We start from the raw sequence: 72,089 nt of genomic DNA on the forward strand, positions 1-72,089 counted from the left end.
AAATTCCGCCGGAAAGTAGGAATTCCGATGCCGGGACCTAGTCAGGTATTACAGTATCATATAAATTCATTATTATAATTCTATTTATTTTTTTTTATTTTTAAAAATTTTTTAAAATATCTCCTATGATTTAATAAATTTAATATATTTAAGATAGATATAATCAAAAAATTAATAAAAACTTATATTTTTTAATATGTATGAAAAATTAAAGTAGAAAAAAATTATAGAATAAATTTAATATTTTATTAAAATGAAATTTTTAAATTTTGTTATAAAAATATATAATATAAAATTTTATGTTTTACATTTATATAATGTCTCTATTCAATAAAGTTCTTTTATTATTAAAGCATATAATTAAAAATACTTATTTTTTCTGAGTAGCATTTCTTATTAAAATAGAAAACATTTTAGTCAAATTTATACGCTAACAATAAATAAAAAGACACGTGATTAATGTAAGAAGACGAAATCGCTGAACAGAAGAATATCAATTACTCATCTCTTTCCCCATTGACTATGGAATTCTTTTATCCTCTCTCCTTTACCAATAATAAAATTTGCTTTACCTGTTGCTTGTGGTACTTCACAATGAAAAATGAACACACGAGTTTCATTGTTCTTTCTCTTTTTATTAATTAATTTATTAATTACCGACTTTTTTTTTTTGTAATCTTCAAAGAAGATTCTTTCAAGTTGCGTAATCAACTAAAGCAAATTAATTTTAGATGTAGTCATGTTTGATGAGTTTACCAATTTTTTTGGTTTACAATTCCTGAATTTTTTAAAATTTATTAATTTATTTTTTAAAAAATATTAAATAAATTTTCATAAATCATTTTTTTGTGCAAATAAATGAAAGCTAATAATTATTTCAGAACTAATTAAATTAAAAAAATAAGAGAAAAAATTCGTTAATAGTATTTAACACTCCATACTAATTTTGTCTCGCAGTAAAAAAATAATAATAATCCTTTGTGTTGCAATAGTAAACAGAAGAGGCTGACCTGTTTACACGTGTCATCAACAAAACCACACAGACACGCAATGATTGGATATTGTAGCTACCACTTCAGCTAATTTGGACGGTACAAGGCCACTAGTCACTGAATCAACGGTTGATAGTTACTACACCCCACTCTCCAAAACTATAAAAAATAAAACAATAGTCTAATCGGGTCTTAATTTATTGTTAACTGATTGGATCGATCATCATCAGCGTCACGATCAATATCAGCCGTTGATATGCCTCGATAAACTCAAAATCCAAGATATTAACAAAAAGTAATCTTATAAATTCAGAAGAGGACGAGACCATGTCAGATGGATTCACAGTAGAGAGAGAAACTGGAGAGAGAAACTGGAGGACTAGACAGAGAGAGAGAGAGAGCGAGAGCGGGGGGAGAGAGAGAGGTTAGGGGAATATGGTGACTCGAGAGAGATGGTTATGGCTCTGATTTTTTAAGACTATTTTTTTATTCTTTGTTAAAGTCCCCGGAACCTTTTCTCTCCGGTGAGGAGAATTCAGAATTTTCTTCTGGTATGTTCTTGTAATCGGTGAAACGTTTCGTTTTTAACAGGGAGTTTTGTGATTTTGCGTCGAAACGTTTCGGGTTCATTTGTTTTGTAGTCGGCGATGTGCGGGGGAACTCTGTCTGACCGTTTGATCCTCTGAGATCACGGGAATTCCTCCGATTTTGCGCGCAAGGCTGCGGCTCGTTTAAGAAAAACTCATTTGTTGCTTTTAAATTTTATTACCGATTTGTGCGATTTCTGTGGTGAAGATTATAGAAAGTTTTGGGCTTTTAACGGATATATTTTTACAAAAACGATAAAAGCGGTTTCGGCTTCTGGGTTCATTTGGGGGTATTTTTGACTGCTGTTCCATTTTATACACACTAATATTAAAAATTTTGCTCTTGAACTAGCTGTTTTGAAGGTCTTCATTTTCTATTTTAATGGGTTTATAGTCTTGGTGATTTTGCTTGGACTAGAGAGAGTGGACTGATATTTCTTTATTCTTGCATACTAATTGGATAGTTTTCTGAGAATTTTTTGAACAAATCTTGGAAAAAAGGGACCCCTTTCCTGCTTTAGCTCTTTTGGCAGGATTTGGGTTTTCCTAGTTGCTATAATTTTGAGAGATTAATGGGTTTGATGGGTGAATTTATAAATTCTTGATATTTGGTAATCAACCTTTTTTAAGTTCGGCGGTTGCTGTAAAAGGCAGGAGCTTCAGATCAAAATCCAATTTCACTTTGAGAAGTAGGAGAAGGGGCAAAAATGGCAGTTTCTTTGACTCGATTTTCATGGTGGTTATGGAGTGGGAAGGAAAATGAGCCTGTCTCAAATGGTTCTTCTTTGAATTCATCTACTGATTGGGGTTCTGGACTCAGAGAGCTTGAATCAGTTAAATTCCCTGCTAAGAATTTAGCTTCACCAAGAAAAGTTAAGAGGAAGTGGCACAGTAGGGAAGACAGGAAACTTGATAAACAATATGGTGATGGGGTTTTGGTGCCATCTGATGGTGGGGTTTGCTTGTCAGGGTCAGAATCAGATGGCCCAGATTGGTCTATCGGGTGGGTTGAGCCTCACGGACCTGATTTTAGAAGTGATGATGAGACTGATGATGGTTTTGCCGTGCTGGTTCCTTGTTACAGACCTGGCTGCAAGGAATTAGTGGAAGGTTCAACTAACCAGTTTCTAAGTGCCATCAAGAATTTACCAAATGAGTTCTCTTCTGGTAAGAGATCTTCCTTTTTGTATATGTTTTCATATTCTTGTGTGTTGTCGTATGTTTTTACGGTAGATTTCCTTTTGGCTTTGTTTAAGTTTGAAGTTTAAGCTTCTGTGTGATACTATTGAACTATTTAAGTTATTGACTTTTCTCGTATTTTCTTGGGTTGTTAATTGGTCATGTTTCTTGTTATCTAGTGAACTAATCATATCTTCTGTGCTTTTTAATGCTGAGTTCTTTTTTCCGTTGAATATGCAGAGGGGAAGAACTACATGGAGTGGCTTTCCTCTTTCAGAATTTCTGAAGTCTAGTGCTGGCTGGCGACTAGGGGAATAGGATTCATTGCATCCAGTGAAACCTTTCAATGACCCCCCAGCCTGTTGCAATGCATCAAATCTAATTCAGGAATGATAGGAAAAATAAAGTCTAAGCAGCAAACTGTAAGTCTATAATATACGCATTGCCTTCATGTGTTGAATTGCGAAGGATTAATTATCCATTAAATCAAAGTTGAGGGTAATGTTGTTTAGTTTAAAAAACAATACTGAACTTGTTTAATTTAGAGACAGAGTTAGATGTTTATCAGCTTCTGTCACTGTTTGGTAGTGATACTTCTATGACTAGTCATATGCTGATCAACTGTTTGACAGGGAAATATGTTATTTTTCTCCTTTTGTGTAAATACAACCGTTGATGTGAATATGTATGTTTTGATCTTATCTGTAAGTAATCATATTTCCCTTCAATCAATGTTCAATCTCATAAATTTCGTTATGTCTCTATTTGATGTATGTTGTTTTTCTTTTTTTTTTGGTTGGGGGGGGAGGGTTGCATCTCTTTAACACATTTTTCTAGTTTTCAGCTTAAACCAAATTGTTTGGATTGGAGGAAATTATGGGGAAAGGAAAATTTAGAAGGAAACTCCTTTTTTTATTATTTTGTTTAGAATGAAGAAAAATTAAGATAGAAATAAAAATGGAGGTGGAAATAAGCAAGCAAGAATCAGTTTTAATTGTTGCGAGGTTGAATTGGAAAATAAATAATAATATAGTTTTGTTTTTGGGTTTCTTATTCTACATTAGGATAGGGTGAGCAGTATTCGGTTCAAATTGAAAAAATCGATCAAATCAAATTGATTTAAAATTTTAGTTCGGTTTTTTATATATTTCGGTTCGGTTCAGTTTTTAATTTCAGAAATTTTAATTATTTCAATTCGGTTCGGTTTTAATCAGAAAAAAATCAAAAAAATTAGTGGTAATAATATGTTTTTTTTTAATAATATAGAGAAATTAAATCATATTAAAATTAAAATATTTTAATTAAATTTTAAAATATTAAAATAAAGAGTAAAAAATAAAAAATTATTAAAAATTTAAATCAATTAAATTGAATTGAATCAAATTGGTTCGGTTCGATACGAATTTTAATCAAAATTAGTTGGATTTAATTTTTATAAATACTAAAATTTTAATTTTTGATTTATTTAGTTCGATTCAGTTTATTTTGAATTAAATCGATGCACCCTAGGGGTCAGCGCTTCTAATTTTAGCATTTGAATTTTAAGGTTGAGCTTGGGTTTCTAATATGTAGTCATTGTATTAAAACAATGTTTTTATAAAACGGCGGCGTTTTAATTACATTTGAATTTCTAAATTTTTTTAATAAATAATATTTAAATTTATTTTTTTAGAATGATAATTATTTATTTTAATTTCTACTCTCTAAATTTAAATATATATTAAATTTTATTATAATTATTTAAATCTATTTTATTATAATTTGATTGAATTGAGTAACTGAAGTTACTCTACCTATTGACATCCCCGACTGATCTGCACCTTCCTCTCCCCCAACCATTGGAAGCGGCAAAAGAAAATCCAGTTTAGGAAGGAGAGAAAATGACTGAGAAATGAAAGTTTAATTATTAGGTAGATTTCTGTTTTCCTTTTCTGAACAAAGTGAGGAAAAATATTCCTAAAATATTTCATTTCCTCTTCTAATTTCTTTCCCCATAATGAAGTTCCACGTAAGTTGTGGCTGCGGCCTAGTTGGAAGTAGAAGAGAAATATGTTTAGCCTATAAAATGGACTAGGTGCATTTCCTTTCGATTTTGTATCTAGTCATATACCTGGCAAGATACATCCAATATTTATTAATTATTAGTAAAATAAATATAAATATAATATCTAGTCTCCAAAATTTTAAATTCAAATATCAACACCAACTCAATGAATCCAAAAACACGAAGAGAACTATGAAAAAAAATCTAATTATACAAACTTTCCTTTTAAAGGATAAATTTTAAAAATGTGAGATTTAAATTTAATAATATTATAATTTTTTTCTAATAGTAGGATTCATAAATTAATATTAAACTAAAATATTTTTTAAAATAATAGTAAGTATTGTTTGATTCAAATATATTATTTATTAGAAATTCACTTTTTAATTAGTAATTTATTTTAATTTTATTATTTTTCAAATGCAATTTTTTTAATTTTATTTTAAATTATAATAAAAAAATATAGTTCAATAGAATAAAATATTAATATAAACTTTCAACAATTTTATCTAAACACTAATATCAGTGTTTAACAAATTTAATTTAAATAAAATATTAATATAATTATCTAATTAAATTAAAAACTTTTATTTAAATAAAAATAAATATGTAATTATCATAAGCCACAGATATAATTTAGAGACGCATTATTATAAATTTAAATATTAATATCAATAATTTTAATTTAAATAAAAAACCAACAAAATTATCTAATTAAATTAACAAATTTTACATAAAAAAATGAAAGGGAAAATTACTTTTTAGTCCCTGAGATTTAACATAATTAACACTTATGTCTCTCTATTTTGGCGACCCAACACTTAAGTCCCTCACTTTATTTTCTGTCTAAATTCGTAGTCCTTCCGTTCAAAATAGCCATTTGGAACACGTGAATTGATAAAATTAATCATCACTAAACCCAAATTCAAATGCCTCTTCTTCTGCAACTTGAGAAAATGTGAAAAAAAAAAAATAGAAATTTCACATTGAGAGAAAAAAAATAGGGATTTCACATTGAGAGAAAAGTATTTTTGGAAAAAATAAACGGTTTAAATGGACGGAAGGACTACGAATTTGGACGGAAGAGAAAGTGAGAGATTTAAGTGTTGGGTCGCCAAAATAAAGGGATAGAAGTGTTCATTACGTTAAATCTCAGAGACTAAAAAGTAATATTCCCAAAATAAAATAAAATAAATTTATAATTATTATATAAAAGTAGAAAAATCACAATACATAAGCTGAAATGTCATATATCCTATTTATTTAATAAGGTTAAGAGTAAACATAAAAGGAAAAATTACATATACGGCGTCATTTTCTCTTTCAGGAGAACATTTGTACTTTGTCTTGGCTAAGGTAACCAACCACATTCAGAATCCTTAGCATTGAGGTCCTAAACTTTTGGAGTTTGTTCACATCAGAACTTTGGAAATGAATGTATTTCTTCCTCCATTAGAGGCAATTCTGCTGTCACCTTTAACTTCAAAATTGCTTGTGATGTATATGAAGCTAAAATAAAACTTTTTTGAAAAATAAAATAAGGAAATGAATAAAATAGAGAGATTTATTATTTAGTTTATAATTATTATCGTTATTAACAAGTCAATTTTTTTATTTTAAAAAATCTATTTAAACGTTTTTATTTTTTCTCTCAGTTAATAAAATAATTTTTTTATTTAATTTTATTTATTTTTATGGTTAAAAATATAGTAAATAATTAAATTATCCTTTTTTTTATGGAGAAAGAGAAAAAAAAAAGAATTATTTTATTGACAGAAAGAAAAGATGAGAATATTTTAATAGATTTTTAAAAATGTATAAATTAATAATTATAATATTTAGAAACTAAATAAGAGGGTTTGTTGAAATAAAAATTAAATTTTAATTTTTTTATTTTTTATCTATTTTTAACGAATAATTAATATTTTTATTCTTGAAAATAAAATAAATATCAATATTTTCTTAAAGTAAAAAGTATTTTTATATGTTATAAATATATGGACTATAATTTTTACATAATAAATTATATAATTTTATTTATTTTTTACCTCATTATTAATTAAAATTATTTATTTTTATTATTGCTATATGATTTTATTACTAATAATTCTTTTTTATTAATGATTTTTATTGATGTTTGATATATCAATCTAAAATAAATTATTTTGAATAAAAAAATTATTTTAGAATAACATCTGATTAAAAATATTTCATTATATAAAAAATATATTTTCAAATAAATTAAGATAATTTATATGAATTTTTTTCTTTTCAGTTTTAAACAATAAATGATATAAGTAATCTAATTTAACTTTTATGAATAATTGAAAATTATTATATATCGTTATTGGTCAGCTTTATTGTAAGGAAAAAGCAAAGAAGACTATTGGCTATTGCTCGCCTATAATAAGTTAATCACTTATCATTTTGTATTTATTATTTTTATTATAAACACACTAATTAAATTAAATTATTATTATTATTTTAAAAAAATTATTAATTATATTCAATTATTTTAGTATAAGTTTTAGATTTAAGAATAATTTTTCTTCAGCATTTTATTAAATAAATTAAAATAAAATTATTAAATAACATAAATAATCATCATTATTATTATTTGATAATAATTTTATAATTTTATATATTTTATTAGATGAAATAAAATAAATAAATTTTAATAATATTATATTTATAATCATAGTTTTATAAAAATTCCAATGCAATAGTATTCGATGCAAGTGTAGTTTAATTCACAGTTAATAAATTTTATGACTTTTTAAATTAGTTTAATATTATTAGGAGTCCTATGAAAAATTATCAATTAATTAAAAGTTATTAATAATAATAAAATTTATATGTAAAATAATAATTATACTCTCATTAGAATTATACTGAATATACTTGAAATAATTTTAAAATTAAAATTTTAATTTTATATAATTACTTAATTTTTATAAATACTAAAAATTTGTAAAGATATTTTAGTTTATAATGATATTTTAGTCCATTTAAAAATTCACACTTTTATATATATATATATATATAACTAAAATTTAAAATCTTGATAATAAAATTAAATATTTTAATTTATTATGAAAATTAAATTAAATTTTAAAAAAATTAATAATAACATATAATATAATCATTGAATTTTTTTAATAAATTAATGAAATAGTATGGAAAATAAACATGATTGTTTCAACTATACTATTTTTCATCAATTTAGTTATTTCCTTCTCATTCTTAATTTAAATATATTATATGATAACCGCTGGATTTCACTACTCTGATCTGAGACCTGACCCATGACGACAGCCCTTTACCTGAAGGTTTTTAAGCCCCCGCGTGAATCAGGTCCAGCCCACTCGGCCTTAGCACCGGACCCCTTCTTAAACCTCTCAAATCGAGCCGGCCATGTAACAGCCCGGAAACCGAACTGCTACCGGCACTAGGATCCAGATCGACTTAAGGTCGCCGGGACCCGTAGTAAGCCTGCTATACTGTCTGTGTACCTGTGACATCCCATACATGATCATACATTTTCTGTAAAAACATAGAAGTTTCTTCACTCCAAGGCTTAACCTGTGCATGCACTATCTCTGTTCTCTAATAATCCTTACTAGAGTTCCTCATTGCTCTAGGCGGATACTGTTAAGCCTGGTTTTCTCATAAACATACAAGGAAAATATGTAAACATAAACTGATCATGTGTGTACACAAAGGGATTACAACTCTTATAAGTCAAGCACTAGTCTATACACTGTACACTATCTCTTTACAAGACATGTCCACTCTAGCTATTACAGCACTCTTCTTCTTCCGTACCCTGCTGGACTCCCTCTGGACTCTGAACCTGCACAACTGGGGTTAGGGGAGAGGGATGAGCTATACAAGCCCAATGAGTAGAACTATAAAACATGGTATTAAAATATGATCTCATGGAATGCATCACATCACAGACATTTCATCTCAAGGACAGACATGACCACCAAAATTCCCACTGGGAGGATGCCTGGCCTAGCCAGGTCTTACACCCTCAATTTTCCTGGCCCGGCCAGGTCTTACAAACTCTGCTCGCCTGGCCCAGCCAGGTCTTACGATAATCTGCTGCCTGGCCTAGCCAGGTCTTACCTACAGAAGGCTGCTTGGCCCGGCCAGGTCTTACACAGAGCTAGGGCTATTGGGATCGCCTTGGTCCATCCATCTCATCATATACATCGTATGATGCAATGCAATGCGCCATATTCGTGAACCTAGTGCAATCAACCTACTATAATCATCATGATGCATGAAGCATGCTAAAAGCATTTTACAAAGTAAAAGTTCCACTCACCTCTGGCTGACTCTGTCTGACTCTGCAGGTTCTGACACAGTGCTCACTGCTGACTTCCCTGATTCCTCTGGTCCATACCTACACAGGTGGACTCAAATGAGGGACCAAACTAACTTGTGAACATCACTAAGAAACTCCCCAAAAGCCCTCTGAAAGATCCTAAAACAATCGCACAAAACATGCAAAAGAAGGCTGGACAGGGCACTTTCGGCGGTAGGTTCGGCGGCCGAAACCCCTCTCCAGAAACGAAACTCATGCATGTTCGGCGGCACCTTCGGCAGCCGAAAGTCTCGTCCAGAGACGAAACTCAGCCTTCGGCGGCACTTTCGGCGGCCGAACCTTGCCTCCAGAAACGAAAGTGCCAAGTTTCGGAGGCAAGCTTTGGCAGCCGAAACTGCCTCCACAAGGGGTTCGGCGGCCGAACCTTCCTTCGGCGGCCGAACCTTCCTTCGGCGGCCGAACCTGGCTTTGTCCCATGGACAGAACCCTGCTCTGTTTCATGCAAACTCACCCAAAAATTTACCCAACATGCATATCAACTACTCCCAACTAGCACATACCATAAAACATGCATAAAGAGGTCCAAAACTCTCCTAAAACCTCAAACAAACACATCAAACAACACTTAACATGCTTGAACATAAACATCTCCCAAAAACCTCCCTTAAACCTAATCATGCATACTACTCATCCAACTCCCATAAAACCTTCAAAAACCAACAAAGAAGTTCAGGATCAACCCTTACCTCCTTAAGAACTTGAGGATGAGTGATCCTAACGTGGAGATATGGAGAAAATCTCTTCCAAAGCTCCAAACTTTCAAACTTTCTATTTTTGCTCAAAACCTTCAAAATACACCAAGATTCTTCAAACCCTTAAAAGATTTGGTGAAAAACATGAAAAACATGAAAGTCAACTTGGGAGAGGCTGGAACTTACCTCTGGCTGCAAGTGGAGGAGAAATATCCTCCTTCCACCGACCTGTGGCCCTTTTATAGGTGGCTGGCCAGACCACCTTCGGCAGCCGAACGTGAATCCGAAACCATGCAATGTTCGGCGGCCGAAAGTAACCTTCGGCGGTCGAACCTTTGCATTTCTCCCTTGTTTCTTTGCTTTCAAAACTCATTTCCTTTAACACTTTAAAACATTCAAAACACGTCAAAACATATGAAAACAAATGTCTTACCCTTCTCGAGGGTTCCGACCCTCGAGATTTCACCGGTCTACAGGAATTCCGATGCTGGATTTAAGCCGGGTATTACATTCCCCCCCTTAAGAACATTCGTCCCCGAATGTGCCTCAAACAACTATACACAAAATAAACACATATACACATAGAAAAGGGGAAAAACTAACCTTAAAACAGATATGGGTATTGCTGGAGTATGGACTCCCGTGTCTCCCAAGTGCACTCTTCTAAATTGTGGTGGTTCCACAGGACTTTCACCATTGGTATCTCCTTGTTTCTCAGCTTTCTGATCTGGGTGTCCAAGATCCGTACTGGCTGCTCTTCATAAGTGAGATCCCCAAGGATCTCTATCTCAGGCTCACTGAGAACCTTCTCTGGATCTGACACAAACTTTCTCAACATAGAAACATGGAATACCGGGTGAATTCTTTCCATAGAAGCAGGCAAATCCAGCTTATACGACACATTCTCAATCCTCTACAAAATCTCAAAGGGACCAATGTACCGTGGAGCTAGTTTTCCCTTCCTTCCAAAGTGAACCACTCCTTTCATTGGAGACACCTTCAGCAATACCATATCCCCCTCCTGGAATTCTATCTGCTTCCTACGGATATCTGCATAGCTTTTCTGTCTGTTGACAGCTGTTTTGATCCTCTCTCTGATGATAGGCACTAATCTACTGGTAACCGCAACTAACTCTGGCCCTGCAAGAGCCTTCTCTCCTACCTCTTCCCAGCAAACAGGTGTTCTGCACTTCCTCCCATACAGCGCTTCATAAGGAGCCATCCCTATGCTAGCATGATGGCTGATGTTGTAGGCAAACTCCACCAGAGGTAGATGCTGCCTCCAAGAACCGCCAAAGTCTAACACACACATTCTCAACATATCTTCTATGGTGTGGATGGTCCTCTCTGACTGACCGTCTGTCTGTGGATGGAAAGCAGTGCTGAACTCTAACCTTGTGCCCATAGCAGCTTGCAGACTCCGCCAAAACCTGGAGGTGAACTGAGGTCCTCTATCTGATACAATCGACACAGGAACTCCATGCAACTTGACTATCTCTTCTACATACACCTGCGCTAACTTGTCCACAGAATAGTTGCTCCTAACTGGAATGAAGTGAGAAGATTTAGTCAATCTATCCACAATCACCCATATGGAGTCTAGCCTGTTAGACGTCGCCGGTAACCCCACTACAAAAGCCATTGCTATGTTTTCCCATTTCCACTCTGGAATCGGCAGTGGGTTAAGCATTCCAGCCGGCTTCTGGTGCTCTAGCTTCACCCTTTGACATGTCTCGCAGGCTGACACAAACTGTGCCACTTCTCTCTTCATGGATGGCCACCAATACACTCTCCTCAAATCTTGATACATCTTGGTGGCTCCAGGGTGAACGTTATACCTTGCATTATGAGCTTCCCTCATAATGTCCTCCTTTAAACTGCTGTCATCTGGTACACATAACCTCTTCCCGTGACGAAGAATCCCTTCACTGTCAAATCTAAACTCTGCATTGTTGCCTGACTGAACAGTCCTGGCAATCCTTACTAACTCAGGGTCCTCGTGCTGTTTCAGAGCCACTTGCTCTAGAAATACGGGTGTAACTCTCATCTGTGCAATCAAAGCACCTGTACCAGATAACTCTAACTGGAGTCCTTCATCTCTGAGCTTGTAGAAATCCTTCACCACCGGCCTCCTCTCTGCTGAAATGTGGGATAAACTGCCGAGTGACTTCCGGCTTAAGGCATCAGCTACCATATTAGCCTTACCCGGATGATATTGAATCTTGCAATCATAATCACTGAGCAACTCTACCCACCGCCTCTGCCTCAAATTTAGCTCTCTCTGGCTCAAGATGTGCTGCAGGCTTTTATGATCTGTGAAGATCTCACACTTGACCCCATAGAGGTAATGCCTCCACATCTTGAGTGCAAAGATAACCGCTGCCATCTCAAGATCGTGTGTCGGATAGTTCAGCTCGTGCTTCTTCAGCTGTCTAGAAGCATAAGCTATTACTCTGTCTTTCTGCATTAACACACAACCTAATCCCACTCGGGATGCATCACAGAACACTGTGAAGTCTTCATCACTAATCGGCAGAGCTAACACCGGTGCTGAAGTCAACCGTCTCTTCAGCTCTTCAAAACTCTCATCACATTCCTCTGACCATACGAACTTCTGGTTCTTTCTGGTCAATCTGGTCATCGGAGCAGCTATCTTCGAGAAGTCCTGAACGAACCTCCGATAGTAGCCTGCCAAACCCAGGAAACTCTTGATCTCTGTGACTGTCGTGGGTGTAGGCCAGTTGGCTACCGCTTCTACCTTCTTGAGGTCCACTGCTATACCTTCATCTGAGACTACATGCCCCAAGAAAGAAATGCTCCTCAGCCAGAACTCGCACTTGGAGAACTTGGCATACAAGCTATGCTCTCTCAAAGTCTGCAAGACTATCCTCAGATGCTGGGCATGCTCCTCTGCATCCCTGGAGTACACTAAGATATCATCTATAAAGACAATCACAAAGTGATCCAGGTACTCTCTGAAAACTCGGTTCATGAGATCCATGAATGCTACAGGGGCGTTAGTTAACCCGAACGGCATTACTAGGAACTCATAATGCCCATATCTGGTCCTGAAAGCTATCTTAGGTACATCCTCTTCCCTGATTCGCAACTGATGGTATCCGGACCTCAGATCTATCTTAGAGAAACAAACTGCTCCTGCTAACTGGTCGAATAGATCATCGATCCTGGGTAGAGGATACTTGTTCTTGGTAGTGACCTTGTTCAACTGTCTATAGTCGACACAAAGTCTCAGAGGTCCATCCTTCTTCCTGACAAATAGTACTGGAGCACCCCAAGGTGAGGTACTTGGGCGGATAAAACCCTTATCTACCAAATCCTGCAACTGCTCTTTCAATTCTTTTAACTCTGCTAGCGCCATCCTGTAGGGAGGAATAGAGATCCATCCTTCTTCCTGACAAATAGTACTGGAGCACCCCAAGGTGAGGTACTTGGGCGGATGAAACCCTTATCTACCAAATCCTGCAACTGCTCTTTCAATTCTTTTAACTCTGCTAGCGCCATCCTGTAGGGAGGAATAGAGATCGGTCTCGAACCAGGCATCAACTCTATCTCGAACTCTATTTCCCTAACAGGTGGTAGTCCTGGAAGCTCTTCAGGAAACACATCTGGGAACTCACTAACAACTGGGACTGAGGATGGTTCCCTAACCTGACTGTCTAGCTCTCTCACATGTGCCAGGAACCCCTGACAACCCTTCCTCAACAGCCTACGAGCCTGGAGGCTGATATCAAACCCTTAGGTGTCCCTCTCCTATCTCCTCTGAAGACACACTCTGACCCATCCTGGTCTCTGAGACTAACTACCTTGTCTCTGCAGTTCAAGATAGCATTATAGGTAGATAACCAATCCATCCCTAGAATGACATCAAAATCTGTCAACTCTAGAACCACAAGGTCAGCTGGAAGGCATCTGTCCTCTATGAACACTGGACTGACTTGACAGACTGATTCTGCCAATGATGGGTCACATCTAGGTCCACTGACCCAGAGAGGACACTCTAACTCGGATATTATCAACCCCAATCTCTCTGCGGCTCTAGTAGAAATGAAAGAGTGAGAAGCACCGGGGTCCATCAAAGCATACACCTCGGAACACCCAAGAATGAGATTACCTGACACCACAGTGTTCGACGTGTCAGCTTCCTGTTGAGTCATGGTGAAAATCCGTGCTGGGGCTGACGGACCTGCACCTCGGGAACCCATTCCTGATGAAGAGGTTGCCCCTCTTCCTCTACCTCTGCCACTGCTTGGTGGTACGGCTGAAGCTGCTGGCTGTGCTACACTGCCTGAGGTCATATGCTGGGATGGTGGAACCAAAGTTGCCTGAGGACATTCCCGTGCATAATGTCCCTCCTGCCCACATCTATAGCAGGCTGTAGATCCCAATTGACACGCTCCTCTGTGCTGTCTTCCACACCTTTTGCACACTGGAACATCTGCACCAGAGCTGGAGCCACTACTCATTCCCAGACTCGACTTCATCCTGCTCCAGAACTTGCCCCTTTTTCCTCTGAGTTTATCCCATCTCTTCTTGCTCACACTTGCCGTACTCTGTGAGGAGGAAACTGGTTTAGCACCAGAAGACTGTGCCTTTGGTTGCTTGACTACTCCCTGGATTACGGCACTGGCCTCCATCTTTCTAGCAGCATCCACAATCGAGTGGAAACTCTCTTTCTCTGCGTGGAGGATCAAGGAGAAATACCTGGGATGTAGCCTCGCGGCATACCTCTTTGCTTTCTTCTGATCCGTATCATACGCCTGACCCACGTATGGTAACAATTCCAGGAACTTATCTGTGTATTCATCCACGCTCATCTCGTCGGTCTGTCTCACCTGCTCAAACTCTTCTACCTTAAGCTCCCTGGAACTGTCAGGAAAAGCCCACCCTGCGAACTCATTGGCAAACTCTTCCCACGTCATGCTGTCTCTTCTGGGGTCCACATAATTCTTGAACCATTCTCTAGCTTTCTTACACTTTAATGTGAACCCTGCCATTTCAATGGCTCTGCTCTCATCCGCTCCCAACTCACTGGTTATCATTCTGACTGCACTGAGATACTCAAAGGGATCATCTCTTGTATTGAATTTAGGAGCATCCAACTTTAAGTACTCTGTCATCTTTACTTTCTGTCCCCCTGAGGAACTAGGTTGCTGTGCATCAACAACAGGGGCTACAGGTTCTAGTGGTGGTGGAGGTACTGTTTCTCTAGGTTCAGGCTGTACTGGACTTGTATAAGAAGGTGGGGGTGGATACATAGGATAAGGTGGGTAAAAAGAAGGATAAGGCATATAAGGCATATATGGTGGATATGGGGCAAAGCTGGAGAAATCCGACGTACCTCCCATCGGATACCCCGGGCCCTGTGGAAAGGGTGGATAGCCAAACCCCGAGGCTTGAACGCCTCCCTGGGACTCTCCCATACCTTCTTCAGACCTTCCTATACCCATGCTTTCATCTCTGCTCTGACTAACATCCATAGCCTCTCTCTCTTCCTCAGATCTTCCTCCTCTACCTACTCCTCTTCTGCTCTCGTCAGAAGACCCTCTAGGGTCTCGTGATGTTCCTTCCCTGCTTGACCTGTGAGATCTTGCCCTTGGCAAGGCAGGTGGACGAGCAGCTATACCCTCACTTTCAGGTGGGACTCCAGTCAATCTCGCGGATCGACGAGTTCCTCGCATCTTAACTCTGGAAAACAACACATAACAGAGCACATAAGCATACATCACAGATAAAGAATGCACTTGCAAGCATCATGGCATTGCACATCAGCAACCAGACAGGACCAACATCCTATCCTAGTAGACATGTTTTCCTATGGTGCTTGACCCACTAAACCTCTATGAGCCCGACTTTCTCTCTATAGGTCCGACCATGTGAACCTAAGGCTCTGATACCAATCTGTAACAGCCCGGAAACCGAACTGCTACCTGCACTAGGATCCAGATCGACTTAAGGTCGCCGGGACCCGTAGTAAGCCTGCTATACTGTCTGTGTACCTGTGACATCCCATACATGATCATATATTTTCTGTAAAAACATAGAATTTTCTTCACTCCAAGGCTTAACCTGTGCATGCACTATCTCTGTTCTCTAATAATCCCTACTAGAGTTCCTCATTGCTCTAGGCGGATACTGTTAAGCCTGGTTTTCTCATAAACATACAAGAAAAATATGTAAACATAAACTGATCATGTGTGTACACAAAGGGATTACAACTCTTATAAGTCAAGCACTAGTCTATACACTGTACACTATCTCTTTACAAGACATGTCCACTCTAGCTATTACATCACTCTTCTTCTTCCGTACCCTGCTGGATTCCCTCTGGACTCTAAACCTGCACAACTGGGGTTAGGGGAGAGGGATGAGCTATACAAGCCCAATGAGTAGAACTATAAAACATGGTATTAAAATATGATCTCATGGAATGCATCACATCACAGACATTTCATCTCAAGGACAGACATGACCACCAAAATTCCCACTGGGAGGATGCCTGGCCTAGCCAGGTCTTACACCCTCAATTTGCCTGGCCCGGCCAGGTCTTACAAACTCTGCTCGCCTGGCCCAGCCAGGTCTTACGATAATCTGCTGCCTGGCCTAGCCAGGTCTTACCTACAGAAGGCTGCCTGGCCCGGCCAGGTCTTACACAGAGCTAGGGCTATTGGGATCACCTTGGTCCATCCATCTCATCATATACATCGTATGATGCAATGCAATGCGCCATATTCGTGAACCTAGTGCAATCAACCTACTATAATCATCATGATGCATGAAGCATGCTAAAAGCATTTTACAAAGTAGAAGTTCCACTCACCTCTGGCTGACTCTGTCTGACTCTGCAGGTTCTGACACAGTGCTCACTGCTGACTTCCCTGATTCCTCTGGTCCGTACCTACACAGGTGGACTCAAATGAGGGACCAAACTAACTTGTGAACATCACTAAGAAACTCCCCAAAAGCCCTCTGAAAGATCCTAAAACAATCGCACAAAACATGCAAAAGAAGGCTGGACAGGGCACTTTCAGCGGCAGGTTCGGCGGCCGAAACCCCTCTCCAGAAACGAAACTCATGCATGTTCGGCGGCACCTTCGGCAGCCGAAAGTCTCGTCCAGAGACGAAACTCAGCCTTCGACGGCACTTTCGGCGGCCGAACCTTGCCTCCAGAAATGAAAGTGCCAAGTTTCGGGGGCAAGTTTTGGCAGCCGAAACTGCCTCCACAAGGGGTTCGGCGGCCGAACCTTCCTTCGGCGGCCGAACCTGGCTTTGTCCCATGGACAGAACCCTGCTCTGTTTCATGCAAACTCACCCAAAAATTTACCCAACATGCATATCAACTACTCCCAACTAGCACATACCATAAAACATGCATAAAGAGGTCCAAAACTCTCCTAAAACCTCAAACAAACACATCAAACAACACTTAACATGCTTGAACATAAACATCTCCCAAAAACCTCCCTTAAACCTAATCATGCATACTACCCATCCAACTCCTATAAAACCTTCAAAAACCAACAAAGAAGTTCAGGATCAACCCTTACCTCCTTAAGAACTTGAGGATGAGTGATCCTAACGTGGAGATATGGAGAAAATCTCTTCCAAAGCTCCAAACTTCCAAACTTTCTATTTTTGCTCAAAACCTTCAAAATACACCAAGATTCTGCAAACCCTTAAAAGATTTGGTGAAAAACATGAAAAACATGAAAGTCAACTTGGGAGAGGCTGGAACTTACCTTTGGCTGCAAGTGGAGGAGAAATATCCTCCTTCCACCGACCTGTGGCCCTTTTATAGGTGGCTGGCCAGACCACCTTCGGCAGCCGAACGTGAATCCGAAACCATGCAATGTTCGGCGGCCGAAAGTAACCTTCGGCGGCCGAACCTTTGCATTTCTCCCTTGTTGCTTTGCTTTCAAAACTCATTTCCTTTAACACTTTAAAACATTCAAAACACGTCAAAACATATGAAAACAAATGTCTTACCCTTCTCGAGGGTTCCGACCCTCGAGATTTCACCGGTCTACAGGAATTTCGATGCCGGATTTAAGCCGGGTATTACAGGCCAAGTCTTTTCGGCTCTCAGCTCAGACCTCCCTTAGGTTTTAGTCCTAATCTCACCTTCCAGTCCGGTCTGGAGGAGAAAAGGTGGCCAGCCCATTCACCTTGTGGGTCCATTCGCATGCGTACTAGGGGGAATTAAATGGTCGTTATGCATAAAGCAGAGATATGATATTCTCGTACGTCCATGTCCGTATGGCAAAGACAGGTGGCCCAATGACAGTGAGGCCGTTACACGTAAGGAAAAGAATAAAAGGGGAGAAGCATTCTCCTCTCAGACTAAACTTACATAATCCTTGTAAAACTCTATTTTCTGAATCTCATATCATCAATTGGCGCCGTCTGTTGGAACGAAAGAGATCTTTTCATCGCCGGAGTTCCACTCTTACAATACCTACTGAGATCTACGATGGCCAACCATAATGAAAACAACCTCGTTAATACCCCAAATGACCTAAGTTCTGCTGGGAATCTCAGATCATCATTATAGATTAATGCAAATTTAGAATATATAAAAATAAAATTTTACAATTCAAAGTTTGTGATTACTCTCAACATTTCTCTTCCTATATTCCGTCTCAATTTTATTTTCCGGTATAATCGTTTTTTATTCCTTTTAGATAGGGATGACCGTCCTTTCCTCTACCAAGTGAGTGGATTCTTCCCTCCATTTTAGGTAAAATTTTTATTTTTCTTTTGATTTTGCAGATCCAAACTTTTTTAGAGAGATTTTCATAGATTTATTATTTTCTTGTTTTTTTTTTTTATTTGGTTGTGTTTTAGTTTGCTTGCATGAAAAAAAAAACTCGGATTTTAGTTATTTATTATGTATTTGTATGCGCTATGTTTTGATTCTCCAACGATATTTGCTTCAGGTGACGCTCTAGAATTTTCTCGTCTCTCAGCAAGCTAGACTTCTGTTAGGATGGATTGGATTGGTTTTTGTAATAGGCTGGGCCTTGGATTTAGGCCTTTATATTATGAGCTCTGAGCTTGCTTTTTGAACAGAAATTTTATGTTTATTGGCCTGAGTGATGTAGTGTGATCTTGTATGCCCTTCTGCTTCAATACCATTATCTTTGGAAAAAAAAATTTAGTGATATTTTGATTTTATTTAATATTGTTAATTAAATAAAGTTGGTCAAGTAAGAATGATATGAATATAAATATTTAAATGAAGGACTACATATTTATTAATAAGAAATTTTTAAAACTATATTATACTTTATTGTTACACTATCTTAAATTTAATTTAATTTTATTATTCAAGATTTAAAACTTGACATAAATATTTGATTTTTTTTTTTTTATTGAATAAGCCTAATAATAACAAGGGAAAAGTGGGTGCCTTTTACACCCTGGAAAGACATCCATGGCCGGAAGCCACTGCACAAACTAGCAGTACCCCATTTTTATTTTTATTTTTTTTTCTTATATTTTAATTTTTGTTGCCTTTTTTTTTAAGACATTAGAAAAGTTTTTGAATTGATTTTTGTTTAAAGCGAAGGTTGAACAGTAAATCCAGGCGAAGATTGCTCCCTTCCATGATCCCATATAGTTATCTTAACACATTCATTTCACATTCCTTTCCTTTCCTCTCCTTTCTTTCTTCACGTTTCTCGTCAAAGTCTGTGTGTTTCTTTCGATTTAAAATGTTTTTTAAATTTAATTTATTTTTTTTACTATAATTCTTCTCTTTCTCTCTTTTGAAACAAAGGGTATTGGGTTCCATGTCTTGTATCCTTGTTGTTAAAGAGAGAGAAGAAATAGAGGGTTGCATGTGTTGTGGTCTAAAGGAAGAAGAGACTTCCATGTTTCTGACATAATAGAGAAACAGAGATCACAGAGAGCAGAAGATGTTGCAAAGAGCTGCCAGCAATGCTTATTCATGGTGGTGGGCAAGCCACATCAGAACCAAGCAATCAAAATGGATGGATCAAAACCTTCAAGGTAATGTTTTTTTTTTTCCTGCGATTTCAAGAACTGGGTTTTTGCAGATTAGATAAAAAAAAATCCCTAGATATTCCATGATTATTTGAATCCACTGTTATTATCTAATGGATTTCGATGACTAATGGCTGAATTGATTAAGATTTCTGTAAAATGCTAACATTATGTTTGGATTGAAGACAACTTGTTTGATGATATGACTGAATTATTGATTGTCTAATTAAAGTTTAAACAACGCAGTAACTGAAAAGGGAGGCTTATGATCATCTGGTTTATTGAAGATATTTTGATAATTTAAAATCATGTGTATGATAAAATTTCTAATTTGTGGGGTATTATAATGAGATAAAAGCAATCTTCTTTTTATATTACTGTTGAGTTGGTTTTTTTCCTTGTATTCCAAGTTAAGCCAATCTAAATGAAAACACAAGACTCGGTTGAAGTTTTATTTCCCAAAATCTGACTTGGTTTAGATTTTTGTTTTTTCTTTGACTGAAATATGAGCAAGAACCAGTTTTCTTCAGTTTCATTTACTGGAAAATATATGAAAATCTCTTCAAACTCAATTGTTCTCTTACTGGAACACTAATAGCAAACTTCTGCAAATTAAAGTTAATTGGTTCTACATAAAAAGGAGAAGAAATTAAAACTGAAAGGAGTTTTCATTGTGCACACATATACATTCATCATCTGTCCGTGGCTGTTAAAATCTGTGTTCACTTGGATATCTGGTCAAATTTATTATTACATTTAACATTTCTCAAACCAGGAAGAGATACAGAGGTTTCTGAATTTTGAATGTAATCTGGAACAATTTTCATAGATAGATCACGTTCAGTCTTCTTCTGCTGAATTTACTTGTATTAATGAAATATCAGAAGTTCGTTTCTAATCCTGCAATAGAATTTTTTTTAAAAAAAAAGGTAAAATTGGATAAATATATTCATACAGCAATCAATGGAACTTCACACACAAAAACTCAGTTTCCATTTTAGAATTTTTGAAAAACTGCTGATAATGCAAGTGTGAATTCACAGATATGGAAGAGAAGGTTCAGGCAATGCTCAAACTCATTGAAGAGGATGGGGACTCCTTTGCGAGAAGGGCAGAAATGTACTACAAAAGGAGGCCAGAGCTGATTCATTTTGTTGAAGAATCTTACAGAGCATACCGGGCCTTGGCTGAAAGGTATGATCACATATCGAAAGAGCTACAAAATGCCAACAATACCATTGCTTCTGTTTGCCCAGAACAAGTTCAGTTTGCAATGGAAGCTGAAGAAGCTTATGCCAGATCTAGATTCTCAAAGAAGACTCCACAAGTCTCGAAAGAGAATATCCCAAAGGTTCCCAAAGATGTAAAGAGTACCTTCACCCCAGCTACGAATAAATTACAATCCAAGAAGTCTGTGAAAAAAAGTTCTGCTATAGTTGCTAAATCTGGTTTGAGCAAATCTGAGGGACTGAAAGAGATTGACAGGCAGCAGAAAGAAATTCTAGCTTTACAAACTGAGAAAGAGTTTGTTAAGAGCTCTTATGAAAGTGGGCTAGAAAAGTATTGGGAAATTGATGAGAAAATCCAGGAAATGCATGATAAGGTTTGTGCTTTGCAAAATGAATTTGGTGCAGGCACAGTCATTGAAGATGATGAGGCTCGGGAATTGATGGCCTCAGCAGCCTTGAAATCATGCCATGAGACATTGGCTAAGTTAGAGGAGAAGCAAGAGAAATCTGCAGAAGAAGCAGTAATTGAGAGCAATCGGATTAGTGATGCCCGGGAGAAGTTGAAGTCTCTCAAAGATGAATTTCTACATGGTGAGGTCAATCAGGAAAAGCCAAAAGCCAAAGATCAATTTACGAAAGCAGTCAGAGAGTTGAAAAGCTCAGACAAAGAACCAAGCACTGTCACACAAGAGAGAAAGGACTTGGAGCTGTTACGCTTAAAAATTAAGGAACACTTAGTGTTGGAACCCAATGCATCTCTCACTGTGACTGAACTTGCAGAACAGATTGATGAGCTCGTGAACAAGGTGATTAGCTTAGAAGCAGCAGTTTCATTGCAGACAGCACTCATACAAAGGTTGAGAATAGAGACAGATGAGCTTCAAGCACAAATTGGAATATTGGCGGATGACAAGGCAACACTGATCAATGAGAAAAATGATTTAAAGGGGAAGCTGACAGAAATGGAGGAAAAGTTGCTCGGGCTTCAGGAATTAAACAGAAATGTTCAAGACCAGAATAATAATCTTCAAACACATTTCACTGAAGCACATTGTAATCTTGATCACATTTCGGAGAAAGTGCATGATGTGAAGCCAGATAATGAGCTCCAGGCCACACCACAGACTGAGAAGAGATCTCCAGTTGAAGTTGAATTGCAACAAGAGGTCAAAAGACAAGGAGGCGCACAGAATTCTAATGATGGTCGCCATGAACTGCAGAAAATAAAGTCAGAAGAGAAGAGCAAGGCTTTGTCTAAAGATGATCTGCATGAACCAGAGAAATTGAACTCACAAGATGAGCCCAAGGTTTCGGGTAAACCACAAGTCAGAAGACAAGAAGTTGATGTGGATCTTGATGACAGTCCTAACATATCACATGAAGAGGTCAAAAGAAAAGAAGGTGCACTTAACGCAAATGATGAACTCCATGAACCACACAAATCGAACTTAGAAGAGGAGCAAAAGGTTTCAGGTAAAGATAAACCACAAAAAGAACTCGGCAGACAAACCGTTGCACTGAATCTTGATGACAGTCCTAATGAATCACATCAAGAGGTCAAAATACAAGAAGATGCAGGTGCACCGAATGCTAATGATGACCTCCGTGAACCACAGAAATCAAACTTAGAAGAAGAGCAAAAGGTTTCAGGTAAAGATAAACCACAAAAAGCACTCGGCAGACAAACCGTTGCACTGAATCTTGATGACAGTCCTAATGAATCACATCAAGAGGTCAAAATACAAGAAGATGCAGGTGCACCGAATGCTAATGATGACCTCCATGAACCACAGAAATCGAACTTAGAAGAAGAGCAAAAGGTTTCAGGTAAAGATAAACCACAAAAAGAACTTGGAAGACAAACAGTTGCACTGAATCTTGATGACAGTCCTAATGAATCACATCAAGAGGTCAAAATACAAGAAGATGCAGTTGCACTGAATGCTAATGATGACCTCCATGAACCACAGAACTTGAACTCGGAAGAGGAGCAGAAGGCTTCAGGTAAAGGTAAACTACAAAAAAAGTTCAGTAGACAAGCAGTTTCACTGAATATTGATGACAGTCCTAATGAATCCCATCAAGAGGTCAAAAGAGAAGAAGGTCCAGGTGCACTAAATGCTAATGATGACCACCATGAACCACAAAACTTGAACTCAGAAGAGGAGCAGAAGGTTTCAGCTAATCCACAAAAAAAACTCAAAAGACAAGCAGTTGCACTGAATCTTGATGACAGTCCTAACGAATCCCATCAAGAGGTCAAAAGAGAACAAGGTGCAGGTGCACTAAATGCTAATAATGACCTCCATGAACCACAGAACTTGAACTTAGAAGAGGAGCAGAAGGTTTCAGCTAAACCACAAAAAAAACTCAGAAGACAAGCAGTTTCACCGAATCTTGATAACAGTCCTAATGAATCACATCAGGAGGTCAAACGACAAGAAGGTGCAGGTGCAATGAATGCTAATGATGACCTCCATGAACTACAGAACTTGAACTCAGAAGAGGAACAGAATATTTCAGATAAACCACAAAAAAAACTCAGAAGAAAAGTAGTTGCACTGAATCCTGATGACATTCCTAAGGAATCACAGAATGTGGAACCAAAAGAGGAACTCAAGGTTCCAGCCTCTTTGCAGAAAGAGAAGAAAGTTTCTGCTGAAGTCAATGCACAGGCAGAGTTAGAAGATCGAGAAGAAAAAGAAGAGCACAGGACTCCAGAATCTATGCGGAAAGAGAAGGAATTTTATGCTGAAGTCAATTTGCAGGTTGAGTTTAAAGGGCAAGAAGAAAAACTTAATCCTGAGGATCTCAAGGATTCAGGAAGATCACATGAAGAATACAGAGGACAAGGAAGTGTACTGAGTCCTCGTGGCAGTCTTGATGAACCACAGAATGTGAAGCCATATGGGGAGATTGAGGTTTCAGTCTCTTCACAGAAAGAAAAAACTACAGATGAGAAAGAGATAAAAGAACATCTCAGCAACTCCAAAAAGAATCTTGGAGAAGAAGCAAGCCTACCACAGAAAAGTAATGAACCTGATGCCCCTGTGAAGAAATCTCATGACACGAACTTGGGGGAAAATTTTGACAGGCAAGATTCACGTAAGGCTGTGGACAATCTCCATGTTGAAACACAGAAACAGACAACAGGGCAAGATGATGAGCCAGACTGGAAGGATTTGTTCATGAATGGTATGAATGATAGAGAAAAAGTTTTGCTGAGTCAATATACTGCAATTCTTCGAAACTGTAAAGAAATGAAGAAAAGGCTTGGTGAAGTAGATAATAAAAGTGTGGATGGCCTCTTTGATACAGCGGCACTGTTACAAGAACTGAGGAGTGATAATGCAAAGAAGGACGAACAGATTAAAATCTTGCGTCAGAAGCTGAGCCTTCTCCAAACAGGCTTGAGTGAAAATGAATCTGAGAAATCAACCTTGACAGAATGTCCAACAATAGAGAGAGAAGTAATATATGACGTCAGGCTGATTATGGCAGAAGAGCCAGAAATCTCCCCGATTGAAAAAAAATTCAGGATGAGCATTGATGAACTGCTAGAGGAGAACTTAGAATTCTGGTTCAGATTCAGTTCTACGATGTATCAAATTCAGAAATTTGAGACTGAAATCAAGGATTTACAGTCTGATACATCGAAACTTGAGGAAAAAAAGCAGCAAGATGGTAGCACCAATGCAAAGTATTCTTTGAAATCCGATGCCAAACCGCTATACAAGCACCTTAGAGAAATTCATACTGAATTAGGAGTCTGGTTAGAGAAAAGCGCCCTACTGAAAGATGAACTGAAGAGCAGATTCTCATCCTTGTGTGACATTCAAGAAGAAATAACTGCTGCTCTGAAGGAGAGTGCTGAAGATGATGACTTCAAGTTTACGAGCTACCAAGCTGCAAAGTTCCAAGGTGAGATTTTGAACATGAAACAGGAGAACAACAAGGTGGCAGATGAATTGCAGGCTGGCTTGGATCATGTCACGACACTCCAGCTTGAAGTTGAAAGAGCTCTGGAAAATTTGGATGAGGAATTCAAGCTTAGTGGATCAAAGACTCGCCAAAATTACCAACTGGAACATTCAGACAGCCGATCTGGAGTTCCTTTGCGGTCATTTATCTTTGGTACCAAACCAAAGAAACCAAAGCATTCAATCTTCTCCTACGTCCACCCTGTCCTGCAAAAGAAATACAATGGTTTGAAGACGGGTTAATGTGTAAATTGATTGTTTGTAATGATTTATTGCTTTAGTATTTTTTTTATCATGTGTTCTTACTCTTTTCTCTTTTTCACTGGTATTTTCAAGAGGTGAAGCATTGCCTTTGATTCTGACAGGGCATGTTTTTACTTTGTAATATAGATGTTTGTAGTTAATGAAAACAGCAGGAACATTTAAGATTTTCAAAGAACGAACTACTTCAACATCAGTTATTACTACTGAGGATGCTGGTACAGACAGTTTGCAGTGCTTTGTCGCTATTCTCCTGATATAGAGGTATTGCCATGGAAAATATGTTTTAATTGAGTACCTTGTTGTCTATGAGATACAAGAAGTGCAAGAATTACACATTACACAAAGTTTTTCCCCTTTTCTGATAAATTGGAACTGCACAGAATAGAAATAAAAAGAGCACTTTACAATACCTTATATCAGAAACCTTATTCTTAGAATACAGTTAAAACAAAACCAACATCTAAAGAGGATCTATTTACAAAATCGTATCTTCCCATAAGAAAGGAAGCCTTGCTGGCGGCTGTCATGGATGGGCTAGTGATGGATTGTTACAGTGCACCAAAAGACACCTCTGAGACTACCTTGGCTCCCCTTCCCTTGGCCATGTACAAACCTATGTGATGCATCAGATCCTGCCACAAAAAATAAAATAGAATAACAAAAGTCTCTGGCCCTCAAAAACAAATCAGCATGGTACTGTAAGCATTGCTACTAAAGATAAAAGGAGCATTTTTTTAAACAAAAATCTTACAATAACAAAGCATGAGAATAGCAAAACATTGATTATAAAGCCCTCTATGAATCCTAGCATCCCACTTCTCATTCTATAAGGATGCGCTGTTTACATTGATGAGCAATGTAAGGCCATCAATTTACACTAATTCACATATATAATTTCATTCTTTATGTTCATTGATTTTATACCTTGCATTCTGGTTCAAATTTCAGAATCCATCACGGAATACATTAGCTTCATTAGACTTAAGTTTCAACATATAAGACTTGAACTGGGAAGACGTTTCAAAGAAGTAATATTTGATAATGCTGTTCAAAATGAAACAATTTGATGTCAGCAACTTAGAGAAAGCTAAGTGTAGTCAAGGATCCTTTGCTGTTTTAAATAAGTACTAAAATTTAAATGCAACAATAACAAAAGATAAATTAATGAATATATTAATTCTTCTTGATATGAGAAAAGGAAGAAATCCAATTGCAACAAAGAATAACTTATCTTCGTTTGCCAACAAAAAAACACCCAACAAGATTTTCTAGCTAAAATTAACAAGATTTTCTTCCAACCTCGTTTGCTTTATAAGGGCTCCAATATCTGTTCTACCTTGGGATACATGCAATTTATTGGAAAAGATCTGCAGTAAGCATAAGCAAATGTAAGATTAAATTATTAACAGTACCTGTGGATGTGCTATAGCACCTTTGGCAGCTCTGGCAACATGAAGTGGAAGATCAAAAGTAGCACAAGCTTGAGAGAAGATAATCACATCCTCTAGAGGAGCAAGAAACCCCCGATTTCTGGCAGATAGTGCTGAACAAACAAAATCCAGCACACATATATCTGTGCATATCCCAACGACCAGAATCTTCAATAACAGTACGACACCAATACACATTAGATGAGGAAAAGAGCATTTACTTGAACATTTCTTAATTAATTGCAATCTCTTGACATTTTAATAGAAAATGCCTACAATTTTAATTTGATTCTTCTTAATCCAATCAACAAACACATTGGAGCCATCTTTCTCAATGGAACCCAGGAACCCATCGATGCAATCCTTGCGCCTAACCGTTGCATTAGCTTCATTCTCCAACCATTGCAGTTCTAGAGATTATAGAAAATCAAAACAAATCCAACATAAAAGAAGAAGAAGAACCCATTGAAGCCAGTACAAAAACGAAGCAAGTACCTGGAACAAGTCTTGCCTCATCGGTTCCCGCAATACAGTGAGGAGGGTAAGGGTGCTCCGGAATGTCAGGATGATGAGAATCAAGAAAAGCAAAAACTGGCCATTTCTTATCACAGAAAGCTCTCGCAAGCCTCACAGACTCCTCAACCATCGTAGAAATTTGATTGTCAGGCTGTTTTGGGGCCTGTAGGAACCAACAAACAATTAAGACCTCTGCACTAAAAACTACACAAGATCAAAAAAAAAAAAAAAGAATACCAAATTGCCAGCGCCGACGGTACAGAAACCATTAACAATATCGACAAGAACAAGTCCGGTCTTAACATCGCCATTGAGAAGCAAAGAATCTTGTTCAACAGGAAGCTCCTGCTTCAACAAATCAATCGAGTGGGACACCATTTTCTTTTTCTTCTTCTTTCTACCGAGAATTCAGAAAGATGATTGGCGTGCAGGTGAGTAGATATTCATTATATATTTATAGAGAGTAGACTCTGCGAACGTGTTAACTGATCTGTGGAGGACGACAGAAGTGAAACCAAGAGATTTTTTGAAATTCTTCCTTTTAAAAAATTACGTCAAAATGTGGCTTAATTTTTAAAAAAATTATAAATTATTTTTTTTAATTTAATTATTAAATTTTTTATTACTTAATTTATTTCATATAAAAAATTTATTAATTGATTTGTTAATTTTATAAATATTTATTAATTAATTTTTCTATATTAATTAATTTTTTAAAATTTAAAAATATTTTAATATATTTTTTAAAATTTATAAATTCAGCGGTGCCCTTACATTAGGCAACAAATGAGCTCAGATGTGGGCTTACGTTGGAAGAGAAAGTAAGAATAAAGACAAGAATTTTGTTAGATTTTGACTTTGTTTTTACGCACACAAGGCCAAGTTAAGGTTGTGTACTCGGGGTTGGCTTTTTGCCCGGGACCCCTGGACCCACCTTTTCATCACTGGCCGCCTTTCAGGACCATGGATCTTGCCTTCTACTTCTATTTAATTTTAATTTATTTTTTAAAATTCCTAATTTCAATTTAAATTTCACTAAACTCCTTTTTTTTTTTATATTTTACTATATACAAATTTTCATATTAACATGAGTAAAAGACTTTTTTTTTCTTTTTTATTATTAGTCTTTTTTTCTTCGTCTTTCATATGGTATCTATCATTCTAAGCAGAAATTTAGCTCATATTTAAAAATAAATCGAATTAATCATGCACAATTATATGTATATGCAATATTTTTTAGAGAGAAAATTTTAGCATATTTGATTGGTAAAGCTATACCCCACATTATCAGGATCAAAGTAATGAAAATTAAAAAAGTTTTAAACTCTATTTGTTTGCGGAAAATAACTTATATTTTAAAAATATTTTATGTAAAAAATGAAAAATATTTTTTAATAAGATGATTTATTTTTTATTACTTAATTTTAATTTAAAAAATAAAATTTATTAACAAATTTATGTATGAAGTCTTAATAAAAATTTCAAAATGTGAAAAATGACAAATAATTTATTCAAAAAAAAGTCATTAACACTAAAAAATATTTTTCATGAAATAAACGGAGTCTATACGAAATAAACGGAGTCTCGTATAGAAATCTACCTTTTGAAAACTCGATGGAAATTAAGAGAATATCTTCAACTCAAAGAACACTTTGAGCCAAAAGCTTGTAATTTTTCAAAACAAAGATGAAACTCTTCAAGATTGAAAGGATTTGAATGGTAGAATTGAGGGAGTTTTTGCTTTCCATTTCGTCTAAGTTGGCTTTAATACCCTTGTTATTATCAATGCAATTTTTGGCAGCCTAAAGCAAGTACTCCTAAAGGCAGCTGAAGGCACGAAAACAGAATTTTCAAATTCAAAACTTTTTTCTTTTCAAAATTCTTAAAACTAAATGAAAATTTCAAGCATTTTTTAATATATAAACATTTATAAAGATCTTTATACTCTTATTTATTTTTGCTATGAGAATCTGATACCAAAAACCATTCGGGTATTAGAAGTTCATCTATTTTATCTATAGCTATCACTCACTTTCTAGAGTTTCTATAATACAACAAATATTTAAGGAATTTTTTATAATTAAAATTTTTTATTGGATTAAAATTCTAATTTATTAAGGTGGCATAATATTTGTGCAAAATTAAGTCAATTAGTTTTGTCAATCCATTAAGTTTTATAAATATCTTCTTCTCTTTTCTAAGTATTAGAATCAGGGTTAAGGAAAATATCAATTTATTTAAATTCAAGTTTCTCTTCGATTCAATCAAAATAGTTCAAATTAATTCTGCATCAGATATATTTTTATATATTTATAAGATTTAATTTGTTTAATATCCATTATTTAGGTATTAAATGAATCTTCATAATTACTATATCATAAAAATTATAATTACTATATCATAAAAATTATATACATTGAGATGAACCATCGTTGTCTATATTTCATAGTTGATTCCATCAAACACTTTGGTGTTTATGGCATTGACTGATTTGATTTTGCTCTCGTTTGTGCAATTGGTTGTGTGTTTATTTTAGTATGCGACTTATTCCTTATATTAACATCAAAACTTCCTAAAAAATTCAGCTCAAGTACTCATTGATTTTCAAAATAATAAAGACAAAAATAATCTCCATACCGTTGTAAAAAAATATATATTCTTATTTTATTGATAAAAAACTTACAAAAAAAATATATAAAAGAACTGCTAATCATCCTGCCATGAATTCAAAACATAATAACTTAATTCCTAAAATACTACCATAGGTAATTCATTTTTTAAAGACCAAATAGTTTTTCTTTTTTATATTCTTGGTCTTTCTAAATGTATTGTAAATAACTCGGACATTATAAATAACATAATAAAACAAAAATCTATAAGGGAGAAAAGCGACTATTTAGATGCCTAATAAATATAAATACACACAACATTGCTTTCACCAAGAATTAAGCAATATTTAGCTCATGTTCAGCAATATTAGCAATTGTAGTAGCTATTAACCGTTATAGTAGTGAATGGTTGTTCAAGTAGTGTTTAATTAAATATTACAATGAGTAACTTTCAAAAACCACTTGATAAACTGAGATCCAACAAGGTGATCAGATACGAACACCTGGACAGAGGCTCGGTTCGATGGGTTGATCGTTGATCTGTGATTGGTTTCATAAAGATCCCAAGCGATCCAACGAGGTGACCAAATGCGGATACCTAGACAGAGGCTCGATTCAATGGGTTGATCGTTGATCCGTGATAAGTTTCATAAAGATCCCTCCATATTTCATCTTAAGGAAGGGGATCTGCAAAATATGAGAAGATGGTCAGAGAGGTCCACAGGGGATGCTCTTGGTGGAGACCCTCTGATGCTCAAGTTAGATCAAGAATTATTTGAGATTCAATAATATGAAGGGAAAGTAAATGATAATAAAGCACTCAAAATGAGTTTCCAGATGCATGTATTTTGAGAGTTTTTCTATGAGTATATGAGAGAGAGATTAACTTCTCCTGAGAGCCAACCTTCTTTTTTGGGGTCTAGATCAGTGATATATAAAATGGAGAGTTATTCTGATGGCAACCAATGTCGAGTTCCATCAGATTAGGGGTGAGCATTCGGTCGGTTCGGTTTTTTTTGAACCGAACCGAATAAACCGAAAATTGAAATTTTAGTATTTATAAAAATCAAACAGAATTGATTTTGATCAGAAATTGAATCGAACCAGTCTGATTCGGTTTGGTTTGATCGGTTTCAATTTTTAATAAATTTTTTATTTTTTACACTTTATTTTTAGTATTTTAAAATTATTAAAATATTTTAATCTTAATATGATCTAATTTCTCTATATTATTGAAAATAACATATTATTATCACTAATAAGTTCGGTTTGATTTTTTCAATTTTTTTTCTGATCAAAACCAAACCGAACTGAAATAACTGAAATTTTTTAAATTAAAAACCGAATCGAATCGAAATGAATAAACATTGAATCGAATTTTCAAATTAATTCAGTTCGGTTGATTTTTTCGATTTAAACCGAATACTGCTCACCCCTACATCAGATTGGGCATGGACAGCCTTTGACAGGTGTGTCAAACGGCTATATAAATGACTGGCAAGTTCAACCCATACTATGTCTGTAGTGTACATCACGTTAGTCAGTTTCTCCGCACGTGCATTAATACCTCAGAGAGGGCTAGAGGGATCAACCATTGCATTGGAGGTAGCACCTTATCTTGGTTTCATCAGATCGTGCCTAGCTCATCTGATCTATAGAGAGGTGAGTTTTTTCCGGTCATTGAGGTCGGCCACGCTTACATTCAAAGCCTCATTGTAGTATGAGTTTTGAAAAGGTCTATCCGTCCTCTCTAGGTTTTGAAGAAGTCGGTCAAGGTGTATATTTATTTTCAAACTATATTAGATCGTGTTCGACCTACTCGACCTTTGCTGAGGTCGGTAGCCTCCATATTTTAATCCCATTTGTGGTAAAAGTCTAGAAGTGGTCGGCCTGCTCATTCAGGGCATTGATAAAGTTAAGGGTGATGGTCGTCTGACCTTTATACTCCACAGGTCGGGCTTTCTACTACTTAGTTGGACCTGATGGAAAGGTTTACTCGTCCCTTCCAAATCCCGTGTATACGTATCACGATCGTAAGGGGCCCTATTTTTTTATTCGTTATCAAATGCCTTTTCGCTTCTCCGAGAGTTATTTATGACGGTTTTGAGAAGAGAATCGTATTTGGCACCTTATTACCACGTGTGAACCCATTAATTGTTTATGATAAGTCATCATATGTATGCATGACACGTGTGCACAGCGTCCTAGATATGGTTTGATGGCTATTGTCGTTTGGGTTATCAAAACCCAGCCCTTTAAGTGCTTATTAATGCCTGCTTTCAGGTATAAATATAGGGCTTCATCTTCTCTTTCCCACTTTTACCGCTTCTGTTGCATTTTGCTTGGTACTCTAGGATCTCCTTCATTTCTTTCTCTTCCTTCAAGCTTTTCAATTCAAAGGTACGCATTCCTTCTCTGATGGCTCCTCTGCCATACCCTAAGGTTGAGAAAGTGGTTTCTATGGTCACCTCTTCCTCTCTTTTGGAAACTATCCCCTATGCTTTCCTTTTCATGGAGACCCATTACATTCGGGCTCCGAATCCCAATGAACGGATCGCCTTATTCTCCTTTCCTCCTCCTCCTTACCTAGTGGATGCCCAATCTAGGAGGAGACTAGTCTTCAATTTGAAACAGATTGACTATAGTCTTTCTTTTTCCTTTTATGGGTTTCATTCCATTTTTAGATTTTGGTAAGCCACGCCTCGAATGTTGACTCCATATTCGATTCTATTCATGAGTACCTTTGAGGCAATGTGCCGGGGTTAGGGCTTCGCTCCTTCCTTGGTTCTATTCAGGGCCTCCTTCAAGATTTTAAAGGCTAATAATGGTTTTTTGAGTTTCTGTAGTAGGAAAGGCTCGGCCATTTTTAACGGTCACAAGGATTCCATCAAACACTGGGTAGAGAATTTTGCTATAATCAGAGCCAAAGGGAGCTTCAACTGGGGCTTCATAAAGTAAGAACTTCATAATTTTCTTCAACTATTTCATAAAAATTATATACAATGAGATGAACTCTCATTTCTGTTGTCTATACTTCTTGGTTGATTCCATCAAACACTTTAGTGTTCCTGACATTGACTGATGTGATTTTGCTCTCATTTATACAATTGGTTGTGAGTTTATTTTAGTATGCGACTTGGTCCTTATATTAACATCAAAACTTCCTAAAAAATTCAGCTCAAGTACTTGTTGATTTTCAAAATAATAAAGATAAAAATAATCTCGGTACCGTTGTAAAAAAATATATATTTTATTGATAAAAACATGTATTTATAAATGAAACTTACAAAAAAAATATATAAAAGAACAACTAATCATTCTGCCATGAATTCAAAATATAATAACTTAATTCCTAAAATTCTGCCATAGGTAATTCATTTTTTAAAGCCCTAATATTTTTTTCATTGTCATATTCTTGGTCTTTCTAAGAGTGTGTTAACTAACTTGGACATTATAAAAAACATAATAGAAGAAAAATCTATGAGGGAGAAAAACGACTATTTAGATGCCTAATAAACATAAATGCACACAATATTGCTTTCGTCAAGAATAAAGCAAAATTTAGTTCATATTCGGCAATATTAGCAGTTGTAGTAGCTATTAATTGTTATAGTAGTTAATAGTTGTTAAGTAGTGTTTAATCAAACGTTACAATGAGTAACTTTCATAAACCACTTGATGAACTGAAATCCAGCAGAGTGACCAAATGCGAACACTTGGACAGAAACTTGATTTGATGGATTAATCGTTGATCCGTGATTGGTTTTATAAAGGTCCCAAGCAATCCAACAGGGTGACCAGATGCTTATACTTAGACAGAGACTCGATTCGATGGGTTGATCGTTGATCCGTGATAGATTTCATAAAGGTCCATCCATATTTCATCTCAAGGGGAGACCTACAAAATATGAGAAGATGGTCAGGAGTTCACTTGGGATGCCTCTGGTGGAGACCCTCCGATACTTAAGTTAGATCAAGAATTATCTGAAATTCATTAATATGAAGGGAAAGTAAATAATAATAAAGCACTCAAAAGGAGTTTCCAGAGGCATGTATTTTGAGAGTTCTTCTATGAATGTATGAGAGAGAGATTAACTTCTCCTGAGAGCCAGCCCCCTTTTTTAGGGGCTAAATCAGTGATATATATAATGAAGAGTTATTCTGATGGTATCAAGTGTCAAGTCCCATCAGATAGGGCATGGACAGCCTTTAGCATGTGTGTCAGGCAGCTCATAAATGATTAGCAAGTTCAGCACATACCCTGTCTGTCGTATACATCACGTTAGTCAGTTTCTCCACACGTGCATTAATACCTCAAAGAGGGCTAGAGGGATCGACCATCGCGTTGGAGGTCGGCACCTTATCTTGATTTCATCCATCAGGTCATGCCCGGCTCATCCGATCTATAGAGAGGTGAGTTCCTTCCGGTCATTGAGGTTGGCCACGCTTGCATTTGAAGCCTCGTTGTAGTATGAGCTTTGAAAAGGTCTTCCCATCCTCTCTAGGTTTTGAAGAAGTCGGTCAAGGTTTGTATTTATCTTCAGACTATATCAGATCGTGCTCGACCTGCTCAGCCTTTGCTGAGGTCGGTAGCCTCCATATTTAAATCCCATTTGTGGTACAAGTCTAGAAGTGGTTGACCTACTCATTCAAGGCATTAATAAAGTTAATGGTGTTGGTGGTCTGACTTTCATACTCCACAGGTCGAGCTTTCTACTGGCTGGTCAGACTGGATGGAAACGTTCACTTGTCCCTTTCAAATCCCGTGTACACATATCACGGTCTTAAGGGGCTCTATTTTTTATGCGTTATTAGATGCCCTTTCACTTCTTCGAGGGTTATTTATGATGGTTTTAAGAAGCGAATCGTGTTTGGCGCCTTATTGCCAAGTGTGAGCCCATTAATTTTTTATAATAAGTCATCATATGTACGCATGACACGTGTGCACGATGTCCTAGATGTGCTTTGATGGCTATTATCGTTTGGGTTATCAAAACTCAGACCTTTAAATACTCATTAATGCCTGCTTTTAGGTATAAATATAGGGTTTCGTCTTCTCTTTCCCACTTTCGCCGCTTCTATTGCATTTTGCTTGCTACTCTAGGATCTCCTTCATTTCTTTCTCTTTCTCTTCCTCCAAGCTTTCTGATTCACAGGTACACAACACTCCTTTGATGGCTCCTCTGTCGTACCTAGGGTTGAGAAAGTGGTTTCTAGGGTCACCTCTACCTCTCTTTTGAAAACTTTCCCCCCTGCTTTCCTTTCCACGGAGAGCCATTACATTCGAGCTCCGAATCCCAATGAACAGATCTCCTTATTCTCCTTTCCTCCTCCTCCTTACCTGGTGGACGCCCAGTCTGGGAGGAGACTAGTCCTCTATTTGAAACAGATTGACTATGGTCTTTCTTTTTCCTTTTATGGGTTCTTTCATTCCGTTTTTAGATTTTTTCAAGTCACGCCTCGAATGTTGACCCCATATTTAATTCTATTCATGAGTACCTTTGAGGCAATGTGCCGGGATTTAGGCTTCGCTCCTTCCTTAGGTCTATTCAAGGACTCCTTCAAGATTTTAAAGGCTAATAATGGTTTTTTGAGTTTCTGCGATAGGAATGGCTTGGCCATTTTCACCGGTCACAAGGATTTCATCAAACATTGGGTAGAGAATTTTGCTATAATCGGAGTCAAAAGGAGCTTCAATTGGGGCTTAAAGCCAGGATGGGTTGTGGTTGACTCTTTTTGCAACTCCTTCCCTTTTCTCTTTGACTGGGAGCAGTTGTACTTCATTTGAATTCTTCTCTGCCTTTCAAGTATGATGTTTTCAAACGTTTGGATCTCCGTCTAGGGGAGGGTTATTATTCTGCTGGTACTAATCATTCTTTGGTTGTTGCTTCTTTATTGGCTTCGTCATTCTGTGTCCTTATTTGTTTTTAGTACTTTTTGCAGCTTCCATAGTTCCTATAAGAAGATCTCAACACCCCAGAACTTCTCCCTTAACTAGGACGTCGTCCAGAATGCTGTCAAAGCTTTTAAGACCCGGAGGACTATGGACGTAGTGGTGAAGATGCTGGAGGTGGAGCCTACTTCAGCCCAAATATGCCTCCCTCATCTTCTACTGGGGCTAACATGGAGTTTGCCTTAGTTAGTGTCGACCAGACTTAGGTCGTGCCTACAGTAGTTGAGGGCGCTCTTGCTCTTAGGGATAGCTCAAAAGTTGCTATAATGAGTGTAGTGGTCAGCCCTGACCGGTCTTCTCCCACTGAAGAGGTAGGTGAGAGCTTGAAATGAAAAAATTCTCGCTTGAATTAGGAAACGACCACTGTCACTGCAGGGATGACTGGCAAGAAAAGGAGTTTAGTGAAGGAATTTGAGTTGGTCCCCTCTTAGAAGAGAACTTCGTTTTCCTTGCCTCCGAGAAAACCTTCCTCGAATAAAGCGAGTAAAGACAAAAGTAAAGAGGGCTTGTCTCAGGAGGTCAGTAGCGATCTTCCGACCGCCTTAATTTCTAATGAGTCAGGGGTACATTTCCAACTGAGCCTTGACTCCACACCTACTTCTATCACTGAGCTGCTTAGCAATCATGTCTTTAGGCCATCCTCGAACGTTGAGCATGATTTACAGAATACTTGAGTCCACCGAGCAATCAGCTTCTTTTTCTGCTCTGACGCAAGAGGACCTTTTTGTTGCCTCTAAAAGACAAATCCTTCTTGTAACGCCCCGGAAATCCGGACCGCTACCGGCGCTAGGGTCCGGGTCGACTTAAGGCCGCCGGGACCCGTAGCAAGCCTGACATATAACCTGTAAACCTGTATAATCCCATACATGATCAACAACATGCATAAAAATTAAAACTTTTCTTCATACAACTGTCATCAACTAACTCAACTTGTGCATACTCTGAACATATTCATAACATAGTCCCTCTGTGGGATCTCATCAAGCCTTAAAGGCAAAACAACCTGTGTTGAGTTAGTTTACATAAACATCATAACATAAGATCATGTATATACAAAAGGGATTAACAATATATTATGGTCAAGCACAACTCTATCCTCAATAACCTCATTACATAACATCCTGAATATTATTACATTTCATCATAATACAATTGTCATGTCCACAAACTAACTATTACATACATATGACTTTTTCTTCTTGCCTTCTCTATCTATCCCGTACCTGCAAACCTGGGGGTTAGGGGAGAGGGGTGAGCTAGATGCCCAGTGAGTAGAACTATAAAAAGAATATTTAAAATATGCTATCATGAAATGCGTTACTGCACAAACAAATCACACCACGGATGGACTGATTCAAAAATCCCTCAACTCCATGCCCGGCCCTATTATGGGCACCACAGGACTTCGTATTGCCCGGCCCTATTATGGGCACCACAGGACTTCGTACTCGGAGTTATTGCCCGGCCCTATTATGGGCACCACAGGACTTCGTATTGCCCGGCCCTATTATGAGCACCACAGGACTTCGTATTTAGAAGGCTAATGAATCATCCTAATGTCCATCCACTATCATCTATCACAACAATACAATGCGGCATAGTCGTGAATGCTAATGCAAACAACCTATAATATGATCATGATGCATGAAGCATGATAAAAGCATTTCATTTCTCAATTTAAAAGGTTAAGTTTAGTTCCACTCACCTCTGGCTGACTCTGACAAACTCTGTAGCAGCTGGCTCACTGCTGGGGTCCTTGGTTCCTCGGGTCCGAACCTACACAGGTGGACTCCAATGAGGGACCAAACATACATAAACATAACTCTAATACATTCCCTAAAAACCCCCTAAAACATCCTGAAAATATCACATAGAGATATGCATGAAGTGGCTGAACAGGGCACTTTCGGCGGCACCTTCGGCGGCCGAAAGTCCTGGACAGAGACGAAACTCAGGTAGGTTCGGCGGCACCTTCGGCGGCCGAAAGTGCCAGACAGAGACGAAAGTCTCTTTTCGGGGGCAACTTCGGCAGCCGAAAGGCCTGCCTCCCCAGCCATGTTCGGCGGCCGAAAGTGCCTTCGGCTGCCGAACCTGGTTTCTGCCAAAGGCAGAAACTTGGCTCCTTTGTGCATTTTCGCCTCCAAACTCACCAATCATGCATATATCTCAACCAAAACATGCATACAAGTTCCTAGGGGCCTCAAAACATCAAGTACCCCAACTACAACACTTCAAGCATACTCAAACATGCCACATTGTTCAAAAGTCACATAAAACCTAACATAGCTCAACTAACTTAAACATGCATTTCCACCCCATAAAACTTCTTAAAACTTCTTTAAAACATATAAGGAGCTTAAGATCGGCCCTTACCTCTTGAAGATCGAGAGGAAGACGACCCAAACTTGGAGATCCACGAAAACGAGCTCCTGAGTTCCCAAAGCTCCAAAACTTGGTTTAAAAGCTCAAAACTTGCAATGTGAGTTTAAAACTTAAGAAAAATGGAAGAGATTTGGAAGAAGAACACAAGAGTTGCAAAGGGAAGGTCGGAAGCTTGCTGTGGCCGAAAATGGGAGAAAACTCACCCATTTCGGCTAAGTGCCCCTTTTATAGGTGGCTGGCCAGGCCACGTTCGGGGGCCGAATGTGCCTCCGCATCCATGCAATGTTCGGCGGCCGAACTTCACTTTCGGCGGCCGAACCTGGACTTCCCTAACTCATGCTTTCGGGGGCCTAACGTGCCTCCAAAACGCATGCATGTTCGGCGGCCGAACTTGACTTTCGGCGGCCGAACCTGGGTTTTCCTCCAATGCTATTTTCATGTAAAAACTCATTTAGTTTCATACTTAAAACTATTAAAACATTAAAACATTTTTGTAAAACATGATTCTACCCTTCTAGAGATCTCCGACATCCGAGATTCCACCGGACGGTAAGAATTCCGATACCGGAGTCTAGCCGGGTATTACATTCTCCCCCCCTTAAGAACATTCGTCCCCGAATGTTCCTCAACTAGTACATGCATAGTAAAATAACATAACATACATATAACACATGGGGACTAACCTTAAAAGAGGTGGGGATATTGCTGGAGCATAGACTCCCGTGTCTCCCAAGTGCATTCTTCCAAGTTGTGGTGGTTCCACAGGACTTTCACCATCGGGATTTCCTTGTTTCTTAACTTTCTGATCTAGGTGTCTATGATCCGCACTGGCTGTTCAACATAGGTGAGATCCTCTTGGACCTCCACATCAGGCTCATTAAGAACCTTGCTCGGATCTGACACAAACTTCCTCAACATTGAAACATGGAAAACCGGATGGATTCTTTCCATCGAAGCAGGTAAATCCAGCTTGTACGACACATTTCCAATCTTTTGCAAGATTTCAAAGGGTCCGATGTATCGTGGGGCTAGTTTACCTTTCTTCCCGAAACGAACCACTCCCTTCATTGGAGACACCTTGAGCAATACCAGATCCCCCTCCTGAAACTCTAACTGTCTTCTGCGGACGTCTGCATAGCTCTTCTGTCTGCTTGCAGCAGTCTTGATTCTTTCTCTGATTATGGGTACCACCCTGCTGGTGATCTCTACTAACTCAGGCCCTGCCAAGGCCTTTTCTCCAACTTCCTCCCAGCAAACAGGTGATCTGCACTTCCTTCCATACAAAGCTTCATATGGAGCCATCCCGATGCTAGCATGATGGCTGTTGTTGTAGGCAAACTCCACCAAAGGTAGATGTTGCCTCCAAGAACCGCCAAAGTCTAGCACACACATTCTGAGCATATCTTCTATGGTCTGGATGGTCCTCTCTGACTGTCCGTCTGTCTGTGGGTGGAAGGCAGTGCTAAAATCCAATCTAGTACCCATGACATTCTGCAGACTCCGCCAAAACCTGGAGGTGAACTGGGGCCCTCTATCTGACACTATAGAAACAGGAACCCCATGCAGCCTGACGATCTCATCCACATATACCTGCGCCAACTTGTCCACAGAGTAGCCACTCCTGACAGGAATGAAGTGAGCAGTTTTGGTGAGTCTGTCCACAATCACCCATATGGAGTCCAATCTGTTGGACGTCGCCGGTAACCCCACTACGAAGTCCATAGCTATATTTTCCCATTTCCATTCTGGGATAGGTAGCGGGTTAAGCATTCCAGCCGGCTTCTGATGTTCCAGCTTCACCCTCTGACACACTTCGCAGGCTGACACGAACTGTGCCACTTCTTTCTTCATAGCTGGCCACCAATAAACCTTCTTTAGATCTTGATACATCTTGGTGGCTCCGGGGTGAATGCTGTATCTTGCATTATGAGCTTCTCTCATAATGTCTCCTTTTAGCCCAATGTCATCTGGTACACATAGTCTGCTCCCATAGCGGAGGATCCCCTTACTGTCGAATCTGAACTCACTATTATTGCCTGACTGAACAGTCCTGGCAATCTTCACTAACTCCGGGTCCTTATGCTGTTTCTGAGCCACCTGCTCCAGAAACACGGGTGTCACTCTCATCTGGGCCACCAAGGCACCTGTACCAGACAACTCCAACTGTAGACCTTCCTCAATAAGCTTGTAGAACTCCTTCACCACTGGTCTCCTCTCTGCCGTGATGTGGGATAGACTGCCTAGTGACTTCCGGCTTAGGGCGTCTGCCACGACATTCGCCTTACCCGGATGATACTGAATCTTGCAATCATAGTCACTCAGCAGCTCCACCCATCTCCTCTGTCTCAAATTCAAATCTCTTTGACTCAGGATGTACTGTAGGCTCTTATGATCTGTAAAGATCTCACATTTTACCCCATAGAGGTAATGCCTCCACATCTTGAGTGCAAAGATTACTGCTGCCATCTCAAGGTCATGTGTGGGGTAATTCAACTCATGCTTCTTCAGCTGCCTAGAAGCATAAGCGATCACCCTCTCATTTTGCATCAGTACACAACCCAGTCCCACACGGGACGCATCACAAAAGACTGTAAAGTCCTCATCACTAGATGGCAGAGCTAACACTGGTGCTGAAGTCAACCTCTTCTTAAGCTCTTCAAAACTCTCTTTGCACTGGTCGGTCCACAGAAACTTCTGATTCTTCCTGGTTAGTCTGGTCAGAGGAGCTGCTATCTTTGAGAAGTCCTGAACGAACCTCCTGTAGTAACCTGCCAAACCCAAGAAACTTCTAATCTCTGTCACTGAAGTGGGTTTAGGCCAGTTAGCTACAGTTTCTGTCTTCTTGGGATCTACCTCAATACCATTCTCTGACACTACATGCCCCAAGAACGAAATGCTCCTCAGCCAGAACTCACATTTAGAGAACTTGGCATACAAGCCATGTTCCCTCAAAGTCTGCAAGACCAACCACAGATGATGGGCATGCTCCTCTGCATTCCTGGAATACACTAAGATATCATCTATGAAGACAATAACAAAGTGATCCAGGTACTAGCTAAACACTCTGTTCATGAGATCCATGAACGCTGCAGGGGCGTTGGTTAACCCGAACGGCATTACAATGAACTCAAAATGCCCATATCTGGTCCTAAAGGCTGTCTTCGGCACATCCTCATCCCTTATCCTTAGCTGATGGTACCCCGATCTCAGATCTATTTTGGAGAAACAACCCGCTCTGGCTAGCTGGTCGAATAGATCATCGATCCTAGGCAATGGGTACCTATTCTTGGTAGTGACTTTGTTCAACTGCCTGTAGTCGATACAAAGTCTAAGGGATCCATCCTTCTTTCTTACGAACAAGACCGGAGCACCCCAAGGTGAGGTACTCTGTCGGATGAAACCCTTTTCTACCAGCTCTTGCAATTGCTCTTTCAACTCCTTTAACTCGGCTGGAGCCATCCTGTAGGGAGGGATAGAGATCGGTCTAGTGCCAGGCACTGTAATACCCGGCTAGACTCCGGTATCGGAATCCCTACCGTCCGGTGGGACCTCGGTTGTCGGAAACCTCTAGAAGGGTAAAACTATGATTTTATGAAATGTTTTCATGTATTTCATGTTTTTAAGTATGAAATTAAAGGAGTTTTTGCATGAAAAGTCCTTGGAGGAAAACCCAGGTTCGGCCGCCGAAAGTCAAGTTCGGCCGCCGAACATGCATGCGTTTTGGAGGCACGTTAGGCCCCCGAAAGCATGAGTGAGGGAAGTCCAGGTTCGGCCGCCGAACCTCATGTTCGGCCGCCGAACATGGCATGCATGCGGAGGCACATTCGGCCCCCGAACGTGGTCTGGCCAGCCACTATAAAAGGGTCCCTTAGCCGAAAACGGGCGAGCTTTTCCCCATTTTCGGCCAAGGTGAGCTTTCCGCCGCCCCTCACCCATTTTTGATGTTCTTCCTCTAAATCTTTCAAGATTTTCACTTGTTTTCCCTTGGTTTTGAAGATTTAAACTTTTGAAACAAGTTTTGGAGCTTGGAAGTCTTGGAGCTAAATCCCTCCATTTTCCGAGCTAGGGTCGTTCTTCCTCTCGATCTTCAAGAGGTAAGCTTCGATCTAAACTTCTTTTACGTTTTAAGAAGGTTTTATGCAAGTTGATGGGCAGAAATGCATGTTAGGTTATATGTTGAGTTTATGGGTTTTGATGTTGTGATTTGAGCAATGTATGTTGGAAATGTGTTGTTTGAAGTGTTGTAGTTGGGGTATATAGTAGTTTGAGACCCCTAGGTGTGATGTATGATGTATATGCATGTGTAGAAACAAGTTTATGCATGTTTTGAGGCGTTTTGGAGGCTGTGGGCACAAGGGAGCCAAGTTTCTGCCCTTAGGCAGAAACTCAGGTTCGGCCGCCGAAGTGACTTTCGGCCGCCGAACCCCCTTGTGGAGGCAGTTTCGACTGCCGAAGCCTGCCCCCGAAACTCAAGTTTTGTCTCTGTCTGGGAGGTTCGGCCGCCGAAAGTGCCGCCGAACCTGCATGACTTTCGGCTGCAGAGGGACTTTCGGCCGCCGAACCTGCCGCCGAAAGTGCCCTGTCCAGCCATTCCTTGCATGTTTTCATGTGATGTTTTCAGGATGTTTTAGGGGGTTTTTGGGGAGTATTATAGAGTCATGTTCATGTATGTTGGTCCCTCATTTGAGTCCACCTGTGTAGGTTCGGACCCGAGGAACCGAGACCCCCAGCAGTGAGCCAGCTGCTTCAGAGTCTCTTCAGAGCTAGCCAGAGGTGAGTGGAATAAACTTTAAGTTTTAAAGCAAATTAATGAAATATTTTAGCATGATTCACGCATCATGAATACCATGAGATATACTAGGTTGTTTACATTAGAATTCACGAATATGTTGCATTGCATACTTTGTTGTTGATGTGGATGAATGTTGAATGATCCATTAGCCCTTGCATGTCATGATAGCCTATGTGAGTCCAGGTGTGCCTGCTACGGCTCTACGCCCCTGGCACTATGAAAGATTATGGAAGTCCGGGTGTGCCTGCTACGGCTCTACGCCCCCGGCATGTACAAGTAAGAAAGATAGGGGCTAAATGGTGACAAGTTCATCCTTGTTGTGAAATGTTTGTGTTATGGCGCATACATGAAAGCATGATTTAAATTGATGTTTTATTATTCTGCTCACTGGGCTCTAGTAGCTCACCCCACTCCCTTTATCCCCAGAGTTGCAGGTACAGGATAGATCGGGAAGTCGGCTAGAGTGAAGTTAAGTCACGTATGTTGTAATAGATAGTAGTGGACATGAACATGATGTAATGAGTATTTATGACCATGTAATGTAATGAATGATTTGATGATGTATTGAGGATTATAGTAGTGCTTGACCTAGAGGCGTGTGAATCCCCATTATGTACAGAATGTTTAATGAGTAATGATATTAATGACCATGATTATCCAAGCTGATATGTATGATGATGATACCCCATAGGAGTATTTGATGAGGACTCCAGCGTGGGGTTTATGTATGATTTTGTGCATGCACAGGTTTTGCTTGGATAAGAGAAAAGAAAAATTTTTACAGATCATGTATATGTTGTTATGTATGGGATTCCACAGGTTTACAGGAGGTATGTAGGCTGGCTACGGGTCCCGGCGGCCTTAAGCCGATCTGGATCCTAGCGCCGGTAACGGGTCGGATTTCCGGGTCGTTACAGAGTGGTATCAGAGCCCTAGGTTCATATGGTCGGACCTAGAGTGTCGGGCTCATAGATGTTCTAGAAGGTCAAGCACACTAGGAAAATCATGTCCACTAGGATAGGATGTAGAGTCCTGTCTATATGATGATATGATATGCCATGATGATATGCATGTGCATAAATGCTATGATGTGATGCTATGTATGTGATGAGGGTTCATGTGTTTCCACATGAACCATATGATGCTAATGATTGCTTATGCTATGTGCTGTTTTTCAGAAGATAGAATGAGAGGAACTCGTCGATCTGCACGATTGACTGGAGTGCCACCTCAGGACGAGGGCGTTGATGCCCGTCCTTCAGCTTTGCCTAGGGCAATGTCCAGTAGGTCCAACAGAGACAGAGTGGCTAGAGACCCTAGAAAGTCTTTGGATCTGGGTAGAAGCAGATCAGTAAGGGGAACAGTGCAGGGAGGAATGTCTGAGGATATGGAAGTAGATCAGAGGAGGGATGGCAGTCTCGGTGTGAGCATGCCGGAAGAGGGCATGGGAGAATCAGAAGGAGGCAATTAGGCCTCGAGTTATGTCCAGCCACATCACTACCCACCCTATTCACACCATCCAGGGTATTCGATGGGAGGTACATCGGATTACCCCAGTTTTAGCCCTTATCCTCCACATATGCCATACCCACCTTACTACCCACCATACTCTCAGTACCCCATGTACCCACCTCCACCTCCCTATACCAGTACAGCAAACCCTACCCCAGGGGATGTTGCACCTCCACCACCACCAGTACCTACTGTCCCGGAAACACAAGTACCCAAACCTACCTCATCTGGAGGGAGCAAGGTCAAGATGACCGATTATATGAAGCTGGGTGCTCCCCAGTTTGAAACCGGTGATGATCCATTCGTGTACTTGGAGCGGGTCAAGGCAATTACAGATGAGATAGGGGCTGACGACAGTAGATCCATTCAGATGGCCGGGTTCACGCTTAAGTGCAAGAAGGCACGGGAGTGGTTCAAGAATTATGTGAACCCGAGAGTGGACAGCATGAATTGGGAGGAGTTCGCAAATGAGTTTGCAGGATGGGCTTTCCCTGATAGTTCAAGGGAATTGAAGATGATAGAATTCGAGCAGTTGAGGCAAACTGATGACATGAGTGTAGACGAGTACACAGACAGGTTCCTGGAGTTGTTGCCATATGCTGGGCTGAATTTGGACACAGATCAAAAGAAGTCAAGGAGATATATTATGAGGCTACACTCCAGGTATTCCTCTTTGGTACAGTCAGCAGAGAGGGAGAGTTTCCATGCCATAGTGGATATGGCTAGGAGAATGGAGGCTAGTGCTATCGTTGAGGGGAAGGTAAAACAGTCAGTGGCACAGTCTTCTGGTTCCAAGACCCCAGGTGGGGAAAGGTTAGACTCTTCTTCTCTGAGTGCAGCAGTTGCAGGCAGTAAGAAGTGGGACAGAGGCCACAGAAAATCTAAGAAGAATAAGTTCTGGAACAAGATCAAGTCAGGTCTGGGTTTAGGCAGTGGCTCAAGCTCTGGCGCAGAGGTTACAGCGTGTATGAGATGTGGGAGACCACACAGGGGAGTATGTCTGGCAGGGACAAACACATGTTTCAGGTGCGGACAGGCGGGTCATTTGGCTCGAGATAGTCCTAGAGCGGTCTTTGCAGCACCGTCTCAGCAGACAGCCTCCGGCAGTGTGGTGCAGCCAGTAGCTCCAGCCGCAACACAGGCCAGTGGCAGAGGCAGAGGGAGAGGGTCAGCCTCTTCATCAGCAGGATACAGAGGTGAAGGTCCATCAGCTCCGGCACGGATCTTCACTATGACTCAGCAGGAGGCCAACACATCCAACACCGTGGTGGCAGGTAATCTCATCATTGGTTGTTCTGATGTGTATGCCTTAATGGACCCGGGTGCATCTCATTCTTTTATTGCTCCGAGAGTCGTGGAGAGGGTAGGATTGATGGTCTCTGGGTTAGAGTGTCCCCTATGGGTCAGTGGACCCAAGTGTGACCCATCAGTGGCAGAGGCAGTCTGCCAATGTAGTCCAGTTTTCATAGAGGGAAGATGCCTTTCCGCCGACCTCGTGGTTCTAGATTTGACAGATTTTGACGTCATTCTAGGGATGGATTGGTTATCGACCCATGGTGCTACCTTGGACTGTAGAGACAAGGTAGTCAGATTCAGAGATCAGGATGGGTCAGAGGCCGTCTTCAGAGGAGACAAGAGGGGTACACCTAGAGGTCTGATCTCGGCTCTTCAGGCTCGTAGGTTGCTTAGGAGGGGATGTCAGGGGTTTCTAGCTCATGTGAGGGAGTTAGATAGTCATGTCAGAGAGCCCGCCTCAGTGCCTGTGGTGAGTGAGTTCTTAGATGTTTTCCCAGACGAGCTGCCAGGGTTACCACCTGCTAGGGAGATAGAGTTCGAGATTGAGTTAATGCATGGTACCAGACCGATCTCTATCCCTCCCTACAGGATGGCGCCAGCGGAATTGAAAGAACTGAAGGAACAGTTGCAAGAGCTGGTAGATAAGGGTTTCATCCGACCGAGTACTTCACCTTGGGGTGCTCCGGTTTTGTTTGTGAGGAAGAAGGATGGATCCCTCAGACTTTGTATCGACTACAGACAGTTGAACAAGGTCACTACCAAGGACAAGTACCCTTTGCCGAGGATCGACGATCTATTCGACCAGCTAGCAGGAGCAGGTTGTTTCTCCAAAATAGATCTGAGATCAGGGTACCATCAGTTGAGGATAAGGAATGAAGATGTACCGAAGACAGCTTTCAGGACCAGGTATGGGCACTATGAGTTCCTTGTGATGCCGTTTGGGTTGACCAACGCCCCTGCAGCATTCATGGACCTCATGAACAGAGTATTCAGTCAGTATCTGGATCACTTTGTTATTGTCTTCATAGATGATATCTTAGTGTATTCCAGAAATGCAGAGGAGCATGCCCATCACCTGAGGACAGTTTTGCAGACCTTGAGAGAGCATGGCTTGTATGCCAAGTTCTCCAAGTGTGAGTTTTGGCTTAGGAGCATTTCATTCTTGGGGCACATTGTGTCAGATCAGGGTATTGAAGTAGACCCCAAGAAGGTAGAGGCTGTAGCTAACTGGCCTAGACCCACCACAGTGACCGAGATCAAGAGTTTTCTGGGTTTAGCAGGTTACTACAGGAGGTTCGTTCAGGACTTCTCAAAGATTGCTGCTCCTATGACCAAATTGACAAAGAAGAATCAGAAGTTCATATGGACCAATCAGTGTGAGGAAAGCTTTGAGGAGCTTAAGAGGAGGTTGACTTCAGCACCGGTGTTAGCTCTGCCAAAAAGTGATGATGACTTCTCAGTATATTGTGATGCGTCCCGTGTGGGACTGGGTTGTGTGCTAATGCAAAATGAGAGGGTGATCGCTTATGCTTCTAGACAGCTGAAGAAGCATGAGCTGAATTACCCCACACATGACTTAGAGATGGCAGCAGTGATCTTTGCACTCAAGATGTGGAGGCATTACCTTTATGGGGTAAAGTGTGAGATCTTCACAGATCATAAGAGCCTGCAGTACATCCTGAGTCAGAGAGAACTGAACATGAGGCAGAGGAGATGGGTAGAGCTGTTGAGTGACTATGATTGCAAGATTCAGTACCATCCGGGTAAGGCGAATGTTGTGGCAGACGCCCTAAGCCGGAAATCACTCGGCAGTCTATCCCACATTTCAGCAGAGAGGAGGCCGGTGGTGAAGGAGTTCCACAGACTTATGAGTGAGGGATTACAGTTGGAGTTGTCTGGCACAGGTGCCTTAGTGGCTCAGATGAGAGTGACACCCGTGTTTCTGGAGCAGGTAGCTCAGAAACAGCATGAGGACCCAGAGTTGGTCAGGATAGCCAGGACTGTTCAGTCAGGCAAGGACAGTGAGTTCAAATTCGACAATAAGGGGATCCTCCGCTATGGGAGTCGATTATGTGTGCCAGATGACATTGGTCTGAAGGGAGATATTATGGGGGAAGCCCATAATACCAGGTATAGTGTTCACCCTGGAGCCACCAAGATGTATCAGGATCTGAAAAGAGTGTATTGGTGGCCAGCTATGAAGAAGGACGTGGCACTGTTCGTGTCAGCCTGCGATGTGTGTCAGAGGGTGAAACTAGAGCATCAAAAGCCGGCTGGAATGTTGAATCCACTACCGATTCCAGAGTGGAAATGGGAGAATATAGCTATGGACTTCGTAGTGGGGTTACCGGCGACGTCCAACAGATTAGACTCCATATGGGTGATTGTGGACAGACTCACCAAATCTGCTCACTTCATCCCTGTCAGGAGTGGTTACTCTGTGGACAAGTTGGCGCAGGTGTACGTAGATGAGATTGTCAGACTGCATGGGGTCCCGGTATCTATAGTGTCAGATAGAGGGCCCCAGTTCACCTCCAGGTTTTGGCGGAGTCTGCAGAACGCTATGGGTACCAGATTAGACTTCAGTACTGCCTTCCACCCACAGACAGACGGACAGTCAGAGAGGACCATCCAGACAATAGAGGATATGCTCAGAATGTGTGTGCTAGATTTTGGCGGTTCTTGGAGGCAGCATCTACCTCTGGTGGAGTTTGCCTACAATAACAGCTATCATGCTAGCATAGGGATGGCTCCATATGAAGCTTTATATGGAAGGAAGTGCAGATCACCTGTTTGCTGGGAAGAGGTAGGAGAGAGGACTCTTGCGGGTCCGGAGTTAGTAGAGCTTACCAGCAGGGTGGTACCCATAATCAGAGAAAGGATCAAGACTGCTGCTAGTCGGCAGAAGAGTTATGCAGATATCCGCAGAAGACAGCTAGAGTTTCAGGAGGGGGATTTGGTTTTGCTCAAGGTGTCTCCTATGAAAGGAGTGGTTCGGTTCGGGAAGAAGGGTAAGTTAGCTCCACGGTACATCGGTCCTTTCGAGGTGCTTCAGAGGGTCGGTAATGTGTCGTACAAGCTAGACTTGCCTGCTTCGATGGAGAGAATCCATCCGGTTTTCCATGTTTCTCTGTTACGGAAGTACGTGTCGGATCCGAGCAAGGTTCTTAGTGAGCCTGATGTAGAGATCCAAGAGGATCTCACCTATGTAGAACAGCCAGTGCGGATCCTAGACACTCAGATCAGAAAGCTGAGGAACAAGGAAATCCCGATGGTGAAAGTCCTTTGGAACCACCACAATATTGAAGAATGCACCTGGGAGACATGGGAGTCCATGCTCCAGCAATACCCCCATCTGTTTTGATGTGAGTGTTAGTTGTTCTATGTGTTGCATGTATGATATATTGTATGCTATGTTGTATGATATGATTGATGCCATGCTTTGTATGTTAGTTGAGGAACATTCGGGGACGAATGTTCTTAAGGGGGGGAGAATGTAATACCCGGCTAGACTCCGGTATCGGAATCCCTACCGTCCGGTGGGACCTCGGTTGTCGGAAACCTCTAGAAGGGTAAAACTATGATTTTATGAAATGTTTTCATGTATTTCATGTTTTTAAGTATGAAATTAAAGGAGTTTTTGCATGAAAAGTCCTTGGAGGAAAACCCAGGTTCGGCCGCCGAAAGTCAAGTTCGGCCGCCGAACATGCATGCGTTTTGGAGGCACGTTAGGCCCCCGAAAGCATGAGTGAGGGAAGTCCAGGTTCGGCCGCCGAACCTCATGTTCGGCCGCCGAACATGGCATGCATGCGGAGGCACATTCGGCCCCCGAACGTGGTCTGGCCAGCCACTATAAAAGGGTCCCTTAGCCGAAAACGGGCGAGCTTTTCCCCATTTTCGGCCAAGGTGAGCTTTCCGCCGCCCCTCACCCATTTTTGATGTTCTTCCTCTAAATCTTTCAAGATTTTCACTTGTTTTCCCTTGGTTTTGAAGATTTAAACTTTTGAAACAAGTTTTGGAGCTTGGAAGTCTTGGAGCTAAATCCCTCCATTTTCCGAGCTAGGGTCGTTCTTCCTCTCGATCTTCAAGAGGTAAGCTTCGATCTAAACTTCTTTTACGTTTTAAGAAGGTTTTATGCAAGTTGATGGGCAGAAATGCATGTTAGGTTATATGTTGAGTTTATGGGTTTTGATGTTGTGATTTGAGCAATGTATGTTGGAAATGTGTTGTTTGAAGTGTTGTAGTTGGGGTATATAGTAGTTTGAGACCCCTAGGTGTGATGTATGATGTATATGCATGTGTAGAAACAAGTTTATGCATGTTTTGAGGCGTTTTGGAGGCTGTGGGCACAAGGGAGCCAAGTTTCTGCCCTTAGGCAGAAACTCAGGTTCGGCCGCCGAAGTGACTTTCGGCCGCCGAACCCCCTTGTGGAGGCAGTTTCGGCTGCCGAAGCCTGCCCCCGAAACTCAAGTTTTGTCTCTGTCTGGGAGGTTCGGCCGCCGAAAGTGCCGCCGAACCTGCATGACTTTCGGCTGCAGAGGGACTTTCGGCCGCCGAACCTGCCGCCGAAAGTGCCCTGTCCAGCCATTCCTTGCATGTTTTCATGTGATGTTTTCAGGATGTTTTAGGGGGTTTTTGGGGAGTATTATAGAGTCATGTTCATGTATGTTGGTCCCTCATTTGAGTCCACCTGTGTAGGTTCGGACCCGAGGAACCGAGACCCCCAGCAGTGAGCCAGCTGCTTCAGAGTCTCTTCAGAGCTAGCCAGAGGTGAGTGGAATAAACTTTAAGTTTTAAAGCAAATTAATGAAATATTTTAGCATGATTCACGCATCATGAATACCATGAGATATACTAGGTTGTTTACATTAGAATTCACGAATATGTTGCATTGCATACTTTGTTGTTGATGTGGATGAATGTTGAATGATCCATTAGCCCTTGCATGTCATGATAGCCTATGTGAGTCCAGGTGTGCCTGCTACGGCTCTACGCCCCTGGCACTATGAAAGATTATGGAAGTCCGGGTGTGCCTGCTACGGCTCTACGCCCCCGGCATGTACAAGTAAGAAAGATAGGGGCTAAATGGTGACAAGTTCATCCTTGTTGTGAAATGTTTGTGTTATGGCGCATACATGAAAGCATGATTTAAATTGATGTTTTATTATTCTGCTCACTGGGCTCTAGTAGCTCACCCCACTCCCTTTATCCCCAGAGTTGCAGGTACAGGATAGATCGGGAAGTCGGCTAGAGTGAAGTTAAGTCACGTATGTTGTAATAGATAGTAGTGGACATGAACATGATGTAATGAGTATTTATGACCATGTAATGTAATGAATGATTTGATGATGTATTGAGGATTATAGTAGTGCTTGACCTAGAGGCGTGTGAATCCCCATTATGTACAGAATGTTTAATGAGTAATGATGTTAATGACCATGATTATCCAAGCTGATATGTATGATGATGATACCCCATAGGAGTATTTGATGAGGACTCCAGCGTGGGGTTTATGTATGATTTTGTGCATGCACAGGTTTTGCTTGGATAAGAGAAAAGAAAAATTTTTACAGATCATGTATATGTTGTTATGTATGGGATTCCACAGGTTTACAGGAGGTATGTAGGCTGGCTACGGGTCCCGGCGGCCTTAAGCCGATCTGGATCCTAGCGCCGGTAACGGGTCGGATTTCCGGGTCGTTACAGGCACCAACTCTATCTCGAACTCTATCTCCCTAGCAGGTGGTAAACCTGAAAGCTCATCCGGAAAAACATCCTGAAACTCTCTGACAACTGGCACCGAGGCCGGCTCCCTGACCTGACTGTCTAGCTCTCTCACATGAGCTAAGTACCCTTGACATCCCTTCCTAAGCAACTTACGAGCCTGAAGAGCTGATATCAGACCTCTAGGTGTGCCCCTCTTGTCTCCTCTGAAGACGACCTCTGACCCGTCCTGATCTCTGAACCTGACTACCTTGTCCCTGCAGTCCAAGGTAGCACCATGGGTAGATAGCCAATCCATCCCTAGAATGACGTCAAAGTCTGTCAAATCTAGAACCACAAGGTCGGCGGAGAGGCATCTTCCCTCAATAAAAACTGGACTGTACTGGCAGACTGACACTGCCACTGACGGGTCACACTTGGGTCCACTGACCCATAGGGGACACTCTAACCCAGAGACTATCAGACCTAACCTCTCAACGGCTCTCGGAGCAATAAATGAATGAGATGCAGCCGGGTCCATTAATGCATACACATCAGAACACCCAATGACGAGATTACCTAACACCACGGTGTTGGATGTGTTAGCCTCCTGCTGTGTCATGGTGAAGATCCTGGCTGGAGCTGATGGACCTTCACCTCGGGAACCAGAAGAAGAGGCTGGCCCTCTCCCTCTACCTCTGCCACTGCCCTGAGTTGTGGCTGGAACTGCTGGCTGTGCCACACTACCAGAAGCTGTCTACTGGGGCTGGCCCATAAAAGGCGCTCTAGGACAATCCCGAGCTATGTGTCCCTCCTGTCCACATCTGAAACATGCATTAGTCCCAGCTCGACACACTCCCCTGTGTGGTCTTCCACATCTCTAGCATTCTGTACCATCTGAGCCTGAGCTCGAGCCACCGCCGAATCCCAGACCGGATTTCAACTTGTTCCAAAACTTATTCTTCTTCGGCTTGTTGGTGGTGCTATCCCACCTCTTCTTACCTGAGCTCTGAGAAGAGAAACCTGGTCCTCCTCTGCTTGGGGTCTTAACCCCTGAAGACTGGGTCACTGTAATACCCGGCTAGACTCCGGTATCGGAATTCCTACCGTCCGGTGGAATCTCGGATGTCGGAAGCCTCTAGTAGGGTAGAAACATGTTTTCTTAAAACGTTTTAAGGTATTTCATGGTTTTAAGTATGAAAATTTAATGAGTTTTGCATGAAAAGTCTTTGGAGGAAAACCCAGGTTCGGCCGCCGAAAGTCAAGTTCGGCCGCCGAACATGCATGCGTTTTGGAGGCACGTTAGGCCCCCGAAAGCATGAGTGAGGGAAGTCCATGTTCGGCCGCCGAAAGTCAAGTTCGGCCGCCGAACATGGCATGCATGCGGAGGCAAGTTCAGCCCCCGAACGTGGCCTGGCCAGCCACCTATAAAAGGGTCCCTTAGGTCAGCACGGGCGAGCTTTTTCTCCCCCGTTGTCGGCCAAGGTGAGTCTCCGCCACCTCTCCCTCGATCTTGAGTGTTTTCCTTAGATCTTCTATGGTTTTCACGGGTTTTAACTTCTGTTTTGAAGATCTGTGAGTAAAGAGCAAGTTTTGGGTACTTGGAGGTTCAAAGAGCTCAATCTCTCCATCTCCAAGCTAGGATCGCCTTTCCTCTCGTTTCTTCAAGAGGTAAGCTCGGATCCACCCTTGTTATGTGTTTTAAACAAGCATTAAGTTGTTTTATGGGTAGAGATGCATGTTTAGGCTTGTTGATGAGTTTATGGGTTTTGATGTTTTGATGAACAATGTATGTTGATTTGTGTTGTCCTTGTGTGTTGTAGTTGGGGTTTAAGTTAGTTTGAGGCCCCTAGGAACCATTGTATGTATTTTTACATGTTTTGGTTGAGTTTATGCATGATTTGAGAGTTGGGAGGCAAATGTGCATAGAGGAGCCAAAGTTTCTGCCCTTTGGCAGAAACCAGGTTCGGCAGCCGAAGGAGCTTTCGGCCGCCGAACATGGCTGGTGAGGCAGGCCTTTCGGCTGCCGAAGTTGCCCCCGAAAGGAGACTTTCGTCTCTGTCTGGGACTTTCGGCCGCCGAAGGTGCCGCCGAACATGCATGAGTTTCGTCTCTGTCTGGGAGTTTCGGCCGCCGAAGGTGCCGCCGAACCTGCCTGACTTTCGGCTCTGGAGGGACTTTCGGCCGCCGAACCTGCCGCCGAAAGTGCCCTGTTCAGCCATTTCTTGCATGTTTTTATGTGATGATTTCATGATGTTATAGGGGGTTTTTGGGGAGTATATTAGAATTATGTTCATGTATGTTTGGTCCCTCATTGGAGTCCACCTGTGTAGGTTCGGACCCGAGGAACCGAGGACCCCAGCAGTGAGCCAGCTGCTACAGAGTTTGTCAGAGCTAGCCAGAGGTGAGTGGAATAAACCTTAAGTTTTAAAATAAATGAAATATGAATTTTGAGCATGATTCATGCATCATGAATGCCATGAGATATAGTAGGTTGCTTGCATTAGTATTCACGAATATGTTGCATTGCATTTATGATGTTGATGTGGATTGGTCATTGGATGATCCTTTAGTCCTCATATGATATGATGATGTTATGGCATGATATGGTATGGAAGTCCAGGTTGTACCCATTCTACGTCCCTGGCACGATGTAAGAGGAAGTCCAGGTTGTACCCATTCTACGTCCCTGGCACAGTTGGACTGTATGATATGTTATGTTAAGGGAAAGACCAGTTGTACCCATTCTACGTCCCGGCACAGTTGGACTATGTAGAGGACTATTGGTGACAATACCATCCGAGATGTGATTTGTTGTGATGTGTTGCATTACATAATGGCATGAAAGTTTAAATATATGTTTTCACTATTCTGCTCACTGGGCTTTGTAGCTCACCCCTCTCCCCTAACCCCAGATGTGCAGGTACAGGGTAGACCAGGAGGTTAGCCAGAGATATGAAGTGTTTATGTAATAGTTAGTTGTGGACATGACAGTTGTATTATTATTATTTAATGTAAGAGATTTCAGTATGTTATAGTTATGTTATGTGTATTGATATTGAGGATTAGATATTGTGCTTGACATTATGTATTGAGGCATCCCTTTTATTACATGATCAAAATGTTTTATAATGTTATGGAAGCCAACTCATCTCATGATGTATTTTGCCCTTTGAGGCATTGTTGAGGTCCCACAGAGGGATCCTAAATATGATTATGACTATGTACAGTATATGTTCAGGTTGAGTTGGAGGTTTGAAGGAAAAGTTTTAAATTTTATGTATTTTCTTGATCATGTATGGGATTAAACAGGTTTCCAGGATGTATGTTTGGCTTGCTACGGGTCCCGGCGGCCTTAAGTCGACCCGGATCCTAGCGCCGGTAGCGGTCCGATTTTCGGGTCGTTACAGAATGGTATCAGAGCCCTAGGTTCATAGGATCGGACCTAGAGTGTCGGGCTCATAGAGGTTATAGAAGGTCAAGCACAATAGGAAAGGTCATGTCCACTAGGATAGGATGTGGAGTCCTGTCTTACATGATGATGTGAAATGCCATGATTATATACATGTGCATTGATGCTATGATATGCTATGATATGTTTATGTAATGAGGGTTCATGTGTGCCCACATGAACCATATGATGCTAATGCTTGCTTGATGTGTACTGTTTTTCAGAAAACAGGATGAGAGAAACTCGTCGGTCTGCGCGATTGACTGGAGTGCCACCTGAGGATGAGGGCACGAGCGCCCGTCCTCCTACATTGCCTAGGGCAATGTCTTGTAGAGCCAACAGGGAAAGAGTGTCAAGGGACCCTAGAAGGTCTTTTGATGCTAGCAGAAGGGGGACAGATAGGGGAGGAAGTTCTTCAGATGTGAGGGAGGTTATGGAAGAGGATCAGAGGAGGGATGGGAACCTGGATGTGAGCATGCAGGAAGAAGGGACAGGGGAGTCTCAGGGAGGCGTTCAGGCCTCGGGGTATGGTTTTCCACCCCATTATCCACCCTTCCCACAGGGTTCAGGGTATCCGATGGGAGGCACATCGGATTACTCCAGCTTTAACCCCTACCCTACCTACATGCCCTATCCACCTTTCTATCCACCTTACACACAGTACCCAGCTTATCCACCCTCACCCTTCTATCCAAACCCAGCAAACCCCACCTCGGGGAATGCTGCACCTCCACCTCCACCACCTACAGAACCAGCAGCCCCAGTTACTCAACCTCCTAGACCTAGCTCAGTTGATGGGAGCAAGGTAAAGATGACAGACTACCTCAAGTTAGATGCTCCCAAATACAAGTCAGGGGATGACCCCTTTGAGTATCTGAGAGTGGTGAAGACGATAACTGATGAGCTAGGGGCAAGTGACAGCAGGGCCATTCAGATGGCAGGGTTCACTTTAAAGTGCAAGAAGGCACGGGAATGGTTCAAGTGTTATGTGGACCCGAGACTAGACGGTATGACGTGGGAAGAATTTGCGAATGAGTTCGCTGGTTGGGCTTTTCCAGACAGTTCTAGAGAACTGAAAATGATTGAGTTTGAGCAACTGAGGCAGTCAGAGCACATGAGTGTAGAGGAGTTCACGGATAAATTCTTGGAGCTATTGCCTTTTTCAGGGCAAGCTCTAGATTCAGATACGAAGAAAGCCAAGAAATATGTTATGAAGCTGCATTCCAGGTACTCCTCGTTGGTTCAGTCAGCTGAGAGAGAAAGTTTCCACACTGTGGTGGATATGGCTCGAAGAATGGAGGCAAGTGCTATAGTTGAGGGGTCAGTGAAGCAGTCAGTGACCCAGTCTTCAGGGGTTAAGACCCCAGGCAGAGGAGGACCAGGGTTCTCTTCTCAGAGTTCAGGCAAGAAGAGGTGGGATAACACCACCAGGAAGTCGAAGAAGAATAAGTTTTGGAACAAGTTGAAATCCGGTTTGGGATTCGGCGGTGGCTCGAGCTCAGGCTCAGATGGTACAGAATGCCAGAGATGTGGAAGACCACACAGGGGAGTGTGTCGAGCTGGGACTAACACATGTTTCAGATGTGGACAGGAGGGACACATGGCTCGGGATTGTCCTAGAGCGCCTTTCATGGGCCAGCCCCAGCAGACAGCTTCTGGTAGTGTGGCACACCCAGCAGTTCCAGCCACGACTCAGGGCAGTGGCAGAGGTAGAGGGAGAGGGGCAGCCTCTTCTTCTGGTTCCCGAGGTGAAGGTCCATCAGCTCCAGCCAGGATCTTCACCATGACTCAGCAGGAGGCTAACACATCCAACACCGTGGTGTCAGGTAATCTCGTCATTGGGTGTTCTGATGTGTATGCATTAATGGACCCAGGTGCATCTCATTCATTTATTGCTCCGAGAGCCGTTGAGAGGTTGGGTCTGATAGTCTCTGGGTTAGAGTGTCCCCTATGGGTCAGTGGACCCAAGTGTGACCCGTCAGTGGCAGTGTCAGTCTGCCAGTACAGTCCAGTTTTTATTGAGGGAAGATGCCTCTCCGCCGACCTTGTGGTTCTAGATTTGACAGACTTTGACGTCATTCTAGGGATGGATTGGCTATCTACCCATGGTGCTACCTTGGACTGCAGGGACAAGGTAGTCAGGTTCAGAGATCAGAACGGGTCAGAGGTTGTCTTCAGAGGAGACAAGAGGGGCACACCTAGAGGTCTGATATCAGCTCTCCAGGCTCGTAGGTTGCTTAGGAAGGGATGTCAGGGGTACTTAGCTCATGTGAGAGAGCTAGACAGTCAGGTCAGGGAGCCGGCCTCGGTACCAGTTGTCAGAGAGTTTCAGGATGTTTTTCCGGATGAGCTTCCAGGTTTACCACCTGCTAGGGAGATAGAGTTCGAGATAGAGTTGGTGCCTGGAGCTAGACCGATCTCTATTCCTCCCTACAGGATGGCCCCAGCCGAGTTAAAGGAGTTGAAGGAACAGTTGCAAGAGCTGGTAGACAAGGGTTTCATCCGACAGAGTACCTCACCTTGGGGTGCTCCGGTCTTGTTTGTGAGAAAGAAGGATGGATCCCTTAGACTTTGTATCGACTACAGGCAGTTGAACAAAGTCACTACCAAGAATAGGTACCCATTGCCTAGGATCGACAATCTATTTGACCAGCTAGGCGGAGCAGGTTGTTTCTCTAAGATAGATCTGAGATCGGGGTACCATCAGCTAAGGATAAGGGATGAAGATGTGCCAAAGACGGCTTTCAGGACCAGATATGGGCATTTTGAGTTCCTTGTAATGCCGTTCGGGTTAACTAACGCCCCTGCAGCATTCATGGATCTCATGAACAGAGTGTTTAGCCAGTACCTGGATCACTTTGTTATTGTCTTCATAGATGATATCTTAGTGTATTCCAGGAATGCAGAGGAGCATGCCCATCATCTGCGGTTGGTCTTACAGACTTTGAGGGAACATGGCTTGTATGCCAAGTTCTCTAAATGTGAGTTCTGGCTGAGGAGCATTTCGTTCTTGGGGCATGTAGTGTCAGAGAATGGTATTGAGGTAGATCCCAAGAAGACAGAAACTGTAGCTAACTGGCCTAGACCCACTTCAGTGACAGAGATCAGGAGTTTCTTGGGTTTGGCAGGTTACTACAGGAGGTTCGTTCAGGACTTCTCAAAGATAGCGGCTCCTCTGACCAGACTAACCAGGAAGAATCAGAAGTTTCTGTGGACCGACCAGTGCGAAGAGAGTTTTGAAGAGCTTAAGAAGAGGTTGACTTCAGCACCAGTTTTAGCTCTGCCATCTAGTGAGGAGGACTTTACAGTCTTTTGTGATGCGTCCCGTGTGGGACTGGGTAGTGTACTGATGCAGAATGAGAGGGTGATCGCTTATGCTTCTAGGCAGCTGAAGAAGCATGAGTTGAATTACCCCACACATGACCTAGAGATGGCAGCAGTAATCTTTGCACTCAAGATGTGGAGGCACTACCTCTATGGGGTAAAATGTGAGATCTTTACAGATCATAAGAGCCTGCAGTACATCTTGAGTCAAAGAGATCTGAATCTGAGACAAAGGAGATGGGTGGAGCTGCTGAGTGACTATGATTGCAAGATTCAGTACCATCCGGGTAAGGCGAATGTTGTGGCAGACGCCTTAAGCCGGAAGTCACTAGGCAGTTTATCCCATATATCGGCAGAGAGGAGGCCAGTGGTGAAGGAGTTTTACAAGCTTATCGAGGAAGGTCTACAGATGGAGTTGTCGAGTACAGGTGCCTTGGTGGCCCAGATGAGAGTGGCACCCGTGTTTCTGGAGCAGGTGGCTCAGAAACAGCATGAGGACCCGGAGTTAGTAAAGATTGCCAGGACTGTTCAGTCAGGCAATAATAGTGAGTTCAGATTCGACAGCAAGGGGATCCTCCGCTATGGGAGCCGACTATGTGTACCAGATGACATAGGGCTAAAAAGAGACATTATGAGAGAGGCTCATAATGCAAGATACAGCATTCACCCCGGAGCCACCAAGATGTATCAAGATCTACAGAAGGTTTATTGGTGGCCAGCTATGAAGAAAGAAGTGGCACAGTTCGTGTCAGCCTGCGAAGTGTGTCAGAGGGTGAAGCTGGAACATCAGAAGCCGGCTGGAATGCTTAACCCGCTACCTATTCCAGAATGGAAATGGGAAAATATAGCTATGGACTTCGTAGTGGGGTTACCGGCGACGTCCAACAGATTAGACTCCATATGGGTGATTGTGGACAGACTCACCAAATCTGCTCACTTCATTCCTGTCAGGAGTGGCTACTCTGTGGACAAGTTGGCGCAGGTGTATGTGGACGAGATCGTCAGGTTGCATGGGGTTCCTGTTTCAATAGTGTCAGATAGAGGGCCCCAGTTCACCTCCAGGTTTTGGCGGAGTCTGCAGAATGCCATGGGTACTAGGTTGGATTTCAGCACTGCCTTCCACCCCCAGACTGATGGACAGTCAGAAAGGACCATCCAGACTATCGAGGATATGCTCAGAATGTGTGTGCTGGACTTTGGCGGTTCTTGGAGGCAGCATCTACCTTTGGTGGAGTTTGCCTACAACAACAGCCATCATGCTAGCATCGGGATGGCTCCATATGAAGCCTTGTACGGTAGGAAGTGCAGATCACCTGTTTGCTGGGAGGAAGTTGGAGAAAAGGCCTTAGCAGGGCCTGAGTTAGTAGAGATCACCAGCAGGGTGGTACCCATAATCAGAGAGAGAATCAAGACTGCTCAGAGCAGACAGAAGAGCTATGCAGACGTCCGCAGAAGACAGTTAGAGTTTCAGGAGGGGGATCTGGTATTGCTTAAGGTGTCTCCAATGAAGGGAGTGGTTCGCTTCGGGAAGAAAGGTAAGCTGGCTCCACGGTACATCGGACCCTTTGAAGTCCTGCAGAGGATTGGGAATGTATCGTACAAGCTGGATTTACCTGCTTCGATGGAAAGAATCCATCCGGTTTTCCATGTTTCAATGTTGAGGAAGTTTGTGTCAGATCCGAGCAAGGTTCTTAGTGAGCCTAATGTGGAGGTCCAAGAGGATCTCACCTATGTTGAACAGCCAGTACGGATCATAGACACCCAGATCAGAAGGTTAAGAAACAAGGAAATCCCGATGGTGAAAGTCCTATGGAACCACCACAATATGGAAGAGTGCACTTGGGAGACACGGGAGTCCATGCTCCAGCAATATCCCCATCTCTTTTAAGGTTAGATCTCTATGTGTTTATGTGCTATGTATGTATGTTATGTCTTATGCCATGCTATGTGTGCTAGTTGAGGTACATTCGGGGACGAATGTTCTTAAGGGGGGGAGAATGTAATACCCGGCTAGACTCCGGTATCGGAATTCCTACCGTCCGGTGGAATCTCGGATGTCGGAAGCCTCTAGTAGGGTAGAAACATGTTTTCTTAAAACGTTTTAAGGTATTTCATGGTTTTAAGTATGAAAATTTAATGAGTTTTGCATGAAAAGTCTTTGGAGGAAAACCCAGGTTCGGCCGCCGAAAGTCAAGTTCGGCCGCCGAACATGCATGCGTTTTGGAGGCACGTTAGGCCCCCGAAAGCATGAGTGAGGGAAGTCCATGTTCGGCCGCCGAAAGTCAAGTTCGGCCGCCGAACATGGCATGCATGCGGAGGCAAGTTCGGCCCCCGAACGTGGCCTGGCCAGCCACCTATAAAAGGGTCCCTTAGGTCCGCACGGGCGAGCTTTTTCTCCCCCGTTGTCGGCCAAGGTGAGTCTCCGCCACCTCTCCCTCGATCTTGAGTGTTTTCCTTAGATCTTCCATGGTTTTCACGGGTTTTAACTTCTGTTTTGAAGATCTGTGAGTAAAGAGAAAGTTTTGGGTACTTGGAGGTTCAAAGAGCTCAATCTCTCCATCTCCAAGCTAGGATCGCCTTTCCTCTCGTTTCTTCAAGAGGTAAGCTCGGATCCACCCTTGTTATGTGTTTTAAACAAGCATTAAGTTGTTTTATGGGTAGAGATGCATGTTTAGGCTTGTTGATGAGTTTATGGGTTTTGATGTTTTGATGAACAATGTATGTTGATTTGTGTTGTCCTTGTGTGTTGTAGTTGGGGTTTAAGTTAGTTTGAGGCCCCTAGGAACCATTGTATGTATTTTTACATGTTTTGGTTGAGTTTATGCATGATTTGAGAGTTGGGAGGCAAATGTGCATAGAGGAGCCAAAGTTTCTGCCCTTTGGCAGAAACCAGGTTCGGCAGCCGAAGGAGCTTTCGGCCGCCGAACATGGCTGGTGAGGCAGGCCTTTCGGCTGCCGAAGTTGCCCCCGAAAGGAGACTTTCGTCTCTGTCTGGGACTTTCGGCCGCCGAAGGTGCCGCCGAACATGCATGAGTTTCGTCTCTGTCTGGGAGTTTCGGCCGCCGAAGGTGCCGCCGAACCTGCCTGACTTTCGGCTCTGGAGGGACTTTCGGCCGCCGAACCTGCCGCCGAAAGTGCCCTGTTCAGCCATTTCTTGCATGTTTTTATGTGATGATTTCATGATGTTATAGGGGGTTTTTGGGGAGTATATTAGAATTATGTTCATGTATGTTTGGTCCCTCATTGGAGTCCACCTGTGTAGGTTCGGACCCGAGGAACCGAGGACCCCAGCAGTGAGCCAGCTGCTACAGAGTTTGTCAGAGCTAGCCAGAGGTGAGTGGAATAAACCTTAAGTTTTAAAATAAATGAAATATGAATTTTGAGCATGATTCATGCATCATGAATGCCATGAGATATAGTAGGTTGCTTGCATTAGTATTCACGAATATGTTGCATTGCATTTATGATGTTGATGTGGATTGGTCATTGGATGATCCTTTAGTCCTCATATGATATGATGATGTTATGGCATGATATGGTATGGAAGTCCAGGTTGTACCCATTCTACGTCCCTGGCACGATGTAAGAGGAAGTCCAGGTTGTACCCATTCTACGTCCCTGGCACAGTTGGACTGTATGATATGTTATGTTAAGGGAAAGACCGGTTGTACCCATTCTACGTCCCGACACAGTTGGACTATGTAGAGGACTATTGGTGACAATACCATCCGAGATGTGATTTGTTGTGATGTGTTGCATTACATAATGGCATGAAAGTTTAAATATATGTTTTCACTATTCTGCTCACTGGGCTTTGTAGCTCACCCCTCTCCCCTAACCCCAGATGTGCAGGTACAGGGTAGACCAGGAGGTTAGCCAGAGATATGAAGTGTTTATGTAATAGTTAGTTGTGGACATGACAGTTGTATTATTATTATTTAATGTAAGAGATTTCAGTATGTTATAGTTATGTTATGTGTATTGATATTGAGGATTAGATATTGTGCTTGACATTATGTATTGAGGCATCCCTTTTATTACATGATCAAAATGTTTTATAATGTTATGGAAGCCAACTCATCTCATGATGTATTTTGCCCTTTGAGGCATTGTTGAGGTCCCACAGAGGGATCCTAAATATGATTATGACTATGTACAGTATATGTTCAGGTTGAGTTGGAGGTTTGAAGGAAAAGTTTTAAATTTTATGTATTTTCTTGATCATGTATGGGATTAAACAGGTTTCCAGGATGTATGTTTGGCTTGCTACGGGTCCCGGCGGCCTTAAGTCGACCCGGATCCTAGCGCCGGTAGCGGTCCGATTTTCGGGTCGTTACAGTCACTGACTGCTTCACTGACCCCTCAACTATAGCACTTGCCTCCATTCTTCGAGCCATATCCACCACAGTGTGGAAACTTTCTCTCTCAGCTGACTGAACCAACGAGGAGTACCTGGAATGCAGCTTCATAACATATTTCTTGGCTTTCTTCGTATCTGAATCTAGAGCTTGCCCTGAAAAAGGCAATAGCTCCAAGAATTTATCCGTGAACTCCTCTACACCTATGTGCTCTGACTGCCTCAGTTGCTCAAACTCAATCATCTTCAGTTCTCTAGAACTGTCTGGAAAAGCCCATCCAGCGAACTCATTTGCGAATTCCTCCCATGTCATACCGTCTAGTCTCGGGTCCACATAACACTTGAACCATTCCCGTGCCTTCTTGCATTTTAAAGTGAACCCTGCCATCTGAATGGCCCTGCTGTCATTTGCCCCTAGCTCATCAGTTATTGTCTTCACCACTCTCAGATACTCAAATGGGTCATCCCCTGACTTGTATTTGGGAGCATCTAGCTTGAGGTAATCTGTCATCTTTACTTTGCTCCCATCAGCTGAGCTAGGTCTAGGAGGTTGAGTAACTGGGGCTGCTGGTTCTGTAGGTGGTGGAGGTGGAGGTGCAGCATTCCCCGAGGTGGGGTTTGCCGGATTTGGATAGAAGGGTGAGGGTGGATAAGCTGGGTACTGTGTGTATGGTGGGTAGAAAGGTGGATAAGGCATGTAGGTAGGGTAGGGGTTAAAGCTGGAGTAATCCGATGTACCTCCCATCGGATACCCTGAACCCTGTGGGAAGGGTGGATAATGGGGTGGAAAACCATACCCCGAGGCCTGAACGCCTCCCTGTGACTCCCCTGTCCCTTCTTCCTGCATGCTCACATCCAAGTTCCCATCCCTCCTCTGATCCTCTTCCATAACCTCCCTCACATCTGAAGAACTTCCTCCTCTATCAGTCCCCCTTCTGCTAGCATCAAAAGACCTTCTAGGGTCCCTTGACACTCTATCTCTGTTGGCTCTACAAGACATTGCCCTAGGCAATGTAGGAGGACGGGCGCTCGTGCCCTCATCCTCAGGTGGCACTCCAGTCAATCGCGCAGATCGACGAGTTTCTCTCATTCTATTCTCTGAAAAATAGCTCATAACAAGCAAACATTAGCATCATATGGTTCATGTGGGCACACATGAACCCTCATCGCATACATCACATAGCATAGCATATCATTAATGCACATGCGTAAAGTCATGGCATTTCACATCATCATGTAAGACAGGACTCAACATCCTATCCTAGTGGACATGACTTTCCTATTGTGCTTGACCTTCTATAACATCTATGAGCCCGACACTCTAGGTCCGATCCTATGAACCTAGGGCTCTGATACCATTCTGTAACGCCCCGGAAATCCGGACCGCTACCGGCGCTAGGGTCCGGGTCGACTTAAGGCCGCCGGGACCCGTAGCAAGCCTGACATATAACCTGTAAACCTGTATAATCCCATACATGATCAACAACATGCATAAAAATTAAAACTTTTCTTCATACAACTGTCATCAACTAACTCAACCTGTGCATACTCTGAACATATTCATAACATAGTCCCTCTGTGGGATCTCATCAAGCCTTAAAGGCAAAACAACCTGTGTTGAGTTAGTTTACATAAACATCATAACATAAGATCATGTATATACAAAAGGGATTAACAATATATTATGGTCAAGCACAACTCTATCCTCAATAACCTCATTACATAACATCCTGAATATTATTACATTTCATCATAATACAATTGTCATGTCCACAAACTAACTATTACATAAATATGACTTTTTCTTCTTGCCTTCTCTATCTATCCCGTACCTGCAAACCTGGGGGTTAGGGGAGAGGGGTGAGCTAGATGCCCAGTGAGTAGAACTATAAAAAGAATATTTAAAATATGCTATCATGAAATGCGTCACTGCACAAACAAATCACACCACGGATGGACTGATTCAAAAATCCCTCAACTCCATGTCCGGCCCTATTATGGGCACCACAGGACTTCGTATTGCCCGGCCCTATTATGGGCACCACAGGACTTCGTACTCGGAGTTATTGCCCGGCCCTATTATGGGCACCACAGGACTTCGTATTGCCCGGCCCTATTATGGGCACCACAGGACTTCGTATTTAGAAGGCTAATGAATCATCCTAATGTCCATCCACTATCATCTATCACAACAATACAATGCGGCATAGTCGTGAATGCTAATGCAAACAACCTATAATATGATCATGATGCATGAAGCATGATAAAAGCATTTCATTTCTCAATTTAAAAGGTTAAGTTTAGTTCCACTCACCTCTGGCTGACTCTGACAAACTCTGTAGCAGCTGGCTCACTGCTGGGGTCCTTGGTTCCTCGGGTCCGAACCTACACAGGTGGACTCCAATGAGGGACCAAACATACATAAACATAACTCTAATACATTCCCCAAAAACCCCCTAAAACATCCTGAAAATATCACATAGAGATATGCATGAAGTGGCTGAACAGGGCACTTTCGGCGGCACCTTCGGCGGCCGAAAGTCCTGGACAGAGACGAAACTCAGGTAGGTTCGGCGGCACCTTCGGCGGCCGAAAGTGCCAGACAGAGACGAAAGTCTCTTTTCGGGGGCAACTTCGGCAGCCGAAAGGCCTGCCTCCCCAGCCATGTTCGGCGGCCGAAAGTGCCTTCGGCTGCCGAACCTGGTTTCTGCCAAAGGGCATAAACTTGGCTCCTTTGTGCATTTTCGCCTCCAAACTCACCAATCATGCATATATCTCAACCAAAACATGCATACAAGTTCCTAGGGGCCTCAAAACATCAAGTACCCCAACTACAACACTTCAAGCATACTCAAACATGCCACATTGTTCAAAAATCACATAAAACCTAACATAGCTCAACTAACTTAAACATGCATTTCCACCCCATAAAACTTCTTAAAACTTCTTTAAAACATATAAGGAGCTTAAGATCGGCCCTTACCTCTTGAAGATCGAGAGGAAGACGACCCAAACTTGGAGATCCACGAAAACGAGCTCCTGAGTTCCCAAAGCTCCAAAACTTGGTTTAAAAGCTCAAAACTTGCAATGTGAGTTTAAAACTTAAGAAAAATGGAAGAGATTTGGAAGAAGAACACAAGAGTTGCAAAGGAAAGGTCGGAAGCTTGCTGTGGCCGAAAATGGGAGAAAACTCACCCATTTCGGCTAAGTGCCCCTTTTATAGGTGGCTGGCCAGGCCACGTTCGGGGGCCGAATGTGCCTCCGCATCCATGCAATGTTCGGCGGCCGAACTTCACTTTCGGCGGCCGAACCTGGACTTCCCTAACTCATGCTTTCGGGGGCCTAACGTGCCTCCAAAACGCATGCATGTTCGGCGGCCGAACTTGACTTTCGGCGGCCGAACCTGGGTTTTCCTCCAATGCTATTTTCATGCAAAAACTCATTTAGTTTCATACTTAAAACTATTAAAACATTAAAACATTTTTGTAAAACATGATTCTACCCTTCTAGAGATCTCCGACATTCGAGATTCCACCGGACGGTAAGAATCCGATACCGGAGTCTAGCCGGGTATTACACTTCTTATGAGTTTTTCTTACTCTTTTTCTTGCTTTTAAATTTTTGGTCATTTTTCGACTTGTCTTCTTGCTCTTTAGCTTTTGGGTGCTCTATAGGAGCTGGAGAGCAAATAGGCCAGTTCTCAGGAGGCTACACTCTAAGATATCGAGAAGGTTAAGGAGGAGGAGGCTACCCTCTAAGATATCGAGAAGGCTAAGGAGGAGGAGGCTACATAAGCGACTGTTGCACTGAAGAGTTAGTATGAAAAAGAGATGAGCCGGTTGGAAGGGCTTCTCCAAGACAACTAGGCTTAGGGTGAGAAGATTGCTCTCTTAGAGGTGCAGCTTGCAGAAAAGAGGTCTGTCGCAGAAGTTAGGCTTGCTTAGAAGAAGGCTTCTGCAGATCAAAGAGAGGAGCCTTTTTGCCCGTTATGACCAGCTCAATGAGGAGATACAAAAGCTGTTTGAGGAGTTCGAGGAAGCAAGGTTGGAGTTGAGCAGGGCGCGAGGGGACTTAAGCGCTTTTGAGCTGTATAGGGGCAACTTGAGAGCAAGGTCCACGATCTTACTACACGATATAAAGATTATGAGAAGAAGATTGTTGATGCTCGGGAGAATGCTGAGTTGGTAGTTCGGAGCCAAGTTAATAAATATCTTAAGTCAAACAAATTTAAAAGCAAAGTCTACTCGCTTTTATGTGACGGGCTTTAATGATGGCTTTCGAAAGGCTCGAGAGTCCCCTATTGTTCCACTTAGCATTCTTCGTGCTATAGAGTATGACTATGATGGTGAAGATATGCAATATGGCCTTGACAACCGTGCTCTTCCCAAAGTGTGTCCTCCTGCTCCCCAAAGGACATTGGCCCGTTTGGCAGCTGAGTTTGATTAGGGTGCTAGTCAGGTTGGTGATGGCCCACCTATGCTCAAGGTTGCAAATGCCTTTATGGATCCTCCTTTGGAAGGTGATATTATAACAGCTCTGACTGTAACGACCCGGAACCCGGACTGCTATCGGTGCTAGGATCCAGATCGGCATAAGGCCGCCGGGACCCGTAGCAAGCCTAACATACATTCTGTATACCTGTTAATCCCATACATGACCATAAAAATACATAAAACTTTAAACTTTTCTTTCATTCACCAAGCTTACTCTGTGCATGCACATACTCAATGTAACGACCCGAAAATCGGACCGCTACCGGCGCTAGGGTCCGGGTCGACTTAAGGCCGCCGGGACCCGTAGCAAGCCTAACATAAACCTGTAAACCTGTATAATCCCATACATGATCAACAACATGCATAAAAATTAAAACCTTTCTTTCCATTGTACATCAACCAAACTCAACCTGCATAAACATAAACATAATTTTGATCCCCCTGTGGGATCTCATCTGTGCCCTCAATGGGTAACATACATCTGTTGAGTTGGTTTACATAAACATCATAAAAATCTCAAAGATCATGTAATAAAAAGGGATACAACATTCTATGGTCAAGCACACACTAATCATCAATAAACCTCATTACATAACTATACTGTACTTTCACATTACATTTTAATCATGTCCAATGCTAGCTATTACATAAGTATGACTTCTTTACTCTATCCGGACTCCCGCACTATATCCTGTACCTGTAAGCCTGGGGGAAAAGGGAGAGGGGTGAGCTAAAAGCCCAGTGAGTAGAGCTAGTAAAACACATTAACACTATGCTCAAATGGAATGCATCATAACACAGACAATTCACATAAGGGTTGGGTGAACTTGTCACCAATTAGTCCAAGCTAACATAGTGCCAGGCCGTAGCATGGGGTCCTGGTCTTCCTGTCATACATACATCACTTACCATTATCCCAGGGCCTCCTCTGGGCTCCTGGTCTTCAAGTCCACAGTCGTGCCAGGCCGTAGAATGGGGTCCTGGTCTTTCATTTCCGTGCCAGGCCGTAGAATGGGGTCCTGGTCTTCCTGTCATGGACTAATTGGGTCATCCAACATTCACCCACATCAACAACAATAGATGCAATGCGGCATATTCGTGAAGCTAATGCAATCATCCTATAGCATAATCATGATGCATGAAACATGATAAAACATTTAATTTAAAAGATTAAGTTTAGTTCCACTCACCTCTGGCTGACTCTGACAATACCGAAGCAGCTGAACTCACTGCTGGGGTCCTCGGTTCCTCGGGTCCGAACCTACACAGGTGGACTCAAATGAGGGACCAAACATACCTGAACATATCTCTAAAATATCCCCCAAAAACCCCCTAAAACATCCTGAAAATATCACAGAAAACATGCATGAAATGGCTGAACAGGGCACTTTCGGCGGCACCTTCGGCGGCCGAAAGTCCTGGACAGAGACGAAACTCAGCTAGGTTCGGCGGCACCTTCGGCGGCCGAAAGTCCCAGACAGAGACGAAACTCATGCATGTTCGGGGGCACCTTCGGCGGCCGAAACTGCCCGACAGAGCCGAAACTCCTCTTTCGGGGGCAAGCTTCGGCAGCCGAATGCTGCCTCCACAAGGGGGTTCGGCGGCCGAAAGTTCCTTCGGCTGCCGAACCTGGTTTCTGCCAAAGGGCAGAAACTTGGTTCAAACATGCACATTTGCCTCCCATATCATCAATCATGCATAAATCTTACTCTACAACATGCATACTCATACCACAAGCTCCTAGGGGTCTCAAACTACCTTAAACCCCATCTACAACACATCCAACACATACACATTAACCACATTGTTCAAAAACACATATATCAAATCATAACTCAACATATAACCTAACATGCATTTCTACCCATAGATCTTGCATAAAACTTGTTTAAAACGCATAATAAGGGTGGATCCGAGCTTACCTCTTGAAGAAATGAGAGGGAAGACGATCCTAGCTTGGAGATGAAGAGATTGAGCTCCTTGAACCTCCAAGCACCCAAAACTTGCTCTTTGCTCACAAATCTTCAAAATAGAAGTTAAAACTCGTGAAAACCATGAAAGATCTAGGGAAAACACTCAAGATTGAGGGAGGAGCGGCGGAGACTCACCTTGGCCGACAATGGGAGAGAAAAAAGCTCGCCCGTGCGGACCAAAGGGACCCTTTTATATGTGGCTGGCCAGGCCACGTTCGGGGGCCGAATGTGCCTCCGTATCCATGCAATGTTCGGCGGCCGAACATGAGGTTCGGCGGCCGAACCTTGACTTCCCTCACTCATGCTTTCGGGGGCCTAACGTGCCTCCAAAACGCATGCATGTTCGGCGGCCGAACTTGACTTTCGGCGGCCGAACCTGGGTTTTCCTCTAAAGCTATTCTCATGTAAAAACTCATTTAATTCACACTTAAAATCATTTAAAACATAAAAACATTTCATAAAAACATGAATCTACCCTTCTAGAGGTCTCCGACATCCGAGATTCCACCGGACGGTAGGAATTCCGATACCGGAGTCTAGCCGGGTATTACACTCAATATCATAAAACCCCACACTGGAGCCCTCATCAAATGCTCCAATGGGGTAACATATCATACATTAAGCTTGGTTTACATAAACATCATCATTTAAACATTAACATAAAATCATGTATCAAAAGGGATTAACCATACATGACTAGGGCAAAGCACAACTCTAACCATTTCATGTCATTACATATCCTTACATTACAGTACATACTTTTACATCATTACATAACTTTACATTACATCATGTCCACTACTATTCAATCACATAAACACGACCATAGCCATAACCTGCTGACCTCCTGAACTATCTCTATCCCTGCAAACCTGGGGTTAGGGGAGAGGGGTGAGCTATAAAGCCCAGTGAGCAGAACTATATAAAGGAAACATTTAAACATATGCCATCATGAAATGCATCATGTCACAAACAATACACATCAAGGATGAACTTGTCACCAATAGCCATCTACATAACTCATATCATAACATGTCCGACTATGCCAGAGGTGATACGGCCTCACCTGGTCTTCTCTTACATAGCTCATATCATAACATGTCCGACTATGCCAGGGGCGATACGGCCTCACCTGGTCTTCTCTTACATATAACATATTGCCAAGGGCAATACGGCCACGTCTGGCCTTTCTATCTCATGTCATATCATATCATATCGTGCCGTACAGAGGGCTAGAGGATCATTCAATATTCATCCACATCATCATCATAGTATTATGCAATGCATCATATTCGTGAATTCTAATGCAAACAACCTATTACATAACATGGTATTCGTGATGCATGAACATGCTTTAAACATTTGATTTATATTTTTTTTTAAACATAAAGTTCAGTTCTACTCACCTCTGGCTGATGCTTACTAACTCTGAAGCAGCTAACTCACTGCTGAACACCTCGGTTCCTCAGGTCCGATCCTACACAGGTGGACTCAAATGAGGAACCAAACATACTCTAACAGGACTCTAAACATCTCCCCAAAAACCCCTAAAACATCATAAAATAATCATATAAATCATGTAAAAGAAGGCTGAACAGGGCACTTTCGGTGGCAGGTTCGGCGGCCGAAAGTCCCTCCAGAGCCAAAACTCAGCCACTTTCGGCGGCACCTTCGGCGGCCGAAAGTGGTTCTAGAGCCGAAAGTGGTTCTAGAGCCGAAACTCGTGCATGTTCGGCGGCACCTTCAGCGGCCGAAACTCCCCTCTAGAGCCGAAAGTCCAACTTTCGGGGGCAGGGTTCGGCAGCCAAAACAAGCCACCATAGGCAGGTTCGGCGGTCGAAAGTCCCTTCGGCGGCCGAACCTAAGTTCTTCCCGAAGGGCAGAACTCAGCCTTATCACGCACAATCAGCCTCCAAACCTTCCAAAACAACCCAAAATCTCACATGCTCTCTCCCAAACATGCATACACACTCCCTTATGCATATAGGGCATAAACTAGCTTAAACCACCCAACAAAACATCATATAAACATACATTGAGCATAAAACCCACATAACCCTAAACATGCACATCTACCCTCACACAAGCATTAAAACTTCTTAAAACTTGTTTAAAATAAAGAAAAGGGTGTGGATCTACACTTACCTCTTGAAGATCGAGGGTTGGTGCGATCCCTAACTTGGAGATGGGAGAAATCTAGCTCCTTGGGTCGCCACGCTCCCAAAACTTGATCTTAAGCTCACAACTTCAAAACCCAAGCTAAAACTTGTTAAAACTTGAAATATTTGAAGAAAGAACATGAAATCGACCAAAGGAGGACATGAACTCACCTTAGCTCGAGAATGGGGAGAAAACTCGCCCATTTTCGGTCTGAGGGGCCTTTTATAGGTGGTCGGTCAACCACCTTTGGCGGCCTAAGCTGCTTCCAAAATTTCACCACCTTCGGCAGCCTAACGTGCCCCCTAAACTATCCCATGTTCGGTGGCCGAACTTGAGGTTCGGCGGCCGAACCTAGTTTCTTCCCTCAAAGCCTTCGGAGGCTTAAAGCACTCCCGAAACAGCCTCATGTTCGGCGGCCGAACCTGGGTCCTTCCTCCTTGGCCTATTCTTTTCAAAACTCATTTCTTTTTCATTTAAAACCATAAAATTATGTGAAAACATTTCAGAAACACATTTTATCGTTCTAGAAGGCTCTAGCATCGTCAGAATTCCAGATTCTAACGGAGATTCCGCCGGAAGGTAGGAATTCCGATGCCGAAATCTAGCCGGGTATTACACTGACTATCGCGACTGTTGATGCTCCAGAGAACACTTCTGAAGTTGAGCCTGACCTAGCTAGAGACCTTGCTTCTTCTGTGGAGAAATGAAGGGTTTTTTCTTTTCAAGAAGTTTGTATTTGTAAATGTGTAGCAAGC

The 72,089-nt window shown here is 41.8% G+C and overlaps 3 protein-coding genes across 3 annotated transcripts; 2 read left to right on the forward strand and 1 right to left on the reverse strand.

Annotated features, from left to right (window-relative positions):
• The first annotated feature begins 1,312 nt into the window (after positions 1-1,312).
• On the forward strand, positions 1,313-3,514 carry LOC110630138. The gene is made up of 2 exons (XM_021777468.1): positions 1,313-2,746; positions 2,999-3,514. The coding sequence occupies exons 1-2, from the start codon at positions 2,287-2,289 to the stop codon at positions 3,049-3,051; spliced, it is 513 nt and encodes a 170-aa protein (XP_021633160.1). The 5' UTR covers positions 1,313-2,286; the 3' UTR covers positions 3,052-3,514.
• A 15,816-nt stretch (positions 3,515-19,330) lies between these two features.
• LOC110630468 (protein NETWORKED 2D) lies at positions 19,331-25,552 on the forward strand. The gene is made up of 2 exons (XM_021777980.2): positions 19,331-19,916; positions 20,954-25,552. The coding sequence occupies exons 1-2, from the start codon at positions 19,823-19,825 to the stop codon at positions 25,360-25,362; spliced, it is 4,503 nt and encodes a 1,500-aa protein (XP_021633672.1). The 5' UTR covers positions 19,331-19,822; the 3' UTR covers positions 25,363-25,552.
• A 100-nt stretch (positions 25,553-25,652) lies between these two features.
• LOC110630470 (nicotinamidase 1) lies at positions 25,653-27,840 on the reverse strand. The gene is made up of 5 exons (XM_021777983.1): positions 27,567-27,840; positions 27,309-27,492; positions 27,090-27,223; positions 26,796-26,981; positions 25,653-26,015 (listed from the first exon to the last, which is right to left on the reverse strand). The coding sequence occupies exons 1-5, from the start codon at positions 27,705-27,707 to the stop codon at positions 25,932-25,934; spliced, it is 729 nt and encodes a 242-aa protein (XP_021633675.1). The 5' UTR covers positions 27,708-27,840; the 3' UTR covers positions 25,653-25,931.
• Between the last annotated feature and the right edge of the window lie 44,249 nt (positions 27,841-72,089).

This window comes from Manihot esculenta, chromosome 13 (genome assembly GCF_001659605.2).
Source record: "Manihot esculenta cultivar AM560-2 chromosome 13, M.esculenta_v8, whole genome shotgun sequence".
Lineage (NCBI taxonomy): Eukaryota > Viridiplantae > Streptophyta > Magnoliopsida > Malpighiales > Euphorbiaceae > Manihot > Manihot esculenta.

Coding starts and splice junctions, on each gene's coding strand:
- LOC110630470 (XM_021777983.1), bottom strand. CDS start 27,707: ATGGTGTCCCACTCGATTGATTTGTTGAAGCAGGAGCTTCCTGTTGAA. Junction 26,982..27,089: donor AGAAGAATCAAATTAAAATT/GTAGGCATTTTC, acceptor CTGTTATTGAAG/ATTCTGGTCGTTGGGATATG. Junction 26,016..26,795: donor GTGCTATAGCACATCCACAG/GTACTGTTAATA, acceptor TTTTTGTGGCAG/GATCTGATGCATCACATAGG.
- LOC110630468 (XM_021777980.2), top strand. CDS start 19,823: ATGTTGCAAAGAGCTGCCAGCAATGCTTATTCATGGTGGTGGGCAAGC. Junction 19,917..20,953: donor GATGGATCAAAACCTTCAAG/GTAATGTTTTTT, acceptor GTGAATTCACAG/ATATGGAAGAGAAGGTTCAG.
- LOC110630138 (XM_021777468.1), top strand. CDS start 2,287: ATGGCAGTTTCTTTGACTCGATTTTCATGGTGGTTATGGAGTGGGAAG. Junction 2,747..2,998: donor ACCAAATGAGTTCTCTTCTG/GTAAGAGATCTT, acceptor TTGAATATGCAG/AGGGGAAGAACTACATGGAG.